Raw genomic sequence first — 69,269 nt, forward strand, 5'->3', positions numbered from 1 at the left:
TCCCCACACCCCTAACCCCCTACTCTTGCTCTCTCAAATGGATAAAATCTTAAAGAGAGATCTTAAAAGTTCCCATAACAAGAAAAAAGTTGTAACTGGGGTGATATATGTTAAGTAAATTTACTATAATCATTCTGCAATAGGTATATATTGAATTAGGTCATATACTTTTAAATTTATATAAAGTTAAAGGTCTTATGTTAGTGACAAATACTATATATATTAAAGTGAACCAACACTGGGATAGAGTAATATATGGACTTCTTTATTAGTACATCCAATTATAAGGTCTTCCATAATTCAAAGTAGTGACAAATGTGAACAGCATTTCAAGATCGGTGGGAGGCTAACGGGCACTGCCTTTACTACTGAGATTTGTTGCCAGCATTCGTATTGGGGGGTAATGCTAAATTTCAGTTCTACCAGTGAAATTTCAGTTCTCTTAGTGAAAACAAAGATGTAATATTTCCCTCCATCAGGTTCACAGATACCCCTGATTTCTATCCAGGTTAAGAACTCCTGTTTTGGGGGTAAACTCTGGACATAATCAGGACACCTCTGGAAAGACAGAGAGAGGAGGCAAGGCCTCGCTCAAAAATCCCCTCTTGCAGTGTAGACAGGCATTCTGTGCTGTTGCTTTCCTTGCCGTGCTCCTGGTGGTTGCTGCACCACTCGGGGCCTGGGTGTTCAGGACCCGGGTGTTCAGGACCCGCTGATGAGACAGCTGAAAACCAGTTCACCAACGCAGGTTCTCATTTTCCTGATAGCAAACAGCTTCTGAGATATATGACTGCCAGCTACCTAAAATCAAGGACAAGAAAGGTTTTTATTTTTATTTTATTTTTTAAGTTTTTTTAAAGATTTTATTTGACAGAGATCACAAGTAGGCAGAGGGGCAGGCAGAGAGAGAGGGGGAGAAGCAGGCTCCCCGCTGAGCAGAGAACCTGATGCGGGGTTCAATCCCAGGACCCTGAGATCATGACCTGAGCCAAAGGCAGAGGCTTTAACCCATTGAGCCACCCAGGTGCCCCAGGAAGGTTTTTTAAAAAAACATTTTCCCACTTTCTTCTACTGTGATCACTGTTCGCTCAGGTACTGACATTTTTTTTTTAAAGATTTATTTATTTGTTTATTTGACAGAGAGAGAGATCACAAGTAGGCAGAGAGGCAGGCAGAGAGAGAGAGGAAGGGAAGCAGGTTCCTGCTGAGCAGAGAGCCCGACGCGGGACTTGATCCCAGGACCCTGAGATCATGACCTGAGCCGAAGGCAGCGGCTTAACCCACTGAGCCACCCAGGCGCCCAGGTACTGACATTTTTAAAAAAAATATTTTATTTAAGAGAAAAAGAGAGTGTGAGCGAGCCAGCACAAGCAGGGGGAGTAGCAGAGGCAGAGAAAGAAGCGGGCTCCCCACTGAGCAGGGAGCCTGATGTGGGGCTCCATCCCAGGACCCCGGGATCATGACCAGAGCTGAAGGCAGGCACTTAACCGACTGAGCCACCCACGCGCCCCAGTACTTAATAACACTTTTGTGACTTTTCTCCCCTACTTCTATTGTGAACTGTAACATACGGAAAAACACACAATACTTACATGTTTTATTTATGTTAAGGAGTGACAAGGTGTTATTTTTTAACAACTGTAGGATGTTCATTCTCATTGCTGTGTAATTCTCCATTAAATCCTGGTATATTCGAATATACCAGGAGTTAGTGATCCATTCTGCAGTGAACTGATGTGTGGGCTCTAGCCAGTCTAGGGTACAAACAGTGCCGTGGAGGAATTCTAGTACATATTTCTTAGGAGCAGAACTGGCATGTGTGCAGCTTTACACAATGCCTACCAATTTCCCACAGTGGTCACACCAGTTTCTGCAGCCATCAGTGTACAGTAGGGTTCCTATTGCTGTACACCCTGCTGGACACGTATACTGCCCATCATCTTAGTGTCAGCCTGCATTTCCCTGAGAAACAGCTTTTCATGTGCCTGGTAGCCATTCTCTTATTTTCTTTTCTCTACTGATTTATAGAAGCTTTTTAATATCAAGGATACTATATATAAGGACTGCAAATAATCTTTTCCCATCGAGATTTGCCGTTTCATTTTTTAAAGTGGTATCGTTTTTACTTCTTTTTTTTAAATGGAGGACTTGGTCTAAAAACCTTGGTAAGCCATTGTCAGAAAGGGACCACCTTCTCTGATGTGACTTCCTGAGGATGAAAAGTCCTTCAGCACAGACAGGTTGAGCCTCTCTACTCTAGGCAAACTGGCCCCTCACAGCCCCCTCACACACCACGCATGGTTCTGCCTCAGGGGCTTTGCATTTGCTATTCCCTCTGCATGCAATGCTCTTCCGCTAGCTGAACACATGCATGTCCTCCCTCATCTCCTTCAAGTCTTTGCTCAAACATTACCTCAGTAAGCCATTCCTTGAGAACCCTTTTGAAAACTGCAACTTGCTGCCTCTGGAATTCCTGATTCTCTTACCCCATTTTAAAAAAGATTTTATTATTTATTTATTTATTTGACAGAGAGTGAGCGAGCGAGCGAGCACAAGAAGGGGGAGCAGCAGGCAGAGGGAGAGAGAGAAGCAGGCTCCAAGCTGAGCAAGGTGGGACTCGATCCCAGGACCCTGGGATCATGACCTGAGCCGAAGGCAGCGGCTTAACCAACTGAGCCACCTAGGCATCCCTCTCTTTACCCTATTTTATTAAAAAAATGTTCATATCCCTCATTACCTTTATATATATATACAGATATATATATCTGTATATATATATATACAGATGTATATCTGTATATACATACAATGTGTTATAATCCAAGCTATACAGGTGAAATGCAAGCTATAATGTGTATATGTGTGTGGTCTATCTGTGGATGCTGTGTAGAAACTCCTGCATCCACAAGCTGTTTGTTTCTTACCTCTTTCTCAGCCTAGAAAGGGCCAGGATATTTGCCTGCTTTGCTCCCTGCTCTATCTCCCAACCTAGAACAATGCCCAGCACACAGTACGTGCTTAATAAATGTTTACTGAGGGGTGCCTGGGTGGCTCAGTGAGTTAAAGCCTCTGCCTTCAGCTCAGGTCATGATTCTAGGGTCCTGGGATCGGGTCCAATATCAGGCTCTCTGCTCAGTGGGAAGCCTGCTTCCTCCTCTCTCTCTCTGCCTGCCTCTCTGCTTACTTGTGATCTCTCATTGTCAAATAAATAAATGAAATCATAAAAAAACCCACAAATGTTTATTACTGAGTGCCTCAATACGTAAAATTCTTCAAGTAGGTCCTGGCACATGACATCAGGTACTTAGTATTGGTTGGCTGACTGAAATCCTATCAGTTGATGTAAAAATTTCAAAGGTGGAATTTTTCTGAGCTTTTCCTTAAAGGTGCTCTTTACTCAAACTGTTAGATAAAAAGGCAATTTACCTGAATGTATCAAGGTGAACAATTCATGTCATTGTCTTCCACCTACCCAAGAAAAAGAAAAATGACTCAGATACTTGCCGAAGCTTTTCCATTCATTATACTTGGTCTTACCCATTGATTTTTATAGCTACTGGGAGGCAGAGAGGACTGTCTGGGCCCCAGAAACCTTGTGATTTGGGGGCAGAAAGAGGTGCACTGAGAGGGGTTCAGGTGGGCTCCAAGAGAAGGCCCCATGGGCCCTGGGCCACATGTTTCCAGACCTCAGAAGCCAGCAGGGTGCGGCGTTGTGGAAGAGGCAGGGGCTGGGACAACGTGTCCACTGTGCTGATGGGGCAGTCCTGGGGACGGATCTCCTTGGCCAGCCGCCCTTTCTTCTTTAATGTGCAGGCCTCCTGGTATGGTGGCGAGATGGGGGGCTGCGTGGGTGGCGTATACTTGTACTCTGAGCCGTCCTCTAGCTGCAGGGACACATGGTGGGGTGACAGTGAAGACCTGGGAACCTGAAACAGCCCCCCCATCTACCTACTGTTGGCTGGGCACTCACGTCCAGTGGGTAACTGCGGTCTGAATCATAGGCGCTCAGGTCCCCACAGGTCACAAATGGCACAATGATGCGAGTGGGACCATCCAATTGGTTGAAATCTGGATCTGACCAGCAGGGAGAAATTAGACAGGACAGGGTGGGATGCCTGGGACCAGTCAGGACTCCTTCTACAGCAAAGGTATGGAGTCTTCCCTACATATCTACCAGCTCCTCCACTGAAATCCTTCATTTGGTGCAGGTCATCTCCTGAGGAAGGCCCTCCACGACCATCTATTCTAGAACATTCCACTCCCCTGCTTTTCTCACACGGCACCTTATGTTCACCTGTCATTCTATCATATGCTGCCTGAACCCTGTCTCACTCAAGCGTGTTCACCTTAAGAGCAGGCTCTGTGCCTTTTCCCACGAGGGACAAGGCTAAAGACTCTCTTGGGGCAAAATTCCCACGTAGGGGTGGAGTATCCACCTGGGGGCATGACTGAGTCTTCCTAGGCTAGAATCTTCAGTGGAATCTCCCCAGGGGCAGGACTCAGGATTTGAGAGTAACCATTAGAGGACCTAGTGGACCGGGATGAAGCTCTTCCTGGGAGGAAACGTCCATTCGGGCCAGAATCTCCACCAGAAGGCGGGGCTGAGAATCATTTTGGGAAGAGACGTTCCATAAAGGGTAAGTTTCTACCAAGGGGTGGGGCCGAGGGCCCTCTGGAGACATACATTCCAGAAGGGTGCAAAGCCTCCCAGGGGAGGGGCTCAGGGCCCTGGCTCTCACCGTAAGAGTGATCCAGCAGGGGTTTGGTCAGGTCCGGAAGGAAGCCTTCAGGGGGGTCATAACCCTGACAGACAGCGAAGGCCTCTGTGGGGGGAAGGTGGAGTGAGGGGCGACTACTATCTCTGCCCAGCACGGGATGCGTCCGTGCGTCCGTGAGATTCGCACTCGCCAGCCTGGCCCTTCTGCCCCACTGACCTATGCTGGAGTTGCGGCTGCTCCTGGGCTTGGCACAGAGCACGCTGGAGAAGAAGACACGCAGCTGGCTATAGATCAGGGTGACATCCCGGCCCCGGAAGATCTATAGGGCGAGGAGACATAGATGAAAGCAGGTGAGCGGCCCTGGAGGACCCTTCTTTACCCCTTGCCAGGTTTTCCAAGGCTTACCTTGGCTACAAAGCAGCCTCCTGGCTTCAAGACGTGTGTAGCAATGTTGAGAGCCTGTGGGCAGGACAAATGGCTAAGGCTGAGATGGAGACAGGCACGAGGGGTCCAAACTGAGGCAGGGTCAGCCAAGGTTACTCACGGCTAGGAGGAGCTGGGCCTGCATATACTCATCAACATCATGGAGGCCAGTTACTGCGGCAAGAGGAACAGCATTAGGGGGGCCATCCGAGGCTGGCTATCTCCTTGTCCCAGACAGGTCGGGATGCTACAAACATTTCTCGGGCTCTCTGACTACTAAGGTTCTGTGTGCAAATTACTATCCACCAGCTGGAGGCATGTTCTGGGCTCCTAATCCTCAGGCACTCAGTTTAATTTTCAAAACAACCTTACACACAAGCATCATTATCATCATTTCTTACCTCCAGCCCAGACTGCTCCTCCGAGCACCTGACTCACAGATCAGACCCTGGCATCTCAGACTCGACGTGTTCAAGACCAGACTCCTGACCCTCCTGCTCAAACCTCTCTCCTTACACCATCTTCCCCATCCCATCTGATCCTTCCAGCTGTTCCAGCCAAAAATCTTCATACTGTTGACATCCTCCATCCTCTCCTCACATTCACGTTCAAGCATTATTAAGTTCTGTCTTTGCAAAAGACCTCCTGGATCCATCCTCTTTCCTCATCTTCGCCACTGCCACTCCAGACATCACTTGCCCAGGCTACTGCTATGGGCTCCTCTCCCTGCCCACCATGCCTCACACAGCTCACAGCAGCCAGAGGGATACGGTCACAAGCTGAGTCAGGCATGGCCCTCCTCTGCTCACAATCCTCTCGTGGTTTTCTCTGAGCTCTCATCTCAAGGAAAAAAGCCACAGTGCTCACCGTGGCCCATAAGGACCCACATAAGGATCAGAACCCACCCCTCCCCACTGGCCAGCTTTCTGACCTCCCCTCTACCACTCTCCTCCTCATTCACTCTGCTCTAACCACAGCAATATCCTCGCGGTTCCTCACACATGCTGAACACCCTCCCACCTCAGGGCCTTTGCACTGGCTGGTCCCTTGACCTGGACTCTGTTCTCCAGATACGTCCCTGGCCTACACCCTCACCTCTTTCAGATCTTTATGCTAAACTCATGGAGGCCTTCCCGTCCACTTTACTTAAAATTCCAACAGGTACTCCCTGTCTCCTTCTCCTTTCCATTGATTTTCCTCATGGTACCTATCATCTCTTCACATACTATGTGACTCCATCGTTTGTTTCTTTTCCCTCTGCATCTACTAGAACGTCAGGTCTATGAGGTCAGATTAGTAGAATTTTATTCATAAGTGTTTTCCCAACATGTAGAACAGTGCCTGACACACAACAGGTGCTCAATAAATGTGCTCCGAGTGAACAGCTAACTGAAAAATATGAGCAGCACCACAGAAACGGACAGTTGCAGATGAGAGATGAGCAACAGGAAGGGCAGATAACAGCCAAAACCAAAATGGTAGGCTCTGGAGATGGAGGAGACAGAAGCAGAGACCAGGAAGTGGGGGTAGAAAGAAAATGCTAGATGTGGGGGACAGCTAAGAACAGAGGGAGGCAGGGAGTAGCTGAAGTGGTGAAAGAAACCAATAGAAGGTGCCTGGGTGGCGAAGTCGGTTCAGTGGCCGACTCTTGATTTCGGCTCGGGTCATGATCTCAGGGTCATGAGATCTGGGCATGGAGCCTGCTTAAGATTCTCCCTTTCCCTCTGCCCCCACCTCTCTAAAAAGAAAGAAGGAAAGAAAGATGCCAACAGATGTGGGAGCCACAGAGAAGGACACACATCGGGCTCCCGCCTGGCCTCCCGACCCCTGCTATTTACCATCAGGAGCCCCGTCGCACACCACTAGATCCGCTGGGCAGCCCTCAAAGTGCTGGATGATCTCCTTGGCAGTGGACAACTACGGAAGAGAGGGAAGATGAGTGGTCCCAGGCCCCCCGTCTGCAGCCCTCTAACCCCACCTGCCCACGGCCCTAGCCAGCAACCCTGGGTCAGCCAAACCCTCAGGCTCTGCCGCTCTCAGACCAGGCTCCATCTCTGGGGACCCAGTCACACCATTTCTGGCGGTCTCTGAGATGATGACCAGCTGGCTGTTTCTCCACTGTTACATTCTCTCAGGTTCTCTAGGTTACTCTCTCTTTCTCCTTCTGTCTTTTCTCTTCCATTCTCTGTAGCTGCCAGCTTTGGAGGGGCTCTCGCCCAGGAGGCACCCCAATACCCCCAGCCATGCTCTTACCTGGGTGATGTCCCCTTGGATCTGTAACACACCTGGTAATGGAGCCATAGCCTGAAGGTCCACAGCCACCACATGGCCGGAACCCTGGCCCCTGTGGACAACATGGCCCACGTCAGCCCAGTTGTCACTCCTGGCTCATCCCTGACCTGGCCTGCCCTCCTGGCTGCCCCATATGGGACCCCACACTCACCCGATTTTTTGGCTCAGCACCTGGCTCCAGCTGCCCGGGGCTGCACACAGGTCAACTGCCCGTGTCACGCCTGAGCACACAGAGGAAGGTGTAGTGGTCAGTTGCACCCACCTCTCAACCCCGAGCCCTGCAAAGTTCACCCCTCTCCAGTCAGGGGATCATCCACATCTATCTGTGTCTCACTCCTTTCAAGTTACCTGCCCCTGTTCTGCCTGGCCCCTGCCCCACAGACCCTCCAAGTCGGCCCACCTACCACAGGAAGCTCTGCCAACATGGCCCACTTGTCTCTTCCCTTTGCCCACCCCATGCCCCAGGGACTCGCCCACCAGGTGGGGACCTTGGAAAAGGTGGAACTCCTCGTCAAGTTGTAACAGCTTGAAGGCGCTGCGGGCACGCCAGCCATTCTCCTTGGCCAGGCGGTAGTAGACATCCCGCTTGTCCTTCGATGTCCGTCCCATCTCACACGCGGTTTGCCCAGGGACCTGCCAACAGGAAGCTGATGCTGCCGTGTATCAGAAACTGGGTGAGTGGGACTACCACCTACGACTGCAGGGCGGTGAGAACCACACAAACCCCTCAGGACCCTCATGACAGCTCACTCAGCATATGGGGAAAGTGGAGCCCAGTCCCTGACCCCACTGACCTCACAAGGCTGGAGGGACTCCATCACTGAGCTCTGAGGCTTCACTGCTCACCCCATAGATACCCAATGCCAACACTTACAGAGGGCTCATTACTGCCCCTGTGGACCTCCTGCTGCTGCCACCCATAAAGCCCCATGACACTCACTTTGAATGCTTCTCCACCCACCTCACCCCCATTAACCTCTCACTGACCATCTCCCCAGCTGTCTTCACAGCCCCTATATTCATACACCCCTATTGGCCTTGCTCTAACCGCCATTATCCTAACGCTACCTCATGGTACTCCTCACCCCGTTAATCTCTCCCCTCCCTGTTCCCCATTAATAAATGATTAGGCCCCCAGTAACTTCTTTCTTACCACATCCTTACCAATCCCCATCAATGTGTAGAGGATCATGGCTTATTAGCTCCCCATTAAGCTCTCAATTACTGTGATTTATCAGCTCCCATTAACTCAGCCCTCCAACTGACCCCTTACTGATCTCACCATTAGCCCCCTGTAACCCCTTTGTTACCACGCGTTAATCCCTGATGATCACACATCAGTTCTCCATTCTCCCTCAGTGCCCACCTTGCCCCCTCAATAATCACCTGCTGATCACACCGGCAGCTTACATTACCCTCTCTTTGCTCACTCTGTTCCCATTAATTCCTCAATTATCATGCCATAATCCCCCCAAACCCTATGACTACAACACACCTACCTCTCATTCACTCTTCTTTGATTACTTCTCCCCTTAGTTCCTTTGATTATGACTCCCACTGGCCTCATTACTCCCTCCATAGCTTCACCATCATCCTTTCAATTACTGTTGTCCTGCTGCTCTTCGTTAACTTGTTTAATATCATACCTCTGCAGTCCCCCAGGGATCACACCCCCCACCCGCCTCTCATTACCTTCTTTCTAGTTGCCCACTCTACCACCCCTTCATTCATCAATGAACACACCCCCGGCCGCCAGGAACATGTTGACTAAAACACTCATATTAGCTCCCATCGATTCCCCGATGCCCAGGTAATCAGGCATATCGGGAGTTCCCCAATAGAACGCCCATCAGACCTCCAGTACTTTCATGCGACCCACCCCCTGTTAATGAACAGCCCCCTGGCCACGCTCCTGGCCTCACATCATTACCTCAAAGCCCCTGTCCCCACTGGGACCACCAGACCCCATTCAAGGAGGCTCCATCGATATCTGGACCCCTGCACCGCTCCCCCAACCCAGTCCACCGCGCACAGCTGTTCCCTTCCACACAAACCTTGGGTCTGGAGCCGAAACGGCACCAGACGCCCAGACTGCGAGGCTGCAGCACGGAAGGTGAACTTCCCTCCTTCCCTCGCCGGCGGGACAGCGCAAGGCGTGCCTCAACCGTCTCGGCCTAGACCCGCGTCCTCCGCGCTCCAGAGCCTACCTCAGCTTTCGGAATAGGGAGAAGGGGCACGAAGAGACCGGTCCGTGAGCAGCCCGAGACTCGGCGAGAGCGCAGACCCGCCAGAAACTGTAAGGCTTCAGTTTGTGTTCTCAGTCTGTCCGAAAGCCTGTCGCGCATGCCTACGGACTCCCGCGGCGTGGTGAGCCTGTCATCGTGGAGCACTAAGTCTCCGGCACCGCGCGGACCCGACCTGAACGTACAACGTGAGTTGCCGTCATCTTGTGTCGACGCGGCTCGGCTCGCGGACTGCCGTCCCCAGCATGCAACGGGGCCGACCAGAGCTGCCGAAGTCGCGCCGTGTGAGGCTGAAACGTCGCGAGGCGTCAGAACCCACTCTTCTTTTGTTCCAAGGTGTGGGCCGGCGTGTTCACTGGGGACTACATTTCCCAAGACGCAACGGATACAGACGAACCCATTCATTTTAGGCGTGCCACGAAGTCAAATTACAGCTAGGGTCGGAAACGTGAGAGTTAGGAAAGTACGTTCATTAAGTGCGCTAGAGCACGGAAGCTGGTCTGTGGCAAGATTCATATCGACTTCAGCCAACTGATAGCGTTGCTTGAGTTGTACCCTTTCAGAACTTCAGTTTCTCTCTCTGAAAAATGGGGATTAAAAAGTAGTATAGCTTCACGGAGTTACTGAGAGGATTTGAATAGGTGTAATTCAGCACAGTGTCTGTCCTTTTGTAATTCTGTGTTCTTCAAACATTTTTAACTTCGACTCACTAAATAGACTGCATCGCGACCCGGTGCACAAGTAAATACATAATGGAAACATTCATTAAAGCGTTTACCATGCACCAAGCACCTGTTCTAACAACCGGTTCTTTGGGCGGGGGGTGTGGGTAGGAAGCCCTGATTTGTCACATTTGCCAGTTTTCCGTAGTTTCTATACCATCATCTTGTCAGATTTTAAATTACCAATGTGTAGTCACAGAACACAGAGTTTAGGAAGAGATGCAGTAGTGCGCCATTATGCAATATTTCTATCATACCATTCAAGGGGGTAAATGACCTCAAGAGCATAGAGAATAGCGAAATGTAGTAAAGTAATCAGGAAGTGACGAGATGTGAGTATCGCCTTTTAAGTAATCTAATTTATTTAATTGTAAGTTTATATTATTTCATTTTAAATAATAGCTGTGCAACAGCTGGTTTGCAAAATTCCTGAAAATTGAACAAGCAGTCTGCAAACCTGTGTGAGGCTCCAGTGCACTGCTGGATTCTTTCCTTGAACTCATTTTAATCCTAGTAATAGCCATGTGAAGTAGTTATTACAACTATCCCCAGTTTATAGATATACAGGGAGGCTATATATTACGTTAAGTGTATAAACATGTATGCTACTTAATATGTATGTGGTTATAGAGAAATATAGTGATGTATAATATTCACTAGTGTATAGGTGATATATTAGTAAGAAATGAAATAAATATAAATATAAGAAAAAATATAATAATATATTTATGCATTTTGTATAGTGTATATATACAATACACATATCATTTTATGCACATATTTAAATGTATGTACTGATGTATATAAATATACTGATATCTATACACATTTACTTATTAAATTAACTGTACTAATTTAAATGTACCATTATATGTGTAAATATATAATGTTATGTCAGGTGGCGATAAAAGCTATGAAGACAAAGTAGGGTGAAAGGGATGGAGAGTAAAAGAGGGGTTGGGTTGCTCTTTTATTTATTTATTTTTAAATATTTTATTTATTTATTTGAGAGAGCACGCAGCACACGAGCGGAGGGGAGGGGGAGGGGAGTGTGAGAAGCAGACTTCCCCACGGAACCCTAGGCGGGGCTCAATTCCAGGATCCCGGGATCATGACCCCAGCCGAAGGCAGATGTTTAACCGACTTAGCCACCCAGGTGCCCCTGAGTTGCTCTTTTAGACAGCATATAATCCGGGAAGACTTTTCTGAAGAGGTGGCATTTGAGCTGAGACCTAAAGGGAAATGCACCCTAGGAGTAGAGAGGAGGAAGAGCATTCCAAGCACAGGCAACACCAGGGGCAAAGACCCTGAAGTGAGAACAAGCTTGGTGAGTATTCAAAGAACCAAGGACTGATTCACCGAGAAATACCGAACTTCACTAGGCAGGAATTTTGTCCTGTCTTGTTTGTGGCTGCCTTCCGGCCCTACAAGAGGGCCGGGCAGACAGGTGGCGTTCAGCAGACCGGTGGCGTTCAGCAGACCTTTGTTGATTGAACCTGCTCTTTTGTTGCTTGATTCCTTTATTCTTTCCTCCGTGGTGCATTCTGCATTTATGCGGGGGTACTGGATGGTGTAGACAGATGGGCAGAGACAGGAAGAGAAGCACTTCCCTGAGGAGTCCCCTAGAGCTGGGAGGAAGCAAGAGCCAGTCAGCAGTGCTCCAGGGCCTTGTGGGGGCGGTGGGAACACAGCTCCCCTGCGGAGGTGAGCAAGTGTGAGAAAGCAAGGGTTCAAGCCACCTGGCCGCTGCTCCACAGTGAGGAGGGGGTGCCAGGCATTGGGGGGCCCATGTTCACCCTGTGGGATGCTTCCCACGTCCTGTTTTCTTGCCTCTCACAAAGAGGATGTTTAATTTTTTTGCAAAGCAACTTGCTTCCTCCAGCAGAGCTGGGGGAATTGGGGGAAAGGATCCAGGCTCTGAACTCCCCAGGCTTTTCCCGAAGTAGGGTGTCGGCCTGCAGCTCCCACCCGGCACCCCACTGAGTGTAAAGGTGTCCTCCCCTCAGCCTCCTGAAGAGGTCAAGGAGCGGGGAGCTGCCAGGCCAGCTCTGTACCGCGGAGGGCATCTTACTGGGGGAGGGAAATACGGGGGTGGTCCAGGTGCAGGGGACCAGACGCAGACTCAAAAAGCCTTGCTGCCCAGGAGCTGCTTTGAGGGACGGAAGAGTCTCTCAGTGGGGAGCCTGCATGAAAGGAGAGATTAGAATCCTAAATGCAGCCCAGTAGGGGGTTGCTTTCGCAGGCGGAGAAGAATTCATCAATTCCTTTCCCAAGTCTGTTATTGAGCAATTACGGTGGGTCAGGCTTTGTTCTAAGTGCTTTACCTGTATTCTTTCGTTCAGTCTTCCTAGGGGCCCTAAGAGTTCGATGTTATTTTGCCCCGCGGCAGGGCATGGGGGAAGCGTCAACCCCGATGTTTCAGAACTTGCTCCAGACCACACAGCTCGGAAGTGGCTGAGACGGGAAAGCTCACGCTGTTAACTGCTTTGCTCTGTGGCTCCCTCCCCTGAAGGCGGGTGAGCAGTGACCTGTTTTAATGAAAAGCAGGGATCTGCTTCTAAGAACTGACGGGAACCCAACCTGACTTCTAATAGACTCGATCGGAATCCCAAATGTCACACAAGGGTCTGCTTTACCGAACCCACGAAAGCCTCAAATGACCCCATGAAAGAACCTACTTCGATGAACTAACAAAGCATTCTTATCCCTGGCACAGACTCAAGGCCTCGGTCAAGCTTAAAGACATCTGTTCCTTCTAAAGCAAGCTGCCCTCCCTCCGCCGCCAGATTTCACTTTCCCTTTGTTTTCCCTCTTACCAGCGTCTGTTGAACACTTGCCATTTGCCCTGAAACGTAGGGAAGCTGTGGGGCGCAGGGCTGGATGAAGTTTCGTCTCTCCCCTGAAAGAGGTCACTTGGCAGAAATAAAAAGAAAAATGATGATAATATGACACCGGATAAGGGGCATTTATTGAGCACCTGCTGTGTGCCTGGTGGCCTGGACTGGGGGAATGTTGCAGGGCCTAAGAAGGCCCTGGGAGGGCAGGCGGCTGAATGATCTTGATCGGAGCAGGAAGCTGCTGCTGGGATGGGGTGGGTGGGGGCATCTGTTTTCTTGTCCAAGGTACACTAGATCTTTGGACAGGACGCTTTGACTTTTCTTGAAACCTAGACACCTGCTTAGCCACCTCTCCCCCTCGCCACCCGCCCCCCCCCCCCAGCTCCCAACCCACATTCCATAGCCATGAAGGCCAAGGCCTCTGCCGACAGGTGCCTCTTTCCCTGGCTGGCCTGGGTCACAGATGTGTAATGGCTCTGGGGGAGGAGGAATATGAGAGGAGAGAGACATCAGAACAGGTCAGGGTAGACAAGGGAAGTGTGTGTGTGTGTGTGTGTGTGTGTGTGTGTGTACGCGCTTGTGCACGCATGCACGCATGCCCTATGGGTGTTTCTCTTGGGGCCACTGCATGGTCCTATGGTGGTTCCTTTGAGATGTATTTTCTGGATATTTTCTTTGTCACAATAGTTAAACGTCCTCTCTGCACCCCTGCTTTTCCTGTCCATGCACCTGCATTAATGGTGTGTTTAGGACACGTTCCCTACACGTTTCTTCTGACTTGATTGGCCCATGGCTCTGTGGATTCATGGCTGTGTGTGGCTGTGTGTGTGGATGAGATGGCATGTGTGACTGTGACTACAGCTTCTCTGGACAGTCATGTCTGCCCGTGAATGTCCCTCTTTGTGACGGGAGAGCCCTATGTGGTCACATGGGGTCACAAGGTCACACATGAGTTCGCAGGAACAGAGGTACCATTATGGGGCCTGAATCTGGACATGGCCTTCAGGATTGTCTAAAGCGGGAACCATCTGTACAAGAGACCCTGGCCCCCATCCCCGCCACCCCACTCCTCCCGCGGATGTTGCCAGCTGTATGAAAGCCTATCTGTGCGCTCCGTGTGTGTGTGACGTGCATGTTGGCTCCCCGGGGTAGGGCTGTTGAGTCTGTGAGTCTGGAGTGGCTGGAGATCGGTGTGGGCCTGTCCTGCGTCTGTCTGTGTTCTCTGGCTGCGAGGCTCAGGCTGTGGGCAATGATACCTTGTCATGGGAGGTCATTTGGTGCAGCTGTGAGTATGGGACCCATATACACCAAGGCCTGGGCTCTCCAGGTGCAGTCTCTGTCCGGCCGTATTCTCTAGTGCGTGGCTGTGGGTCTGGATGCAGGTCCGTACTTCTGCGGGTGGTGGTGAGTGGGCCTCCGGATTCTGAGCCCTGGATGAGGTTGTGGTCCCTCAGTGCGGGAGGCTATCTCTCCTGCTGTGGGGAAGTTAACGCCCCGTCCCTTACCCTCCTCTGACAGACTGCGGGTAGGGTGGGGGCATCTAGGCTAGCTTTGAAGCCCCAGCCAGCCCCTGGCCTTTCCGGGAATTCTCTGCTCCCTGTGGGGGGTGGGCAGGAGGGTGAAGAGGCCCTGACAGAGAGGCCTGTTGTCCTTCAGGACCTCCAGCAGCCTGGTTGAAGTTGGGCCTGGACCCCAAGTTCAATCTGCCTGACTTTGCAGGAGACATATGGCTTGCCTGGGACAGACATGCCTGTCACATGCTTGGATGGGAGTGAACAGACAGACCCACATATAAGGCAGACACACAGACAGTGGGGCTCCTCAGTTAGGGTGTGTACACACCCCACCCAATGCCTGGGCTGGGGTCCAGGACTTCAGGGCGTGCCCTGTTTGCGACACACTCCCCACCCAACCACAGATGCCCCCCCGCTGCTCTCTGGGGACCCCCCCAAGATCTAGGGTCCATTTTTTTGGCTAGGCTAGGCTATCTTTCCATCTGTGTGAGGTCCATCTATAGTGGCCTGGCTATGTCTACCCCTGTACCTGTCCCCTGCTGCTCCTGGGCCTGTCCATCCATCTGCCTGAATCAGCCTCTCTTCCTCTCTCTCTCTCTCTCTGCCTATTGTCCTCTGTCCCTCTAGGTGTCTCCCTGCCTCAGCTTCTTCCTCTGTCCCCTTGTCTCTCCAGGCTGGTGTGTCTGTTCCCAGCCTCTGGGGATGTGTCTGGCTGTGTCCACCTATCTGCCAGTTGTGTCTTCTGTTTACTACTGGGCCTGACTGCCTGTTGCCTTCCTCCAGATCCTTACATGGACCTACCTCCTGTCTCTGAGTCTGTTCGTACCTCTCTTTCTCCCTACAACTGCCCCTCTGCCTCTCTACTGCTCCTGCACCACACGGCTGTCTTTTCAGTCCTCCTGTCGTCTGTCTTCGTGTTGTTTCTCCTGCCCGCCTATCCCTATTTTGTGATTTTTTTTCTCTTCCGATCTCCGCTCTCTGCATCTTTTCCCTTCATCTGTCCCTCCCCGCTGGGTGTCTGATCTCTGCGTCAGCGGCCTCTGCCTGCCCGTCCCTCTCTCTAGGTGTGGACCTATTCCGTCAGTCTTTCTGTGCACCTCTCCCCCGACTCAAGGCCGCCCTCCTCCACACCTGGGTCTCTCTCCACGTGGGTCCAGGTGAAGGAGAGAAGCGCCCGCCTCCCCCACCCCCTTTCCTCCGCCCAGAGCCAGAGGGAGGGAAACTGAATAAAAATTAAAAGTTCTTCCCAGAAAAAAAAAAAAATAATCCGCGGGCCAGATGCGGCTCGGGCTGCGCTGATTAGCCACCTAGCAAGCGCGGCGGAGCTGATTGGCTGCAGGGCGGGGCGGGGGCAGGGTCCGCGGCGGGGGAGCCGCGCCGGCCGTGGGGTCCCAGAGCCCTAGTGAGTTACTGCCGCTTCACGAGCTGAGAGGAGCAGGGAGGTGAGGAGGGGGCGCTGGCCGGGGTGGGGCTCCGGAGACCCCGAGGCACCAGGGGGGATTCCGAGAGAGGTTTCCTGGGGGAACCTCCGGGGGGAGGCATTCCCTGGAGACCTTTTTAGCGCTAGCGGGGAATTGAATGGGAAGTGGGGGGTCTTTTTGGTGCCTTGCTCCCAGAAAATGAATTCAGAAGTGGTTGAGAGTCTGCAGAGAGTGCTCGCGACTGAGGATGGGGCTCCTTGAGAGGCGTCCCCTTCCCAGGACAGGGATTCGGGGCTTGGGGAGGGGGTTTTTCCCGGAGCAACTTTTAGCTATGATAGGGACCTTGCATGGGGGTTTCTGTGACACTGCACTCCCAGGAAGGGAGCTCTGGACTGCGGGTTTCCTCGGAGACACTCCATGCAGAAGACGGGGCTCCAGGCTCGCTTGGGGATTGCGGACGGCCCCCACCCCCAAGAAACGCATCCGGCTTTGGGAGGGGGTTTTCGATGAAGGTCTCAGAGACAGCACATCATCAGAAGGGGAAATTCGGGCTCAGGGCAGGTTCCTGAGACACCCAAGACCAGGGTCTCCAGTCTGCAAGTGTCTCTAAGTTACTTCTGCCAGGAGAAGGAGTGTTTGAGACTTGATGGGGGCCTCAGAAAAATACTTCTCTAATTCCTAAACAGGGGATTAAATGGGGGATCCCTGGGTGACTTGTATCCCTGGAAGGAGGCTCCGTTTGGGGAATTGTCTTTGTCTTCTAGTGAGGATATTTAGAGTTGTGACAGAGAGCAGTTTGCAGTCTGGGGTGAGGGCCGGCTAGGGTCTTCAAGCCCGCTCCCTGCCCCCCTCCAGCTTCTTCAACAGGTTGCATCAGCTCCGGACTCAGGCTGGGGGCCCAGGCTGGGAGGAGGGGGGGGTAGGGGGCATTAGGAGGGGTGGGGCAGCCATCCGACACGTGTCCCTGTAAGGAGTGAGATGCTTGGCCAAGCGGTGAGGGTGGAGGGAGTGGGGGGGGTGCGGGGGGCAGCAAGGAAAGAGGCAACAAGAGAGACTGAGTGAGTGTGGGGTGTGGGAGGAGAGGCTATCCCAGCTTCAGACGGCCATCTCGTCTGCTGTGAGCTCTCTCTCTCTTTCTCAATCTCTCTCCCCCCACCCCCTGTATTTGTCTCTTGCTGTCCTCTTTTTCTGCTTGTCTGAGTAACTGTTGGCATCTCTCCCCCTCCGATTCCCTTCTCCGCCTCCCATCTCTTCCTCTGTCGCTCTCACTGTTGTCTTCACGTCTCTCCATTTATCTCCCCGTTTCTGATCCTCTGCTCCCGTTTCCCGTGCTTCATCTCCGTTTCTCTGGTTCTCCATCTGTCTCTCTCTGATCCTCTACCCCCTTCATTCAGCTCTCCCCACTTTGTAGCCGTCCCTCAATCTCTGATCCCCCGCCCCCTTTCCCTGCCCACAGCATGGAACTGCAGGATCCCAAGATGAACGGAGCCCTCCCTGCGGATGCTCTGGGGTGAGTCCGGGGCCCAAGAGGGACGAGGACAGGGGTGAGAATTACCCTCTCACCAGCCCTGATTTCTCTGCCCTGTCCAGCTACAGGCAGGAACGGGAAGGTTTCCTGCCCAGCCATCCTCCTGCTCCTGGGAGGAAGCCAGTCGAGTTCATGGATGTGAGTGACCTCACACAATCTGCCCCAGCTTCACCTTGCCCAACTCATCTCTTCCCCTACTGTTCCCTTTTCCTTGGGCTTCCCTGCCTAGCAATTTCCTGCCCCAGCGGCTCCGGGTCCCCAGCTGCTCCCCTCCCTAGCTGTTTTGCCTCTGATGGCTGCTCCGCCCTCCCCTGTTCCTCTCCACTTCCAGCTGCTCCCCTCCGAAGTTTCTCCCAGCTCTTCCTTCCCAGCTCTTGCTTTTCCAGCTTCTCCCTGGCTTCAACTCCGTTTCCTTCCTAGCCTCCGTCCTTTGGCCCTTCTTGGGCTTCTCCCCACCCCAGTCACTTCTCCCCTGGTCTTTCCTGGGCCCCAGTCCTGGTCTCCTTACGTGGTCTCCCTCCCCACGTGTTACCCCGGCTTTGCCCCTTCCCCCACAGTTTGAGGGGAAGACGTCATTTGGAATGTCAGTGTTCAATCTCAGCAACGCCATCATGGGCAGTGGAATCCTGGGGCTGGCCTATGCCATGGCCCACACCGGGGTCCTCTTCTTCTTGTGAGTCCAGGGCAGCCTGTGGGGGTCGGGGCAGGGGTGCTGTGTGGGGCAAGCCGGAGGCCTGGGGGCCAAGTCTGAGCTGTGAGATCTGTCATAGGGCCTTGCTGTTATGCATCGCACTTCTGTCTTCATACTCCATCCATCTCCTGCTGACCTGTGCTGGTGTTGTAGGTAAGGCCTGGAGCTTGACCCGCGGCTTGGACCCCAGACTCTGGACCTACCCCTCTGACCTAAGACCCTAGACCTCAACCTGAGCCCTAGATTTTGAACATACCCCACTGAACATACCATACCCCTGATCTTGGACCCAGAACCCCAGACCCCAGCCTCAACTCCCTGGACTCCAGCTCTCAGACAGCTCGTCGGCCCCCAGAACTTAGCTGGGCTCCCAGATCTCCCACCTCCCAATCCTTACCCCTCAGTCTGGCACCAGACCTCATTTCTCCGACTCTCCCCACAACCAGATTACTGCACTTTGCTTCTAAGCCCCACTCCCCAGTCTCCAACTCCCCCTAACTGTGGAAGCCAGCCCCACAACCCCAAGATACCCACTACCTACTACCCACTTCCAGCCCCCAGCCTTCTGCCTGGTCACAGAGCCCACCTCCCAGGCTCTACCTCAAGCCCACCCCAAACTGTTTACCCCTCACCTCCAGCTTCCATCAGTAAGACCCAATTACCCCCAGCACCAACTCTTCAGCAACCTGAGCCTTGGGCCACCCCCCTCCACACCTCCTCACCCTGGCCTGACCTCCTGGACCCACAACCCATTCCCTCCTGTCTCTCTCCCTACCCCAGGCATCCGAGCCTATGAGCAGCTGGGACAGAGGGCGCTGGGGCCTGCGGGGAAGGTAGTGGTAGCGGCGGTCATCTGTCTGCACAATGTTGGGGGTGAGGACTCTGGGAGGTAGGGGATCAGCTCCGGGGAAGAGGGTGGGGTGGGGTGGGCTTCCTCAGGTTGGGCTGGGGGGATGAGGGGAATCCTTCTGCTTATACCTCCCCCCACCTGCACCAGCCATGTCCAGTTACCTGTTCATCATCAAATCCGAACTTCCCCTGGTTATCGGCACCTTCTTGGACATGGACCCCGAGGGGTGAGTGAACAACACCCCTTGGCCGGCGGGTCATTGACCCTACCTGTGTGGTCTGGTTGCTGTCTTCACCTCTGTGCCCAGCTGACTCCCAGGGCAGGCCGGTGTGATTCTTCCGTTTTGTGAGACCAACAGCACACATGACCATTGCTCTGACCATCCAGCAGACCACGGGGTGGGGGTGTGGATTTCAGTGACTGTTGATTTGGCTGATTCTGTAAGGTAGCCGATTCCATATGTCCAGTCACCTCCGAGGCTGACCGTGTGACTATCCATATCAAGCATACCAAAGCTCTGTGGGTTTGGTTCTGAACTGTTGTACTAGCAGATTCTCTACAGCTGTGTCCTGTGTGCTGTGATTCCAACCATGGGTGTCTGACATTCACTTACTCTGACTTTTCCCCTGTCCAGTGGATTCTGTTGGATTCCGGGTCCCTCGGGCTGGCGAAATCTGTCTGGCTGGAAGTGTGAGCATGCGATGTACTGTGGGGCCAACTCTGTCTATGTGATTGACTCCAACTGTATGCACCAGTAGGCTCCCATCTCTGTTTAATTTAGCAGTCATTTTTTTTCCTGGCAAGTTCCTTCTGGCTCTGTGCGTGTGTGTGTGTCCTCTGGACTATGGTTCTAACCACGTGTGTTTGACCACTGTTATGAGTACTCATCTAGTTGACGGTATGTTTGATTTTCGATCCATCTGCTGGCTGACTCTGTTGAGCTGTTTGTATATGACGGCTGCCTATATCCTCTTAGATCTTCGGTTTGACTCTGAAACCGTTTAGGTAGCTGACAACCTGTGTGACTAGGTGTTTCTGATTATTATAATTAGCTCCCAGCAGCTATATGGCCAAAGGTGCTTTGTCGGTTCATTTCTGTGTCACTGTGTATATGAGATGGTGTGTGAATGCCTGGAACATAATAGGCAATTTGCACAATTCTTTGTGAACAAATGAGTGGTTTTTCAGCCAGTTCTGTATTAATTGTCTTGCCTAAGCACCCACCTCCAATATCTGTACAGATCCTACTTTTTCTTAAAGATTTTATTTATGTGTTTGACAGAGACACAGTGAGAGAGGGAACACAAGCAGGGAGAGTGGGGAGAGGGAGAAGTAGGCTCCCCTGCGGAGCAGGGGGCCTGATGTGGGGCTTGATCCCAGGACTCTGAGATCATGACCCTACCTGAAGGCAGACACTTAACGACTGAGCTACCCAGGTGCCACCCCCATAACTTTTTCTTTGAGCTTGGTTCCAACAAAAGCTGGCTGATTTTGCCTCTATTTCGGTCTTTGGCTGGTGGTCAAGTTGGCCCAGCAACTCTTATGGCTCAACACACCTCGAGCTGTTCAAACAACCACCTGTGTCTTTTTTTTTTTTTTAAGATTTTATTTATTTATTTGACAGACAGAGATCACAAGTAGGCAGATAGGCAGGCAGAGAGAGAGGAGGAAGCAGGTTCCCTGCCGAGCAGAGAGCCTGATGCGGGGCTCGATCCCAGGACCCTGGGATCATGACCTGAGCTGAAGGCAGAGGCTTTAACCCACTGAGCCACCCAGGCGCCTCACCTGTGTGTCTTTCTGACCTCTTGTCTGACTTTGCACCATTGCTGGATCGTCAGGCTGTTGTTTGACCCATCAGATGCACCAGGATCAAGGCTCACTCTGTGTGTGGTGCTGTGTGTTGGACTGCAGGAGTCTTGCTGGTTTAGGGTACCATCTGCCCATCTGGTTCTATGTCCACTCGACAGCACGGTTTTGTCCGGCTGTGTGTGTGTGTGCGTGTGTGTTCTTAGCTGTGTCCCTTTGACAGGTTTTGACTAAGAGTCTGATTATCTATCTGGCTGTTTCTGTGAATCCCGTTGTGCCATTTGTCACCGTGACGGCCTGAATGACTTCTCGCAGCTGTGGTGTCAGCTCAGCTCCCCTGACTGCGGGCAGAAATCCGTCCGTTCGGCTATCTTCTATGAGTGTCTGCCCGAGAGTTTCTTTGGCAGGCAACTAGTCACTGTGTTCACCTGTCTCCCTAGGGGCTGGTTCTTGAAGGGAAACCTCCTCATCATCATTGTCAGTGTGTTAATCATCCTGCCACTGGCCCTCATGAGACACTTGGGTAAGAGGCTTCCTGTGTTGGTCATTGGATAGTGGAGTTAGAGAAGGGGAGTCAGATGGAGAAAACTTCCCATTTTCCAGGGCTGTGAAATATCGGGGAGAGCTTATGGGAGGTGGGCTTTAACAGATGAATAGGAGTTTGCTATGGAGGGCAGGCTGGTCCAGAGAGAAGTAAAAGCTTGTGCAAAAGGGTGGCCTAATTAGGGGAAGATAGCCTGAAAGGCCAAGCTAGGGCTTGATATTTGCTATGGGGCGGGGGTCCCTTGATTTCTAAGACTCTGTTTGTTGCAGGCTACCTGGGGTATACCAGTGGTCTCTCTTTGACCTGTATGCTGTTTTTCCTCATTTCGGTGAGTCCAAGGGAGAAGGACATGCAAAAAGTGAAGAAGGAGTTTGGAACATTGCGACACAGTCTTCTCCATGACCTCGCTTCCCCACCCTCCCCCAGGTCATCTACAAGAAGTTCCAGCTTGGCTGTGCTGTAGGTCTCAATGAAACGGCAGTGGAGAGCAAGAATCCCCCAGGCCTTCCCATCCAGGGTCTCAACAGGAGCTGTGAGGCCCAGATGTTCACTGTTGACTCCCAGGTGGGGGCGCAAGCCTGTGTATGGAGCTTCCACCACACTGAGGCGCTCTGGTCTTGCCCTCCAGTGCACTCCGCTCAGAATGGGGCCAGGCATTGGCCATCCAGGGCTTCCACATGTCTGATACAGCGGGCAACAATGGGGCCAGGGGGTGGGGGTGGGGGGGAGAGACCCCTGGAGGTTCTAATATCTGGTGTGGACCATTTCCCTAGATGTTCTACACGGTGCCCATCATGGCTTTTGCCTTCGTCTGCCATCCCGAGGTGCTCCCCATCTACACAGAGCTCTGTCGGTGAGTGGGCCGGCAAGTGAGCAGAGGTGATGCGGTAGTCCTCACGTCCCACAGTCCCTAGGAGGGTAGTCCTGGTGTTGTAGCTTGATCAGGCTAGATCATGCAGGGGGAAGGGTTTGAGGTGGCCTTGGGGGTGGGGTACAGGGCAGTGACTTTCTACTGATGAGGGCTTAAAGATTCTACTTTTAACATCCTGTACAAGCATGAAAGGGCAGAGTGGGGAGGCAGAAATGTTCTGATGAAGGGGTAGCAGGCGTGGTTGGGGAAGGGGAGGTGGGGATCCTCAGAGAGAGGAGGGTATGGGTGGACAAAATGAGGGGCAGAGAGGATATGTTGGAGGGACGTGTGGATGATTAGATGGGGGGGCACAGCATGGAGGTCAGATGCGAGGGAGAGGCAGAGATGGTCAGAGGGGATAGACAAAGATGGTCGCATGGTGTGAGATGGATGGACAGAGGGAGGCTTGGCTAGCAACACAGGTGAGGTAGAGACAGGCCTCCCAGTGTGTACCAGCTAAACATCTGCTCTGGAAGAAGGGGACTCTGGAGGGTGTGGGCTTCTTCTGAGGGGCACCAAGTCCAGCGGTCTGGGCATGACCCATCCATAACCTCTATGACTCAGGCCCTCCAAGCACAGAATGCAAGCGGTGGCCAATGTATCCATTGGGGCCATGTTCTGCATGTATGGGCTCACGGCGACCTTCGGATACCTCACCTTCTACAGTGAGTGGGGCTGCGGCCAGGGTGGGGTGAGCTGGAGCAGGGACTGGGTAGACCACTGGGGCAGGAGCCCTGGTGGTTTGCCTCCGTGCCCTAGACCCATCAGTTTCCAAAGAGAGGGTGCGTGTCACACATTGTAGATTTCGTTGCCTAGCATGTGCGTATGGGGACATGTGTGCGTGTGTGGGCGTGTGTGTTTCCGGGACGCTGGTCCTGGTGCTTCCCACCTCATCCTGCATCCCGTGCCCCATGTCCATGGTCCAGATAGCGTGGAGGCGGAGATGCTGCACATGTACAGCCAGCAAGACCTGCTCATCCTCTGTGTGCGCCTGGCGGTACTGCTTGCGGTGACTCTCACTGTGCCGGTTGTGCTGTTCCCTGTACGTGGGGTCGAGGTTGAGGGGTAGGGGTGCATGGAGCCGAGCTATGTGCGTGGATGGGTGGAGGGTGGAGGCATGGGTGTTTGGCTGGGGGGCAGAGATGGGAGTGGATGGGTGGATGGAGGAGACGGGGTGGCCAGATAGGGAAGGCAGAGTTGTTGGATGGACAGAGGAGGCAAAAATAGATTGTCAGACAGAAAGGGGACATTGGTGGCAGGACAGAGAGAACCAAGGAGGGGAGGAGGGGTAGTCTGTCGGAGGGAGGAGGCACCAGATGTCTGGCTAGACAGAAGAGGGAGGCTGGAATAGTCAGACAGGCTAAAGGCAGAGAGAGATGGACAGTCAGAATAAAGAGACAGAGATGGACGGCATCCCTTAGGAAGGGTAGAGGCAGAAATAGTGAGGCGTGAGAATAACCAGGCTCTCAGATGGGAAGGTGGGGTGACTAGACAGAGGAAGCAGGTAGAGGTGGCCAGAGGGAAAGAGAGGCAGGGATCTCAGACAGAGTGGAAGGACAGGAGGGAGGGGTCAGAGGGAGGCAGATATTCCAGAGAGCGGGTACAGGCATAGAGGGGTGATTGGACCGAAGGGAGAGGCATGGATTGTCAGAAGGGTAGCCGGATGCTCTATCGGAAGGATGCTCAGACCAGGTGGACATGGAGATGGTCAGACAGAGGGGGGATCAGGGACCTCACACGGGGTGGAGGCACAGACAGATGCTCAGAGGGTAGAGTTTTATCCAGATGACCCCACGGAGGGGGGGCAGCAGAACTTGAGCCCTGACTGGTGTCCCACCCCACTCTGACCGCAGATCCGCCGGGCCCTGCAGCAGCTGCTCTTCCCAAGCAGAGACTTCAGCTGGCCACGACATGTGGCCATAGCCCTGATCCTGCTTGTCTTGGTCAATGTTCTTGTCATTTGCGTGCCGACCATCCGGGATATCTTTGGGGTTATTGGTCAGTACCCGCGACCCCAGTCCCAGACCCCACCTCATATGGGCCTTATACTCCAAACTTCCATTGACTTCTGCTCCTCTTGCTTGGCCTCCAGGGTCCACCTCGGCCCCCAGCCTCATCTTCATCCTGCCTAGCATCTTCTACCTCCGCATCGTGCCATCTGAGGTGGAGCCCTTCTGCTCCTGGCCCAAGATCCAGGTGAGCATTCTAGGGGAGGGCCGGGGGCAAGAGGGAGCACTCTGAGGAGGGAGCTGCCCAGGATGGCCAGAAAACAAAGGAACATCTTCAGGAGGGGGATGGGGGAGAGGAGGGAAGATGGTCTGGAAGAAGGAAAGAGGTTGTTTTGGGAAGGGGCTGAGCGGACTGAGCACCAGCAGGGTCTGCCGAGACAGGAGGCATTCCATAGCCGGATGGAAGGAGGGCCATTGGAGGGCCATTGGAGGGCCATTAGAAGAGGGTTGGGAGCACTTTCAAGGAGGATGAAGGAGAATGCTCTCTGAAGTGTTCTGGAAAGATGGAGAATTCTTGGGAAGGGGCTGGTGTTAAGGAAGGGGAGGGAACAGGAGGGTCAGGAATGAATGGGGTACTCTGGAGGGGATGGAGGCCTTGAGGAATATTTCCAGGAGGAGCTCTGGTGTGGAGGGCCAAGCAGCCCCATCTTCTCTCCCTCTCGTTCGCAGGCTCTGTGTTTTGGTCTCCTGGGGGTCCTCTTCATGGCAATCAGTCTAGGCTTTATGTTTGCCAACTGGGCCACGGGCCAGAGCCATGTGTCTGGACACTGACCTTGCCCTGCTCCACCCTGGGCCCCTGTGCGCATGCTCCCATGTGTGTGGAGGACGATGGGGCCGCTCTCCAGGGTCCCTCAAGTCTGGCTCATGGAGGTGGCTGGTTCCCATTAACGAGGCTCTTGGAGGTGGTGGGGGCCACGGAGGTTGCAGAGTGGTCCGCTTCCTTCCTCCCCAGGGATGCTGAGCTCGGATCATGGCCCTAAGCCCAACCCAACCCCAGGGGGATGAGGAGACTGGGTCCTTGGGGGGAATCCCTGCCCCACCCCGCCCAGTCCTTTTTGCCTCTCCTGGCAGAAGCTGTTTGTCAGGATCACCCTCAAGCTAAAGGGGAAGAATAAAGATGCCGAATTGCAACTCCCATCTCTGCCTTCTGATCTTTTTCTAAGTCTTCCTGGGGACACCTGGCTCCCTGGCTTGGTTCAGACAAGCCCTGAGGGTAAACAAGCCCTGAGCGTAGGATTGAACTGGCTCTGGAACATTCACTCACTTGTCCGTCCACTCCTTCGGTAACTTGCTACCCAACTCGTACTTTTGTTCATTTTCTCATTCCAGAAACCTCTACTGAGAGCCTCCCGGGTGCCAGGCATTGTTTTGGGTTCTGGGGTTTCGATAGTGCATCAAGCGGACCATAATCCCTGTAGTTGGTGTTCTAGCACCAAAGTAGGCAAACCATGACTCTCCCAGGCCAACTGCAGCAGCCTCTTTCTAGGGCCACTGAGCCAAGAATAGCTTGCACACTTCTAAATGATTAGGAAAAAAAAAATTCAAAGAATAATAATTTGTGACACTTGAAAATGATGAAATTTAAATTACAGTGTCTGATCTTGTATGGGAATGCAGATCTTCTACGGGAATGCAGTAATGCCTGTTCACTTACATATACACATTGTTTATGGTTCTTCTGTGCTAGAACAGCAGGGCTGAGGAATTGCAACAGAGACCACGTGGTCCACCAAGCCTCAGCTCTTTATGATCTGGCCCTTTTTTCAGAAAAAGAAAATTGCTGATCTGTGATGTAGCAGAAAAGAGGAAAAGAGATAAATCATTTCTGATAAAGATGAGCACTGTGAGGGGCTCCTGGCTGGCTCAGTTGGAGCTGGAGCATAGGACTCTTGATCCTGGGGTTGTGAGCTTGAGCTTCTTGGATATAGAGATGACTTAAAAGTGAAATCTTTTTTTTTAAAGCTTTTATTTATTTATTTGACAGAGAGAGGGATCCCAGGCAGGCAGAGAGAGGGGGAAGCACGCTCTTCGATGATCAGAGAGCCCTATGCGGGGCTCGATCCCAGGACCCTGAGATCATGACCTGAGCTGAAGGCAGAGGTTTAACCCACTGAGCCACCCAGGTGCCCCTTAAAACTAAAATGTTAAAAAAAATGATAGGCATGGTTGGGAAAAGAAGTAATGTTGAGTGTGGTGCTGGGGAGGTGGGGAGCCACTGACAGGGTTGTCAGGGAGGACTCATTGACAAAAAGACTGGGAGCTGCATCCTAGATTGGGCGGAAGGAGCGAGTCCTGTGGTTATTTAGATAAAATGTTGTAGGCAGAGGCAGCAGCAAGTGCAAAGACCCTGAGGTAGGAGCCAGCATGGCAGTTTTGCTGTCCCACTGGCAATGTATATGAGTGCCGATTTCATAGCAGCCTGGGTCATGAGACATGGATTCTTGCCAACCTACTAGATGAAAATAGTATTGCTGTTAAAATTCATGTGTGTTTTTCTTTATGAAAGACGTTTCTGGGTGTTTGAGAGACTTTTATTTATCTTCCCAGATAACTTTTAATGCACATGCAGGCCACTACAGATAATCTTTCTTCTCTCCACATTTAGACACAGGACAGCTGGCTGTGGTTGATTCATACTGTAGGCTCCTTATTTCACGCTTCTTCATGCCTTACTGCCTGTAACTCAGCTCAACGCTCAATTTAAGCTCAGTAAGCCTGCTTTTAAAGAACATGGCTAGCTTGTAATTCCAGTACTTAGACTTACAAATGCAGGTGTACATATTTAACACTGACAAGAAGAGATCATCCTCTCAACGAGGTTTCTTTTTCTTTAATTAAAAAAACTTTTTGGGGCGCCTGGGTGGCTCAGTGGGTTAAGCCGCTGCCTTCGGCTCAGGTCATGATCTCAGGGTCCTGGGATCGAGTCCCGCATCGGGCTCTCTGCTCAGCAGGGAGCCTGCTTCCTCCTCTCTCTCTCTCTGCCTGCCTCTCTGCCTACTTGTGATCTCTCTCTGTCAAATAGATAAATAAAATCTTTAAAAAAAACAAAAAAAACCTTTTTTTTTTGTTAACATATAATGTATTATTAGCCCCAGGGGTACAGGTCTGTGAATCACCAGGTTTACACACTTCACATCACTGAGGTTTCTGGCAGAGCAAAGTCTAAAAAAATGGGTTATTTTAAAGAATTGTTTACCATGCCCAAGTTTAAAAATTTTACATATTCGGGACTCCTGGGTGGCTCAGTTGGTTAAGGTTAAGCATCTGCCTTCAGCTCCAGTCATGGTCCCAGGGTCCTGGGATTGAGCCCCACGTCAGGCTCCTTGCTTGGTGGAATCTGCTTCTCCCTCTGCCTGCTGCTCCCCCTCTAATTTTTGTATAAGGTATAAAGTTTAAGGGGATGCTTTCTTTCTTTTTTTTCTTTGCCTATAGATATTGAGTTGCTCCAGCACCATTTCTGAAGACAATTCTTCCTCTACTGAATCGCTGTTGTATTATTTTCTTTTTCTTTTTTTAAGTAAGCACTATATCCAACATGGCACCCCAACTCAGGACCCCAAGATTAAGAGTTGCATTTTCTGCCAGCTGAGCTAGCCAGGCGCTCCTTCCTTTTGTATATTGTAAAAATTCAGTGTGGAACTATTTCTGGGTTTTCTATTTTGTTCCATTGATCTATGTGTTTTATTATTTCCCCAATATCCCTAATATTGATTCCTGTAGCTATATAAGTATTGTAATTTGGTAGGTAATTCCTCCCATTTTTTTCCATAATTGTTTTAACTATTCTAGTTTGTTTGCCCTTACATATGAATTTTAGAATAATCTTATTTACAATATTTCTGGGTTTGGGGACACCTGGCTGGCTCAGGTGGTAGAGCAGATGACTTTTTTTTTATTGAGGTATAATTGACATATAACATCAGTTTTGAATGTACAACATAATGATTCAATATTTGTATATATTGTGAAATTATCACCACAATAAGTCTAGTTAAACATCTGTCATCAAACACAGTTACAAAAATTTTTTCTTATGATGACAACTTTTTTTTAAAAAAGATCTTATTTACTTATTTGACACAGAGAGAGACAGCAAGAGAGGTAACACAAGCAGGAGGAATGGAGGAAGGGAGAAGCAGGCTTCCCGCTGAGCAGGGAGCCTGATGTTGGACTCAATCCCAGGACCCTAGGATTGTGACCAGAGCTGAAGGCAGATGCTTAACTGACTGAGCCACCCTGGTGTCCCAATAATAGCGTGTTTTGCTGTAATGAATACTGAAATGTACTTTAAAATCATGGTAAGTGGGCCAGAAAAGTGTGGTAGGCAGAATAAGTGCCCCGCACTGACCGTGTTCTCAATCCTAATCCCTGGAACCAGTGAATATGTTGTTACATGGGGAGGGAATGGAAGTTGCAGGTGGACCTAAGTTGCTAGACCTTAAAATAGCTTCTCCTGGGTTATCTGGGTAGGTCCAATGTAATCACAACCCCTTGTAAGTGGAAGAGGGTTTGAGAAAGAGATGAGGATGGGAGCAGGGTCAGAGAGATGTTATGTGTTTGCTTTGAGGAAGGAAGAAAGGGGGCCCTAACCAAGGAATGTGGGCAGCTTCTAGAGACCAATAGCGAGGAAATCGTTTTCTCTTGAGCCTCTAGGAAGGAACACAGCTTGCAAACACCTTGATTTTAATCCAGTGAGACGCGTTTTGGATTTCTGACCTACAGAAGTATAAGATAATACATTTGTGGGTTTTAAAAAATTTTTTTGTAATTTATTGAAGTAATGTCTGTACTGAACGTGGGGCTTGAACTCATGACCCCAAGATCAAGAGGAATGTGTTCTTCCAACAGAGCCAGTCAGGTGCCCCCAAATTTGTGTTGTTTTAAGCCACCAAGAATGTGGTAATTTGTCATAAGAGTGATAGAAAACTAATACACCCAGAAACAGATTAGTGAAACAAAATAGAAGGATGAGAAACATACCTATCTATACACATTCATTTCCAAGTGGGCAAAAGATGGGTTATCTACCAAATGATGGTTTGACAAGTGTCTATCCATTTGGAAAAAATAAAGATTAAATTCTTACCTTATTCTATGTAAGATAATAAAGTCAAGAAAAATTAGAGGTTTAAATGTAAAAATGTAAATTCATAAAGCACTAGAAGAAAATTTAGGAAATACGATGAATCTTGAGGTGGCAGAGGCATTTCTTTGCATTACACCAAGGCTGTGAGCAATAAATCTGCTATATTTAAAGATATAAAACCGAAAAACTCCTCTGAGTCAAAAACCATCATAAACAACAATCTGAAAGGGTTAATTTGAGGGAAAATGTTGAAACACTATAAGGGAGAAAAAACCATTTTCCTTCTACCCTTCTGGGTTTTTGGTTGGGGCTTTGTAACAAAAGACAGATTAATAAGAGAAAAACAAATAGAAGGCTATTAACACGTGTCTCCAAATCGATGGTAGAGACTCAGGGATGAGTAACTCAAAGAGCTGGCTAGAGCTTTGGGTTTATATAGCGATTTGGACTCCTAACAGGAGAAAGGGAGTTTGGGCGCTTCTGGGTTTGGGAGGCAAGTTCTGGGGAAGTGACCTGTGAGGTGTGGTAAACAAGGATAAGGTTTGTTATGCAGATTTAAGCCATTGCTTTCTCTATTGATCAGTGTTTCTTAAGATTTAGACTCCTGCACTTGGGGGGGGGGGCAGACACCCTTACAAATGGAAATTTCCTTTGTAAATGTAAATTTCCCTTAGATATGGTAGATATGATAACATCTATTGTTTCTAGAGCTTCTGTCTGCCATTACTCAAAATAATCAGCTCAAAGTCATGGTGATGCCAAAGAGGTGTATTTTGGGGTGGCATATTCTGGTCCCCTACAATATGCAATAAATTAAAAGTAACTATCGCTATTATATAACGAAGCTTTTGTAGATCAATAAGAGAAACTGGAGTAACTCAATGAAAAAAGTCAGGCAATGGCGTTTCTTCGCATTATGGTATGAAGGATTAAGAAGTAGGTAGTATGAAAGAAATCAAGGAAATGGAGGATGGATTGCAGAAGTTTCAACATCCATCTAGTAGGAGTTCCAAACAGAGAATAGAAAAGTGGAGAGAGGGGCGCCTGGGTGGCTCAGTCAGTTAAGCATCTGCCTTCTGCTCAGGTCATGCCTGCATTCCAGAGTCCTGGGATCAAGCCCTACATCGATGGGTTCCCTGCTCAGTGGGAAGCCTGCTTCTCCTTCTCCCACTCCCCCTGCTTCTGTTCCCTCTCTCCCTATGTCCCTGTTAAATAAATAAATGAATGAATAAATAGTGGGGAGAAGACAATATTTGAAAAAATAATGTTCTAGAATTTTCTGAGCTGGAAAAAAGACATGAATCTTCAAACTGAAAAGAGCCACTAAATTCTAAGCATGATTGACACACATACACACAGTGCACCCCACAACAACCTAAAAATAAAATTTCTAGGTTAAAGATAAAATCCTTAAGGATAAAAAGAAAATCCTGAATGGTCTCAGAAGAAAAGAGAGAAGAGAGAATATAGTAGGGAAGTTCTTCAAAAAGCTGATGAGAAACAACTTTGAACCTCTATTTGTATATCGAGCCAAGATGATCCAGCTGAAAGGAAAATATTTCAGAAAATTCATCACACACCTACCCCTTCTGAAAAGATTGTTAGGGTATATGGTCCAGCAGAAGAAAAAAAATGGATTAAGGAGCAACAAGTGGGTTCTAGTAAGCAATGGCGAGGGGAAAAATAGTAACATTCATCGATAAGTCTAAATAAGTTTTTTTTTTTTTAAGACTTTATTTATTTATTTGACAGAGAGAGATCACAAGCAGGCAGAGAGGCAGGCAGAGAGAGAGAGGAGGAAGCAGGCTCCCCGCCGAGCAGAGAGCCCGATGCGGGACTCGATCCCAGGACCCTGAGACCACGACCTGAGCCGAAGGCAGCGGCCCAACCCACTGAGCCACCCAGGCGCCCAAGTCTAAATAAGTTTTGATTGTAAATTTTGAAAGTCACAATCTTTTTTTAAAAGATTATTTATTTATTTATTTGACAGAGATCACAGGTAGGCAGAGAGGCAGGCAGAGAGAAACACTGTAGGCTCCCTGCTGAGCAGAGAGCCTGATGCAGGGCTTTATCCCAGGACCCTGGGATCATGACGAAGACAGAGGCTTTAACCCACTGAGCCACCCAGGTGCCCCTGAAAATCCCAATCTTTTTTTTTTTTAATATTTTATTTATTTATTTGACACAGAGAGAGAGAGAGTGAGAGAGCACAAGCAGGGGGAGTGGCAGACAGGCAGGCAGAGGGAAAGGGAGAAGCAGGCTCCCTGCTGAGCAAGGAGCCCGATGTGGGGCTCGATCCCAGGACCCTGAGACCATGACCTGAGCTGAAGGCAGACGCTTAACTGACTGAGCCACCCAGGTGCCCCTGAAAATCCCAATCTTTTTTTTTTTTTTTAAAGATTTTATTTATTTATTTGTCAGAGAGAGAGAGCGAGCGAGAGCAAGCGAGAGCGAGCACAGGCAGACAGAGTGGCAGGCAGAGTCAGAGGGAGAAGCAGGCTCCCTGCAGAGCAAGGAGCCCGATGTAGGACTCGATCCCAGGACGCTGGGATCATGACCTGAGCCAAAGGCAGCTGCTCAACCAACTGAGCCACCCAGGCGTCCCGAAAATCCCAATCTTGAACTAAAATTCCAGGTAATATAAACATGGGAGGTCATGGGAGAGGCAAGAAAGAAAAGAGAGGTTCTTCTGTTGTTTAAGGGACGAATGTAGATGCTCATTAATGACCGAACTCGAGAACAGCTAAGAGTACTCACCTTTCAGAGTGCAAACTCTGGAGCCATACTGCGTGGCTTCAAATTCTGTCTCCTCAGTTTACTAGTTGTGTGATCTTGTGTAAGTCACATGATCTTTCTGTGCCTCAGTCTACTTAAGAGTAAACTGAGGATGGTTATTGAACTCATTGGGTGGCTGTGGTGATCAAATGAATTAATATATGTAAAGCACTTAGAAGAGCACCTGTCATGTGGTAAGTGTTATTGTTGTTGCTGCTGTAAGTAATGACTTAAATTGTCTGTTAAAATGGAAGGGCAGGGCCTCCTGGGTGGCTCAGTCTGTTAAGCGTCTGCCTTCAGCTTAGGTTGTGATCTCGGGGTCCTGGGATCAAGCCCCCTGTCAGGCCCTCTGCTCAGCAGGGAGTCTGCTTCTCCCTCTCCCTCTGCCCCTTCTCCTGCTAGTGCTTTCTCTCTCTCTCTCTCTCTCTCAAATAAATAAATAAATAAATAAATAAATAAATAAAATCTTAAGAAAAAAGAATGGGAAAAGGAAGATTTTCTTGCAACAGGTAAAGGAGAACACCTGAGGTATTTTCAAAGCAGTCTCCCCAAACAACAAAGCCACGTTGGTTTCAAGCTAAGAGTGCAGGACTCCTGGGTGGCTCAGTCCTTTAAGCGGCTGCCTTTGGCTCAGATCATGATCCCAGAGCCCTTGGTTTGAGCCCCAAATCAGGCTCCTTGCTCCACCAGAAGCCTGCTTCTCCCTCTCCCACTCTCCCTGCTTATGATCCCTCTCTTGTTGTATTGCTCTCTGTCAAATAAATAAATAAAATCTTAAAAACAAATAAGCTAAGAGAGTGCATACATATTTATGAAGGGGCTTGCACAATGGGGAATACAGCACAGAACTGAGGCAAAAGTCATCTTAAGGTGACTGAGCCCAGGTCAAAGCCATGGGGACCCACAAGGGCTAGCTAGCATCATTGCTTCTCTGGCACCAGACAGTCCAGTATCTGAGTGCTTAAAGGGGTTTAGATCCTGCAAAGATACCTCAGTGTGCGTCAGGTTGATATAGAGAACAAAAGCAAAATAAATCTAGAAAAAAGACTTCTTTACAATTCATAGCCCATTGACAAGTACTTGGACAGGCAGAGTGAACTTCCTCAAGGAGCTCAGCTGCTTCAATGTTAATACTTGGCTAGAGGCAAAAGGCAGCCTTAGCTTGACTTTAGCCTGACCCCCAGGATCCTGTAAGTCTTCTTTAACATATAAACATCCCTTTGGGGCACCTGGGTGGCTCAGTGGGTTAAGGTCTCTGCCTTTGGCTCAAGTCATGATCCTGGGGTCCTGGAATCGAGCCCCAGCCCTGAGTCGGGCTCTCTGCTCAGCGGCGAGCCTGCTCCCCACCCTCACCCCCTACTGCCTGCCTCTCTGCCTACTTGTGATCTCTGTCCGTGAGATAAATAAATAAAATATTTTAAACATCCCTTTGGAAACTTCCTTGATCTCTACCCTTCTTGGGTCCTTCCTGCGCAAGATACATGTAAGCAGTCATCCTCCAAGCATAGGCTCGCCGATATCCATCTGAAGGGTCTCATGACTAAGGTTGAACTAGACAGTAGTAAATGACCTTATCTTCAACAGCGGCCCCTCAAGGTCCAAAAACCTTGCTTCCAAATTCCTGAGCGACTTCCGCTGTAGCTAACTCCCTCCCAACTTGAAAGTATGTAATTTGTCACTCCTCACAACCCCAGCACAGCTCTTTTTGCCCATGGGTCCTGTCCCTGTTCTCTAATAAAACCACTTTTGTGTGTGTGTGTGTGTGTGCACCAAAGAAATCTCAAGAATTCTTTCTTGATCATTCGCTCATTCGCTCCGGGATCCCAACATTTCACATCAAGGTCAGTCTTCACTTTTGAGTATGATTAGGTTATCTCCTAGCCTGATAGTGATTGTTTGTTCTTACATTCTTAAAAAAAAAAAAGATGTTATTTATTTATTTGTCAGAGAGAGAGAGAGAGCGAGCACAGGCAGGCAGAGTGGCAGGCAGAGAGGCAGAGGGGGAAGCAGGCTCCCTGCCGTGCAAGGATCCAGATGTTGGACTCAATCCCAGGACGCGGGGATCATGACTGAGCCAAAGGCAGATGCTTACCAACTGAGCCACCCAGGCGTCCCTGTTCTTACACTCTTTTACAAAATGGCTGGGGGCCTAAAATAGGTTTTCTTGCGTCAAGAAAGCTATGTCTGTCTTTCTTTTACTGGGGACGCCAGCTCTTTCTGCTTATAGAACTGTTGGCAATACTGGATATTGATTGTTCAGAAAAATAATTCTGTGGGGTAGGTTGGATATTAAAACAGATGCATTCGAAAAGGCAAGAAAAGTGATCAGGAATGGATAAATGGATAGAGATGGAGTAAGTGAAAGACAAGCTAATGAATAGGGAGGATAGAAATATTTTAGTATATGTGCTGCCGAAGCGAGCACGGGAGGATAGAAATATAAATGTCAAAGCCCATTATCAGCAGCCCAGTAAAGAGGGAATGCTTAAAAAAAATGATGAGTGAGAAGATTTCAGATTTAGACAACTTCAGATTTTAAGGGATCACAGTGTGCTGAACAGAATAGATAAGACATGCACATATATACACTCCCCTCGACACAGTGAAATGTCAGATTATGAAAGACGAGATGGGAGCCTGATGCCTGGCTTGATTCCAGGACCCTGGGATCCTGACCTGAGCGGAAGGCTGACGCTTAATTGAACCACCCAGGCATCCCTATTTTATTTTGTTTTAAAGATTTTTCTTTGTAGGGAATCTCTACACCCAACGTGGGGTTCAACTCTTACAGCCCCAAGATCGAGCATTACATGTTCCATCGACTGATGGAAATAAAATTATTTGTATTTTTTTAAATTAATTAATTAATTAATTAGACACAGAGAGAGATCACAAGTAGGCAGAGAGGAAGGCAGAGAGAGAGAAAGAGAGAGGAGGAAGCAGGCTCCCTGCTGAGCAGAGAGCCAGATGCGGGACTCGATCCCAGGACCCCGAGATCATGACCTGAGCCGAAGGCAGCAGCTTAACCCACTGAGCCACCCAGGCGCCCCGAAAAATTATTTTTAAAACACCTAGGGAGCAATAGCAGTTTCCTTACAAAGGAAAATAATTTAACTGACACCATATTTCTCAAACACCACACCGGAGGCAAGCCAACAAGGGTGTAAAAATTCCAAACTGTTGAAAGAAAGGAATTTTATTTCAGGTGGAATAAAAACAGTTTCAGGAATACAGGGTCTCAGAAGGTCTAAGAGAGAAAGCATGAGCAAGAAATGCAACAAGACAGCAGGGAAATTAATGAGTGAGGAAGGAGAATTTTTGCACACTGCTTAGCAGGAAGTAAGACATAAAGGCTTTTCTTCCACCACCAAAGGCGCCACCCAGGCGCCCCTGGAGATAATTTTTAAAAAAGATGTAGCTATTTTAGGGGCATCTGGGTGGCTCAGTGGGTTAAAGCCTCTGCCTTCAGCTCAGGTCATGATCTTGGGGTCCTGGGATCGAGTCCCACATCAGACTCTCTGCTCAGTGGGAGCCTGCTTCCCCCTCTCTCTCTGCCTGCCTTTCTGCCTACTTGTGATCTCTCTCTCTGTCAAATGAATAAATAAAATATTAAAAAAAAAGATGTAGCTATTTTAGAGAGAGTACGTACTTGCTCACAAGTGGGTGGGGAGAGGGGCAGAGGGAGATAATCTTCAAGCAGACTCCCCTCCCCGCTGAGCGCAGAGCCTGACTTGGGGCTCCATCCCACAACCCAGGAGACCTTGACCTGAGCTAACACAAAGAGACGGTAGCTCAACTGACTGAGCCACTCAGGTGTCCTGGCAGTGGAGATCATTCAAAAATGGTAGTTTCACTATAAAAGAATAACCAAAGAAGAACGTTGTTAGGGTAAATAAACACAAAAGTGAATATTCCCCGTTGCCCCCAAAGGAAAGAGACTTCCCCTCCTGCAGTTTTCTTCAAGCATTTCCTTGAGAAACCTAGGATTTGTGCATATGATGTGGGGCTCCATCCCAGGACCCTGGAATCATGACCTGAGCCGAAGGCAGACACTCAAGGACTGAGCCACCCAGGTGCCCTTAGGTCCATCTTTTTAAGACCTAAAGAAGCCTGTTGCCGGCCTATAACACAGGAATGCCTTTCTTAAGAGTGTTGTAGTCATCTCTTTGAAATGTCGATCTCAAGGAAGATAAGCACAGGGTTTCCCTGTCACCTGCAAGTTTAGCCTAGACACCTGGCTCCAAGGTAAAAGCACCCGCTTATCATGGAGATAGGAGTTTAATCTTTCCTCCGGATAAAGGCAATTAGCCAGCACAGATGGCTGTTACAACTGGTGAACTTAGGACTTGCCCGGGAGTGCTCAGCTCTGACCCTTGGATGCCGCTGGAAAGCCCGGCTAATGAGCAGCGTTCCTGGCCTTTTTGGCTCTTCCCATGACTTCTGGAAACTGCACCTGAGAGTGTGTAATCTGGCTCCCCAAACAACTGCCGAAGGGGTCAAGGGATGCAATCAAGAAATGTGGGGAGTTAATGCCTGTGGGGTACATTTTGACCAATAAAACAAAACAAAACAAAACAAAACCTGGGAGTGAGCCAGACAAGTCAATTCTCTCCTCCCTCCCTCTCTTCATGTACTGTTCTGAGCTGAATTTCTCTGTATAGTCTGTCTGGAGACGTCCTATATGCCCCACAGTCTGTTTCTTTGGGGATCTGGTCTTGAACAGCAGTCATTCGAACTCATGAAGCCAATGTTAAGTGTTGATTCTGGAGAACCCAAGTCAGAGTGGAGTAAAACTGTCCCAAAGGGGAAAAAAGGGCAAATAATAGGATTGGGAAAAGATAGAAGGGATGCAGGCTGGCTGGGTCCACGGACCTAGAGAGGGGACCCCTGTGAGCAGCCAGGAGTGTCCTTGACTTCACACAGGAATAGAAATGAAGAACCAAAGAGAAACGAGGGCAGAATTTATTGAACAGTGGAAGTGATGGAGTACAGCCCGCGAAGTGTCTGCGAAACTAGAAAGGGAAGGAGAGAGAGACTTCATCTTTGGTTGGGGTCTGAAGTTTTTCTTTTTTTTTTTAAGTAAATTCTACCCCCAGTGTGGGGCTCAAACTCAAAATCTTGAGACCAAGACTTGCAAGCCACACCAACTGAGCCAGCCAGGCTCCCGTGGGGTCTGAGGTTTTTATTGAGGATGTGGTCTGGTATTCATGTCCTCACGGGCACCCAAGATCTGGTCGAAACAAGGACAAATGCTCGGATGTCCGCTGTAAGTCGCTTAGCCCCTGGAGCCAGGGGTCTTAGCATCAAGGAGTCTGGAGTCAGGGGTCTGGAAGACGTGTGTGATAACTTGCCCAGTCACTTCTATGATGTTATCAACTGTGCCAGAAGACTCCAAAGAAATCATTAACTCCATGACCTTTACAAGGAGGACACACACTATCTGTTCTATGAGGCGTGCGTAAGGTGGGGGTGTAGGTCCTAGCAAGAATAGAGACCTCAGGGATGCCTGGGTGCCTCAGTCAGTTGGGCTCAGTCTCCCTTCTGCTCAGATCATGATCCCAGAGTCCTGGGATTGAGTCCCGCATCCGGCTCCCTGCTCCTCGGGGAGCCTGCTTCTCCCTCTGCCTGTTGCTTCCCCTGCTTGTGCTCTCTCTCCTTCTGTCAAATAAATAAAATCTTAAAAAAAAAAAAAAAAAAGAACAGAGGCTGCAATAAAGCAGTCCTTCCTGGGGGTCCCTTCAGTTTCTCTGTCTTAGAAGGAACAGAAGAACTGAAAGAGGTCTTCGGCTGCGTCTACTTAGACCTCAAACTTCCCAGTTTTTGTTCTTTCTTTCCAATTTGTCTCTTGGCTCAGGTGGGAGGCTTGAGGGCTAAGCATCCCCAGACACGCACCCTGTCAAGCAAGAAGGACTGCCCTGAGCCAGCAAGACCCTCACGCATGACTGACCGCAAGATGATGATCCGTTTGACCCTAACTGCCTACCTGTGCTTACCCACCCAGCTTTACCCCACATTTTCCTTATATAAACCCGGAAGTGTTCTCGGGCCCTTTGGAGGCGGTCGTTTGAGACAGTAGGCCACGGTCTTCCTGGTGCAATAAATTCCTTTCTTTCACCACCACTCAGTTGTCTGCCTTTGCATTTTGTCAGTGGCCAGTGGCCAAACCCGGTCTGTTTGGGGACCCCCCCCCCCAGAACCTGGTGCTCTTGCTCCCCTCCACCCTGGCTATAGAACCAGTAGTCAAATACCTTAAGGGTGATATTGGGGGGGGAGGGGAGGTGACTTAGGTGATTTTTACAGTGAACGGCTCAGCTCTATAAGAGATATAATATACCTCCTTCACCTCTAACCAGTTTTCTCTCTGACATCTGCAATACACTGCTCCTTTATAACATTGGGAAAGGAATTTTCTTTTTGGAGAATAAAACAGATTGAGTCCTGCGCTAGTGTTGGTGTGAGAAGCCTACAGAGAGAGCTGGGGCAGGAGTGGATCTCAGATGGCCTCAGCCTGTCATGGGAAGAAGAAGCCCAGGCTGGCCTGTTTGAGGGTTAGACCACTGGAAGCAAAGACGCACGCTAGCGAACGCCCCTCCCAGCCAGCTAGCCGATTGCGACTGATCACGGGGAAGACCAGCAGAAGATCCACCTGGTCCAACCCCAAGAGCTGACCCGTAAAATCAGGAGCAAATAAAATGTTTGTTGTTATAAGCTGAACAAACCAAACCAACCCCCCAAAAAACTGCACTCCCAAAGGGGCCTGCACATAGCCAGGTTACAGAATACAATATACAATGATTTATTTCTCATTTTTTTTTTTAGTAGGCTCCATGCCCAGCGTGGGGCTTGAACTCACGACCCTGAGATTGAGAGTTGCATGCTCTACCCACTGAGCCAGCCAGGTGCCCCTTATATACAATAGCTGACCGGTTTCCGTATACCAGGAAGAACCATTTAGAGAATAAAGTGGAGGAAAATCGAATTCATGTAGTGATAAAAACACATAAAATATCTAAAAACAGATGATTGGAGGAGGATGGCAGATAGAGCCTGAACATCTATCTCTCATCCCACTCAACTTTCTAGTGATTTGGGAAGAAAAGTGTTTTTAAGGATAAATTCTTTAAAAATTTTTTTAAAAATTATTTTTGTTATATTTTAATCTTTTAAAAAATATTTTATTTACTTTTTGTCAGAGAGAGAGAGAGACAGCACGAGCAGGGGGGAGCAGCAGGCTCCCTGCTGAGCAGGGGGCCAGATTTGGACTCAATCCTGAGTCTGGGATCCTGACCTGAGCTGAAGGTACCCCTGTTTTGTTTAGATTCCATGTATGAGTGAAATCATATGCTATTTGTGTTTCTCTTACTTCACTTAGCATTATACCCTCAAGGCTATCCAAGCTGTCCTCTACTCAGACTTGGGACAGAACCTGAAGCACATTCAAGTTCACCCTCCAGTACACACCTGTCCTCCTTAATGTCTCTGAAGTTGCAGTGAGTTCCAAACCCATTCCTTCCCACACATGCAAACATGCCAGCTGCAGGAGCTCTGGCAGTAAGTCTGACATCTGTCTGTGTCTCTGTTTCATCTATAATCTCTCCATATATTATCTTTCTATCTATCTAATCTATCTATCTTCTATCTATCTATATCATCATCTATAATATCTATAAAACACAAGATGAATATTAATTGCACTTTCTGGGGTTATTACAGAAGGTGGACTGTGAACACCCCATAAACCAGACTTCCCTCATTCCTGTTGATGGTGTTCCTGGACTGGGGTGCAGAGTCTTAGATTTGGGACCTGTCCCGTCCAGAGGTGGGACCTCAAGCAACAACATAATAGTCTCAGAGAAGCAGGTAAATAAGGATCCTCTTGCTACCCATTCCCCAGGAGCTGACTCTGCTGTAGAAGGCTGTGCCGTGGGGTACATGCTGGTCAGAGAGAGTTCATGTGTGTGTCCACATCTGTCTACACCCCTGGCCATGCCTTATTCTTCATCATGGCCCATGCCAACTCCCAGGTCTAGAGCTCCAAACTCTTTGCAGCCTTTCTCAGTCTCCCAGGGCAAAGTTCTCTGGGTCCACCAACCCCCAGGGCTTTAGGAGACCCGGTCCCAGGGCTGATGTGAGGAAAGCAAGCCTGCAACCCTGCAGCTGTCACGGGGTGCCCATGGAAGAAGGCAGACTAAGTTCTGGCCCAGGGGATGTGGCCTCAGCCTGGAGTCATGATGACCCATCAGAGCCCGAGGAGAGCCTCGATTCCTGTCCTTCTCCTCCAGGACCCAGTCATCTGTGGGTTTATGGTTTCTCCCTGTCTTTGATCCAAATCTACTGGGACAAGGGGGCAGGTCTGGAAGTGGAACAGAGGCAGAGGTAGGGGAGATGGAGGCTTCAACAGGAGAGCGGAGACCTGCCAAGCTTGGATGGTTACTGGGAGGCTGAGGTGATGGGCAGCATCAACGCTGCTTCCAGCTGGGGCTGGTATTTGACAGTCCTGTGCAAGCCACCTTGGTTACCTTTGTTGACATCCTTAATGTCTCCCAGCACACACAATGGTTTGTTGCCAACCAGACTCCCCTCTTTCCTTTCCAAGAGTTGATGCTGTGGTCTGCAATGGTGTGAACAGAAGACTAGCCCATTCGTGACTCTTCATCCCCACCACAGCCCCCAAACCTCTGGTCATGAGACCCTTGAGGGAAAATTTCATACCTCTGTCCAGTGGATTTTTCCATGTGCTGCTTTCCTGCCTCATGACTAGTGGACACTTCCATTCCTGCCCACCATATGGTCCCCAGTGGGTCACTCCTTCTGTATCATTCCACATTCCCTAGCAGATGGTTTTAGCTCTGTATCCTTTCACAGACTTCTATATTTTTAAAAGATTTCATTTATTTATTTGACAAGGAGAAAGACCAGGAGAGCACAAGCAGGGAGAGCAGCAGAGGGAGAGGGAGAAGCAGGCTCCAAACTGAGCAGGGAGCCTGATGCGAGACTCAATCCCAGGACCTGGGCTGAAGGCACATACTTAACCCACTGAGACACCCAGGCGCCCCATCTCACAGACTTCCAAATGGACCATCCCAGCCCCCGACCCTGGAGATCTCACAGACATGAAAGGCCATGGTGTCCAACCAGCACCCGCCCCGGCTCTGGGGTATACGGTGTCCATCAAAATGAAAACTGAAAAATCCCCCATTAGAATACCAGCTCCACATGGGCTGGGACATTTGTCTGTCTTGTTCCCTGATGTTTTTCCAGCACCTAGAACAGTGCTCAGTACATAGGACGTGCTCAGTAGGTGTTTGTTGAATGAATGAACCCGCTGACACGACAGTTCTGCTTCTGAGACCGTGTGCTAAAGAAACACTCACGCATATGTACAGGGCTCTGTGCCCAAGAACAAGACGAGCAAACAACCGAGAGAAACTTGTAAATTTTTATTAATTATCAACAACTGAGGCAACACAAATGAAGAAAGAGGGTTTTGCAGCATGGGGCACCTGTTAGACAGCAACAAAATAAGGGGTGCTTGTCCAGGATGTGCTGGCAGTGGGAAAGAGCAGGTGGGAGATACTTAGAGTGGTACCGCACGTGTGTGTAAATGCAGAGAAAAACACGTGGAACCAAACACCCAGAGCTGCCCTCCAGCAATCACATCAGGGGAGGAGGGTTGTGCTGTTCTGGGAAGAGAATACCCCCACGATACTTTGTTTTCTAAAGTAAGTGCATGGATACACAGAAAGAAATATGCATTGAGTAGATGTCTTGCTTATTAATTAACAGAGCTCTATTATCTAACAGAATATCTGGCACATAGTAAGAAAAATTGTGCTTAACTTTTCACTATTGTGAACTCTTTTACTTGCTATACACCTGATGGCTAGGAGTTCACAGCCGTGCCCATGTTCGTGAAAGGCCACCAGGTTCTGCTCCTTATCATGGGCACTTGTCACATCCCTGAAGTTGAGGCAAGGAAAGAGAAGGAACGTGAGTGGCAGTGAGCTCCGATCACCTGATAAATCCACACCAAACTCCTCCTCTGGGCCTGCAGTACCCCGAGCACTCAGATTCTGTCCTGTCTCATGGTCTACAAGCACCTCCCACTGCTTCTCCAACAGAACCTTGTGCTCAGGCCACAGTGACTCCTTTACCTGTCCTCGGAGTTTCTAGGCTAGAGGAAGGCGTGGCCTACACATCATGGTTTTAGGAGCCCATAGCATTCCAGGTAGGGAGGATCCCTAGATACACAGAGCAAGGAGCACAGAGAGCCTGGGGGAACCTCGTCACTTAGCCTCAAAGCGGCACCTCAAGGGACTAGGAGAAAGGAATGTTCCGGGGAACAGGTGACAAGATGGGGCACAAATACTGTTAACAAGAAAGTACATTTTGCAGAGGGGTGCGGGTGTGGACTGAAGGGTCACTTACAGATTTAGTCATCTTCCTCGGGATCACTGATCTCTTCATACACGATCAGGGTCTTTCTTTCCCGCAGTCTATAGGCCCAAACGCTACTCATCAATTTCCTGGGTCCTACGGTGGAGAAGAGTTGGTAAATGGGGAGACCAGATGGGCTGGGGAGTGTTAGTCTCTGTTTTCCGAGATAAGGAGATGCCTGCTCCTTCCCGAGGGCACACAGGCATTCGACATAGCCTGTTTCCCCCATGTTCTGGCTCCGAGAGGCTGAGATGTTAGACCCGTGCTGATACACACCAAATGCCAGTTGGAATTTTCGCTTCTGGCTCCTCCCATTGTCAGGTTTGGATTGCCACCCTCTTTACTTACCAGAACATTCATTCAGACCTTCTTTCATTCAGCCTATGTTTGTTAAGGGGATATTGTGAGTCAGGCATTGAGCTGAGGGGTGGGGATACAACTGTGAGTGAGATATGTTCCCGGGGTTATCACAGATGGAATGACTTGACCACCTTTCGTGTTGTCAGGCTTTCTAGGTTTAACGTCTTGAACAATTTGTGAACTACGATTCTTTATTTCCATTTTACGGACAAGGAATCTGGAGTTCAGAGAATGTGGAAGACTTGCCTAGAATCACCCGCTGTTATATCAATGACAATTCAAACCTGTGACTCTGGAAGTCATGTTCTAACATCTCGGCTGGAGCTGGGTGAGCTCCTCCATCAGGTCTGGCCCCAGGCCCGTCCAGGATCCATCCCCCATGCCTAGACCACATACTGGAACATAGCCAGGAAAGGCAGAGGGGTTGCTCCCACATGGCTACCTCTTACCTGGTATCTTCTTCTTCTTTTTTAAATTGTATTTATTTGTCAGAGAGAGAGAAAGCAAGAGAGCACATGCGCAAGCAGGGAGGAACGGCAGGCAGAGGGAGAAGGAGGCTCTCTGCTGAGCAAGAAGCCAGATGCAGGACTCGATCCCAGGACTCTGGGATCGCTACCTGAGCAGAGGGCAGATGCTTAACTGACGGAGCCACCAAGGCATCCCTTACCTGGTATGTTCTCACTCTGTTGATCAGAGGTACTCGCTTTTTCAGGGGGGCACGGCTCTTTCTGAGCCTGCTCAGGGCCAGGTGTTATTGGTATTGGTTCCGAATCACTTTCTTCCTTTATTGTTTTCTCGAGCATCACCTTTTTAATGTGAAGGTCACATACAAAGAGTATCAATGGCATTTTTCTAGTGGTTTAGAGCTTACAAAGTGTCTTCACATCCATACCTTGATTAATGTCCTCAACAACTCTGGGAGATCATTATATAACCTGTACCTAAATTATGAGGAAGGTTAGAACAAAAAGGAATGGCCTAAATGAAGGGTGTTTCCAGGGCTAGAACGTTCGTCTTCACCCCCCTTTCAGATATTCTTGCAAACAGCAAAAATGCTCCACGGAAGTGGTATGTAGTATACAGAAGATTCGGGAAGAGTAGCATTCTGAGATTCCACATGGTCTCTGGAAGAAAGGAGGGGCTTCTATAAAATATAAGGGAATCGTGCACAAGCTGATAGAGAACTGCTGGGAGAACAAAAGTAAAAATTCAGAGGGGACAGAACACTGCTGGAAAACAGTAGAAGGGAGAGGAGCACAGGGGAGAGGAAGGGAATGGTGCACAGCAATTAATATAGACAGCGAAGAAAGCCACGCCAGATGCCACCTTCTGTCCTGCCCTGGCAAGAACGGTTAATGGGGAAGTAGGCAAGGTGGCTGCTGTACCAGTTCTGTTTGTGTCAGCGTGTGCATCACTGACCAACAATCTTAAGCTACCTTTCCTTCAGCTCCCTCATTTCTGAAACAGGGAAGAAGAAAAGTAGAAGAAGCTAAGGGAAAGTCCTTTCTAAGCTTGCAAACACTTTGCAATGTGGTGATAATGAAAATGAATACTCTCTTCTGATCCTTCTCTGCATTGTCTCCAAGGTCTCCACACTGGCAATCCAACTTCCAGGGGCCTTTTCCCTCTAAAGTAGAGTTTAATCTAAAACTGTGGAATCACTTACTCAAGGAACAATTTGGGGCACCTCAGAGGGTTTCCCACCGCCCAGCCCCGGACCTGGATAGAGGCTTCAGAGATGCCTCAGGTGCAGACGAGTTCCCATAGGAGCTCACGGTAGGGAGGACTGACAGTCAAGGTCATTCTCAAGCCAGGAGAGACTGGCCCTATCGCAGAGCAGCAGGGAGCTGGTATTTCCTCTTTTGAGATTAGATGTCTAAACCAAGGCCTTAGCAGCTTCTGTGGGGTAGAACCCTTGGTGTGTGTGTGTGTGTGGGGGGTAACCCCGAACTTAGACACATGAAAGGGCTCATGAGCTGGGATATCATTTGGGGCTTAATTGTCCTGTGATCCGTTAACAGTGTTCAGCAAGAACAATGTTGTTCAGCAAGAACAATAAGGGCCTTTAAAAAAAGAAATGTTTCAAATGTACAGATTACTATCAGTGCCATGTGGCCTCGGAAAAATTACTTAGAATCTCTGTGCGACGATAGCCTCAACTTTATGATTAGTTATTATTATTAATAATATCTTCATTATTAGCTGGGAATAATGCTAAGAAAATGTCATCGAGGTGTTCCTGAAGGATTAAAGAAATGAAAACTGGTGAATTATCTGACATCACTGTGAAAATAAAAGAAGTATCGACTATCACAATCCCTCATTATTAAGCAACCGATGCATCAGGAATTGTCAGGAGAGATCAGGAAAGGGAGGCAGTGACGGTCCGGCTATATTCAGTATCCTCGCACTCTTACTGGTGTTCTCATCTGTGGAGGGAGAGAATCTCTGGTTCTTTAGATTTGGGAGATACTCACCTTCATTTTCTCTCTCTCTTGAGCATCAGAAGCTTCCTGAGAAGATTCATCTAAAAGAAAGTGATAAATAGGAGTTTTTCTTTGGTTGCAAATATTCCCAAACTCCTGAGACTCCTGTAGCATCAGGGGGTTCTGCAGGAAAGGGTTATGAGTCCACTTATTGTCAAGGAGTTATTTTGAGACTGGTTTTTGAACTGTCTTTAAATCATGATTTATACATTTATTTGTGGCACCAATTCATAATTTTCCTTCTGATGATTTCTTTTTTTTTTTTAAGATTTTATTTATTTGTCAGAGAGAGAGAGAGAGAGAATGCAAGCAGGCAGAGGTGGAGAGAAGCAGGCTCCCTGCTGAGCAAGAAGCCTGATTGCGGAACTCAATCCCAGGACCCTGGGATCATGACCCGAGCCTAAGGCAGCGGCCTAACCGACTGAGCCACCCAGGTGTCCCCTTCTGATGATTTCTAAACCTTGAACCAAACCCCATCACTGCCTCATCCTGTGCTACTACATATTTCTTAACTTTCCCTCACCCAAAGAATTAAACTGACTGAATTAATTAAATTGATTGCATTGACTTAAAAGGATGTGGCAGCTAAAATCACTGTCCACTCAGACCAGGTGAATTTTATAGTATGCCAATTACATTTCAACAAAGCCATTAGGTGTATGAGGAATCGTGGGTGATTTGGCCCAGTGGTTCTGGAATATTTCCAGTATAAAAATACTCCTTCAGGGACACCTGGATGGCTCAGTCGGTCCCTGCTCAGCGGGAAGCCTGCTTCTCCCTCTCCCACTCCCCCTGTTTGTGTTTCTTTTCTTGCTGTGTCTCTCTCTGTCAAATAAATAAAATCTTAAAAAAAAAATACTTCTGTAGTGTCAAAAACTGTAGACTCTCAAGCACTGGATTTTCAGCCCTCTCAGCAATTTTGGGTGCTTGCAGAATCTGACCTGTTTTCCCAGAGTCTCGTAGGTCTGTTGGAGACAGTTTGAAAATTCTGACTCTGTCTGCTTACAGCTGTGCTGTCAGAGCAGAAAAGCAAGTGAATACATTTCATCCCCTTTATGGTGAGTACACACACTGATCAAATACACAATGATTTCTAGAATCTGCTACCCTTTTCACCATATGTTACCTCTGCTCACTGATAAGGAGAAAAGCTAATGTGTGAAGGATCACTGTCTCAAACATCTCCCAAGCTCAACACATAGAATCAGGTTTGGTGGGGAGCAAGAAGACTATTTGGTTTAGGTAAAACTTGGGGATATAGCCGTATGTCATTTCTAATGCATTCATCACTCTCTCTTAAGATATTTATCTGATACATATGCCCTATTATGACATTGACTCTGGAAGTTTTTTGTGGGTTTACACTTTTTTAAATTTAAATTTTATTTTTAAAAAGATTTTATTTATTTGAGAGCAAGACAGTGCACACGTGTGCACAAAGCAAGCCCAAGCTGGGGGAGGGAAAGAGATAAGCAGACTTTGAGCTGAGCGTGGAGCCCAACGTGGGGCTCTATCCCACGACCCGAGACTTGACTGAGGCACTTTAAAAAAAAGTAATCTCTATGCCCAACATGGGGCTTGAACTCATGACTCCGAGATCAAGGGTCTTATGCTCTACCGACAGCTGGCCAGACGCTCCACATGGATCTACACTATAATTAAATTTTTCTTAATTGTCCTGTGATTCATTAACAGTGTTTAGCAAGACCATAACTCTTTTTTTTTTTAAAAAACGAAATGTTTCAAAAGTAGAGAAACTTAGGGAGAATAATTTTGGAAACATATGCACATCTACCACTGAGTCTTGTCAGAACTTCCCATTATCCTGCAACTGCTTCAGACTGTTCTGAGATCTTTATTCAAAATATAACAAAACACTATAAACAAGTCACAGCTGAAGCCATCTGTGCAGTCCTCCCTGATCCCTGACATCCCTCCCTTTGCACTCCTGAATTTGATGGGTTTTATTCTCAATCAGGTTTTATGCACTTACCATTTACTTATTATCCATAAAAATACACACTCTTGCTTTGTATGTTTTAAGATTTTATATGAATGGCCTCTGACTCTACTCAACCTTCTACATCCAGCTTTTCTCACTCAGCCATGATGCTTTTGAGGAGACAAACTCCAGGGAATCCTTCCTAAGCAGCTGGACCCCAAAGTAACTGGGCTACAGGATGCTCTCTCAAAACCTCTCCTTTGACTCACCCTGATTCTCGTTCTGATCATCATCAGAATCACGCCCGTTGGATTGCATGGCTCGTTTTTTAGGACACATGAAGGCTGGGAGAGTGGCCCTGAGACCTAGAAAGAAGCAAAATATTTGTCCCTTAAGAGACAACCTGAGAGGAGGAATGCGGGGTAGAATCCTGGGAGGCAGCAGGGATGGTCAAGCTCATCAGCTGGGAATTCCAAACCAGGATGAACAGAAGAGAAATGGGCAAGACCTAGGTCTGAGTCTCTTTGTGGCCACTTCAGGTCCTCAGCCCTGCACAGAATATTAAAAAGAGAACAGTGCCTCAAAGCTGCCCTGGGATTTCTCCCTGCACAAAAGGAAGATCTGGGACACTCAAGCAGCCTAGGAAGAAGGCATGGCATGTAAAGGGACTGAGGGATGGTCATGTGTTCCCAGGTTTGCCTGCACCCAGAACTTTCTGTTACCTAGACTAGTCATGGTGTCATAGTTTCTCTTCATGTACACGTAGGTGATTTTATCTGAGTATCCAAGCTTTGCCCACTCTTCCTTAGAGAAGTATTTGGAAATATCCTTGAAGGCCTAGGAAAGAAAAATAAGTACGTTAGAGCAGCAACTCAGCTAAACATGTCTGATCTTCAGCAGGGTCTCTTCCTCTGCTACAGGACCTCCATGTTGGGATCTGTGAACTGAGGAGAATAATCCCTCCTGGTTAATGTCAAGGCTAACCAAGAGAACATGGGTAACATTCCCTACCCTCTTCCCCAGCTTGTGGTAGATGCGTAATGCTGATGGCATGCTCTTTCACCTTCCAGAATGGACTGAGAGTCACCAAATGCAGTGCAAGGTCACAGACTGGTTGTCTCCAGAGATGCTAGGTGAGGACAGAGTCAAGGTGGGAAGCTCCAGAGCCTATGGATTACCCCGACCCCCGATACTCTGCTCCTTCTCCCTAGTGCCTCTGAACTCAACTCCTCAAAATCTAGTCCCCCTACGTATCCCCTGGGCCATTCCTTCACCCCCTCCAGAACACTTCACCTTGCATTTCTTCTCTGATTTCTGGGTATCTTCCTTGGAGTTCTTCGCAAAGGAGCTGCCTTTATTCATGGTGCCAGGAATAATTTGATCTCCGAAGGATGTAGCCTAATCTCTCCAGCCACAAGGCCAAAGGTCCTAAGGAAGAGAGACAGCATTGAGGGTAGGTTATATTCGGTTAATCACCTGGAATCAAGGTTCTACTTTTCTCCATCCCGGGCTTATCTGTCCCTGAGAAAGGACAAGGAGGGGGTGTCAAACAAACATGGGGCAGGATGCCTGGGTGACTCAGTCGGTTAAGCATCTGCCTTTGGCTTGGGTCATGATCCTAGGGTACTGGGATTGAGTCCCAAATTGGGATCCTTGTTCGGGAGGGAGTCTACTTCTCCCTCTGCCTGCCATTCCCCCTACTTGCGCACGCATGTGCTCTTTCTCTCTGACAAATAAATAAATAAAATCTTAAAAAAAAAAAAAAAGAAACAGGGAAGCCAGGTGGCTCAGTTGGTTAAGCGTCTGCCTTCGTCATGATCCTGGGGTCCTGGGCTCCCTGTTCAGTAGGAAGCCTCTCCCTCTCCCCCTCCCCCTACTTGGACACACTCTATCTCTCTTTCTGGCAAATAAATAAATAAAATCTTTATTAAAAAAAAGAAAATAGGGTGCCTGGGTGGCTCAGTGGGTTAAGCCCCTGCCTTCAGCTCAGGTCATGGCCCCGGGGTCCTGGGATCGAGTCCCGCATCAGGCTCTCAGGGAGCCTGTTTCTTCCTCTCTCTCTCTCTGCCTGCCTCTCTGCCTACTTGTGGTCTCCCTCTATCAAATAAATAAATAAAAATATTTAATAAAAAATAAAAAATAATTAAAAAAGAAAAGAAAATATTTAAATAAAACATTTAAGAAAAAAAGGGGCGCCTGGGTGGCTCAGTAGGTTAAGCCTCTGTCTTCAGCTCAGGTCATGATATCAGGGTCCTGGGATTGAGCCCGCATGGGGCTCTCTGCTCCGCAGGGAGCCTGCTTCCCCCTTCTCTCTGCCTGCCTCTCTGCCTACTTGCAATCTCTCTCTATGTCAAATAAATAAATAAAATCTTAAAAAAAATATATTTAGTGTGAAGGGAAGTGGAATCTCCAAGACTACAGGATCAACCTTTGCTTAGGCTGAGAATATGGAGAGCTTTATTTTTCTATTTTTTAAAAGATTTTATTTATTTTTGTGAGAGAGACAGAAACAGAGACAGAGAATGAATGAGCACGAGCGGGGGAAGGGGCAGAGGGAGAAACAGACTCCTCACTGAACAGAGAGCCCAATGCGGGGCTTCATGCCCGGACCCTGGAATCCCAACACGAGTGCTTAACGGGCTGAGCCACCCAGGCTCCCTAGAATGTGGAGAGTTTTAATGTAGTAATCTGGTGTTCCCCAACTGATGGCACTTGGAAACTCTTAAGGAGAGGAACTTTAGGGGTCTCCGAGGCCAAGAAAGTTTCTGCTTAATCCTGGAGGAGGCAATAAAGGAGTCACTTAGGCAGTGGCTTTTATCTCCAGTTAAAGAAATATAGCAGCATCTAGCTGATTTGGGGGTTTCTCAGGCTAAGGGGAGTTCTTTTTCCTTCGGGAAGAACAATTAGAAAGTCTCACAGACCAAAAATAGTTTTAGTTTTATCTTTGCCTGACCGGGATTGCCCCGAAAAGTTTTAAGTCATTTTTCAGTCCTAAGAATCTTGAGGTACAGCAAGAACTAAACTATTTGAATAATCTACAGAGGTTCCTCACTTTTTAACTAGCCTATCTTTAACCTGTTCAAGATGGTCCACAGAGAGCGCTTACCTCAGGCTTGAAGCGGTGGCGGCTAAGAATCGCTCCACGAGATGAAGTCCCAGAATTCCGCTGTCCAAGAGTAGTCAACCAATCAGAACAGTTAATGAACTTGAACTGTCCAATCAAAACCTAGGAGAGTAGGCGGGGCAAATGAGTAAGGAACGGGGTCTCAAAGTCCAGCTCCATTCAAAGTGGGTTGATTTTCCCTCTTGAAGCAGGATTGCGCTCTGCCAGAATTGGCCACTCCGGATTCCATAAGCTCATTCCTTGCGCATGCTCAGATGTTCCTTTTCCCTTCAGTGTACATCTTGCTACTCTCTGCTCTGACTTTATTGTTTCATTTTAATAAATAGTAAGTACGAGGCCACCACCTCGAATCCTTGCTATCAGTTTGCAACTTCCTCAGTTGCAAGTTCCTCAGGGTTCTATTCTAGGATCTCTCTAGTGACTTAAGAATTTTAAACTTCTTTTTTAGATTGAATTACTTTTGTTAATACACACATCGAAATACTGAGACAATGACTTCATATAGTTGTCCCATTAAAGATAGCACTTGCAGGTATAAAGTTACAGAGATGTCCACAGTCTTCATATGTTCACTTGAAAAGATTCAATAGCAGTCTGATATTGGGTTTTCTGCTCTAGATGAAGATTAACAAATCATCTGTAATCAAACTGATGTCTTTGATTAGATGACTAACAAAATTTCTAGTAATTTAGCTAGAAGCTCCCTAGCAAAGAGACACACAAATAGGACACATCACAGGAATGATCTGAAATAGGAACTATCTGGTCATTGTTACAGTGATTTCATAAATGCTGTCAGGTAAAATTTGATCCTTGATGAAAGGGACACTTTAAAGTGGGATGCCCAGAAAAACCTGTATTTTCTTGATAAGTTTCTGTGTTCTCAGAGGTGAGTATTTCACTCTTATTACTGTTTCCTACTGAATCTTGAGAGATCTGAATGTTTGGAATGGGAGAGGAATCACCATGTTCATCTTGATACTTCTTATTTTTTAAAAAATGTATTCATTCTTTTGACAAGGAGAGAGAGATCACAAGCAAGAGGAACAATAGGCAGAGAAAAAGGGAGAAGCAGGCTTCCTGCTGGGCAGGGAGCCCAAGGTGGGATTTGATTTCAGGACCTTGGGATCACAACATGATCCGAAGGGAGACCCTTAACTGACTGAGCCCCCCAGGTTTCCCTTTTTTGAAATTTAAAAAAAAATTAAAGATTTTAATCATTCATTTGACACAGAGACAGAGAGAGCGAGAGAGAGTGCACAAGCACGGGGAGCAGCAGGCAAAGGGAGAGGGTGCAGCAGCCTCCCTGCTGAGCAAGGACATCTTGATACTTCTTAACAAAATTTGTAATGATGTCTCAAGTAATAGAATTTAATTTGTTTTGCACAGCATATGCAGCTATCAGCAAACCTCATGATAGTTTCAAGGTCTTAGGCTTGTTTAGGACAGTCACTCTCTCTTCTAGTCACATTTCCGTAACAGAGGGGATAATGTATTCTGCTTTCTCTTGTTGTAGTCAGAAAACATTTTCTACAGAAGACGTGCTGATAGACCATGGCCTCATGGCAGTTTTTAGCACCTGTAACAGATGGGACAGTAGAAATCATCTTTGATGTAGGATGAGGCTGCAGAGAGCTCCTCAGCCATGGTGAGATGGATGGAGGATCAAAGCAATGGTGGTGACGGATGGAGGATCAAAGCAATGGTGGTGGCAGCAGCAGTTCAGCAGCCAAGGTGGCAGTGGCCGCCTGCCTGACTCCCCATGCAAACCCAGTTGAGGAGGGGAATCATCTTAAACTTCATTTTTTTCCCTCCATTTTTGATATGTGCTTTTAAATAAAAGTTATTTATTTATTTATTTATTTATTTGACAAAGAGAAACACAGCGAGAGGGAACACGTGCAGGGTGAGTGGGAGAGGGAGAAGCAGGTTTCCTGCCGAGCAGGGAGCCTGATGCGGGGCTTGATCCCAGGACCCTGGGACCATGACCTGAGCTGAAGGCAGACACTTAATGACTGAGCCACCCAGGTGCCCCTTGATAGGTGCTTTTAAAAAATGCACTTTTCTTAGAATACCCAATAGCTAGGAACAAGTTTTATCCCTTAAGAGTAATACTTACAATAGTATTAAAAAGTATCCATGTAATTACGGTTCACTGTGTCCCTCAGGGGATTCAGAAGTTACTTTCTCTCGGCATTCTTTTCTCTCCCTCCCCACCACCAGTGTCTCTAATGGGTAATGGGTCCCCAATATCTCCTGTGCTTTCTAAAAAAATTATATATCTATATCTATATATATTAAGATTCTATTCATTTATTTGACAGAGATCACAAGTAGGCAGAGAGGGAGGTGGGGTTGGGGAAAGCAGGCTTCCCACTGAACAGAGAGCCTGATGCAGGGCTTGATCCCAGGACCCTGGGATCATGACCTGAGCTGAAGGCAGAGGCTTTAACCCACTGAGCCACGCAGGTGCACCTCCCCTGTGCTTCTAGCCACAGCCTTGATCTCTCTAAGTTGTTCCTCCCAGAATGACAGAGCTCTCTGAGAGCAGGGACGGCAGTGACCCTTGCTGCCAGCACAAAGCCCTTCATGCACATCTTCCCATGTAATTTTCAGAACCTCACCTTGAGTTAAGTACTGTTATTATCCTTATTGTGCAGATGTTGAGACTGAGGCTCAGAGAGTTAGGCACCCTGATCAAGGTCACACAGTCAGTGGGTAGCAGAGCCAGAATTCACTCCCAAGTTGAACTGAATCCATAGTCTGTGTTATTTTTTTAAAGATTATTTATTTATTTATTTGACAGAGAGAGATCACAAGCAGGCAGAGAGAGGCAGACAGAGAGAGAGGAGGAAGCAGGCTCCCCGCTGAGCAGAGAGCCCAATGTGAGGCTCGAGTCCAGGACCCTGAGATCATGACCTGAGCTGAAGGCAGAGGCTTTAACCCACTGAGCCACCCAGGCGCCCCCATAGTCTGTGGTTTTAATTACTCTTTCATATTGCCTCAAATATTTATTGGTTGCTGAATGAATTAATGAATGCGTTTTAACACTACAAAGAACCTTCAACAAAATCTACATAAACTCTTGCAATCACTCAAATTTCCTTTGACTGCTATAACAAATTAATGTCTTGCAGCATAAAACAACAGAAATTTGGGGTGCCTGGGTGGCTCAGTCGTTAAGCATCTGCCTTCGGCTTAATCATGATCTCAGGTCCTGGGATGGAGCCCTGCATTGGGATCCTTGCTCTGCAGGAAACCTGCTTCTCCTTCTCCCACTCCCCCTGCTTGTGCTCCCTCTCTCACTGTGTCTCTCTGTCAAATAAATAAATAAAAATCTTAAAAAAAAACAAACAGAAATTTATTTTATCACAGTTCTGTAAACTAGCAGTCTAAAATTAGTTTCTCTGTGCTAGAATCAGGGTGTCAGCAGGACTGTGCTCCTTTCAGAGGCTCTAGGAGAGAATATGCTCCTTGCTCTTCCAGCTTCTGGTAGCTGCCAGCATTTCTTGGCTGTGGCCACATCATTCTAATCTCTGCTTCCATGGTCATACCCCCCTCTTTTCTTCTCTTGGTGTAAAATTTCCCTCTGTTTCCCTCTGATAAGGATGCTTGTGATACATTTAGGATCCACCCAGATAAGATAAGATAAGATAAGAGATAAGATCTTTATCTCAAGATATTTAACTTAATCCCATCAGTAAAGTCCTTTTTTGTTATTATTGTAAGGTAACATACTTACATTACAGGAAATAGAATATCTTTGGGGGGGGGGTTATTCACCTGTAATCAGCCTCCTGGTCCCCAAGGATTCATGTCCATCCCACAAGGAAAAAAACCTCCCCAAATTTCTCAATACATTGCACTATGAACTCAAGTCCCAAATCTCATTTAATATTATCAGCTCAAAAATACCAAATCTCGGGTGGCTGGGTGGCTCAGTGGGTTAAGTCTCTGCCTTTGGCTCAGGTCATGATCCCAGGGTCCTGGGATTGAGCCCTGCATCGAGCTCTCTGCTCAGCGGGGAGTCTGCTTCCCCCTCTCTCTCTGCCTTCCTCTCTGCCTACTTGTGATCTCTCTTTCTCTCTGTCAAAAAAAAAAAAAAAAAAAACACCACAAAAAACTCAACACCTAAAATAGGTATGGATTAAATTCTGGGTATGATCCATCCTGGTCAAAATTTCTCTTTGGACATGGACACTAGAAATCAGGTGATCACTCTTAGAGGGAAAGATGGCAGAGTAGAAATATCCTGAGCTCACCTCCTCCTCCCAGAGACACATCAAGGCTGTAACTATCTGGAGCAGCTCTTTCTGAGCATAACTTAGAGACAGGCAGAAAGCCCGTCCACACCCAAAGATATGAATAAAAAGTTACATCAAGAAGGGTAGGAGGGCACCTGGGTGGCTCAGTCATTAAGCATCTGCCTTTGGCTCAGGTCATGATCCTGGAGTCCTGGGATTGAGCCCCATGTCTGGCTCCCTGTTTGGCGGGAAATCTTCTTCTCCCTCTCCCACTCCCCTGGCTTGTGTTCCTTCTCTCATGGCATCTCTCTCTGTCAAATAAATAAATAAAATCTCAAAAAAAAAGAGAAAAGTAGGGTAAGAAATAGGACACCTGGGTAGCTCGGTTGGTTATGGGTCTGCCTTCAGCTCAGGGTCCTGGGATCAAATCCCAAATCACTCCTTGGTCAGTCGGGAGCCTGCTTCTCCCTCTGCTTGTACTCTCTCTCTTTCTGACAAATAAATAAATAAAATCTTAAAAAAAAAGAAAGGTAGGAATGGCAGAGATACACCCTGGTTGAGAACCAAACCCTGGTGTAACAACTCATAAGTGTAAGGAATATCGCAGGCATGGAGGTCCTCTGTGAGGAGCCAGGAGTTCAAGTCTCACATTAGGGACCACCAGCCCTGAGGATCTGCCCTAGGAAGATGAGCCTCCATAAAATTTGGTTTTGAAAATCAGTGGAGCTTAATTCTGGGAGAGCTGGTGGGCTATAGGAAACCAAGGCTCTACACAATTTTACTTGCTCTGACATCCAGCACAGAGATAGCAGATTAAAAAATACCTGGGCCACATGTGAAAATTATTGACTAATTTTAGGATATGTTCTGGAGGGGTAGAGATCTGTAGGAAATTTTACCTGGAATGGAAGTGCTAGCAGTTACCATTTTTCTTGCCTTCCTTCAGCCTCACTTGGCCAGTACTGGCAGGTACCAGTTCAGACACTCTCCATCTACCTTGCTAGCACTACTTGCCCCACCTGATTCCTTTGCAGCCCCACCCTGCACAATAGGCCTCTCTCAGCAGACACACTTCCAAAGTAATTTCTGCCCCCACACCCTGTGGGCAGCCTCAGTTGGGACCAGTGCCCCTCCAAAGTGATTCCTATGACAGGGAGAGGCAGCCACATCCACCAGCATGCCTGCAAGAGTCACGGGCAGGCCTCACAGCCAGCAACACCAGGAGATAATTCCACCCACCAACACATCCACAGCAGCTTCAGCTGGGGCTCTCAGGCAGTCATGCTGGGGGCCAGCACCACCCACCAGCAGTCACAATAGGCTGCACATGCAGCCTACACAGGGAACACCTCTGGAGTGCCTGGTTCTGGTGCCCAGAGGGGATTGTGCTTTGGGGGCCCATAAGATGCCTTCTACTAAGGCCACTATCTGAAAGACCAGGAAATGTAGTGAACCTACCTAATACATAGAAAAAAACACGGAGAGTCAGACAAAATAAGGAGACAGAGGAATATGTTACAAATGAAAGAATAAGTCAAAACCTCAGGAAAAGAACTAAATGAAATGGACATAAGTCATCTACCTGATAAAGAGTTCAAAGTAATGATCATAAAGATGCTCAGAGAATTTGGGAAAAGAGTTAATGAACTCATTGAAGATGTCAACAAAGAGAAAATATTAAAAAAAATTCAGAGCTGAGGAATAAAATAACTGAAACAAAAGCACACTAATGGAAATCAGTAAAAGATTGGAGGATGTGGAAGAACAGATCAGCAATCTGGGAATACAGGGTAGTGGAAATCATCCAAACTGAACAGCAAAAAGAAAAAGGAATTTTAAAAATGAGGATACATTAATTAAGGGACCTCTGGAACAACATCAAGCATATTAACATTCTTTATGTTAATACCCATATTATAGGGGTCCCAGAAGGAGAAGAGAGAGAGAAAGGGGCAGAAAACATATTTGAGGAAATGATAGCTGAAAACATCCCTAGGCTGGGGGAAAGACAGACATCTAGGTCCAGGGATCAGAGATTCCCAAATAAATGAACCCAAAGAGCATAAGACACATAATAATTAAAATGTCAAGAAGTAAAGCAAAAGAGAGAATCTTAAAAGCAGCAGTTTTCAGCAGAGACTGTGCAGGCCAGAAGAAAGTGGCATGATATATTTAAAGCTGATGGACAAAAATCCCACAAAATCCATACAGCCAAAAATACTTCATTCATTCAGCAAGATTATCACTCAGAATTTAAGGAGAGATAGAGTTTCCCAGACAAACAAAAGTTAAAGAAGTTTATCACCACTAAATCAGGCTTACAAGATATGTTAAAGTGACTTCTTTACATGGAAAAGAAGAGGTCATTACTAGGTGTAAGGAAACTATGAAAGAAAAAATTTCATCGGTAAAAGCAAGCATATAGTAAAGGTAGTTGATCAATAACCTATAAAACTAGTATGAAGATTAAAAGACAGGGTGCCTGGGTGGCTCAGTGGGTTAAAGCCTCTGCCTTCAACTCAGGTCATGATCCCAGGGTCCTGGGATCGAGCCTCGCATCAGGCTCTCTGCTCAGCAAGGAGTCTGCTTCCTCCTCTCTCTCTGACTGCCTCTCTGTCTACTTGTGATCTCTGTCAAATAAAAAAAAAGACAAAAGTAGTACAATCAAATATATCTACAATAAACGGTTAAGGGATACACAAAATAAAACATGCAAATTGTTACATCGAATACACAAAACATTCAGGAGGGAGGGAGTAAAAATGTAGTGCTTTTAGAATGTGTTTGAACTTAAGCAACCACCAATTTAAATAAGACACTTAGAGACATAGGGTATTACAGTCAAACCTCATGGTAACCGCAACCCAAAAATTTATAATAGATACACATAAAGAAAAATAAAGAGAAGGGAATCTAAACACAACACTAAAGAAAATAATCAAGTTGCAATGGAGGAGAGCAAGAGAAGAAGAAAGGAACAGAAAAGAACTATAAAGATAACTGGAAAACAATGAACAAAATGGCAGTAAGTCTTACTTATCAACAGTTACTTTTAATGTAAATGTAATGAATTCTCCATCAAAAGACATAGGGTCACCAAAGGGATGAAAAAACAAGACTCATTTTTATGCTGCCTACAAGATACTCACTTCAGACCTAAAGGCACAAACAGACTCAAAGTGAATAGATGAAAAAAGATAGTCCATGCAAATGAAAATAAGAAAAAAGCTGGGGTAGAAGTACTTACATCAGACAAAATAGATTTTAAAACAAAGACTGTAACAGGAGATAAAGGATGGTGTAGCATAATGATAAAGAGGAATGTAACAAGAAGATATAAAAATTATAAATATCTATGTACCAAATAGGAGCACCTAAATATATAAGCAAATATTAACAGACATAAAGGGAGAAATTGACTATAATACAATAATAGTAGGAGACTTCAACACACTACTTACGTCAGTGGTTAGATTATTCAGATAGAAAATCAGTAAGTAAACAGTGTCTTTGAAAGACTCATTAGACCAGACAGACTTAACTGGTATATATAGAGCATTCCATCCCAAACCAGCAGAATACATATTCTCTTCAAGTGCACATTGGAACATTCTGCAGGATAGATCACATGTTAGGCCACAAAACAAGTCTCAACAAATTGAAGATTATTAAAATCATATCAGGCGTCTTTTCTGAATGAAACTAGAAATCAGGCATGCCCGGGTGGCTCAGTCAGTTAGGCATCTGCCTTCGGCTCAGGTCATGATCCCAGGGTCCTGGGATCAAGCCCTGCATTGGGCTCCCTGCTCGGCTGGGAGTCTGCTTCTTCCTCTCCAGCTGCTTGTGCTCTCTCTCTTGATCTCTCTGTCTCATTCTCTCAAATAAATAAATAAAACCTTTAAAAAGTAGAAATCAATCACAAGAAAAAAAATAACAACAACAAAAAAATGGAATCTAAACAACATGCTACCAAACAGCCAGTGGATCAATGCAAAATCACATTTATTTTCTCATGGCTCTATAGGTCATGTCTGAAATCAGTATCACTTGTCAATATCAAGTTGTCAGAAGGGCTATGCACCCTCATGGGCTCTAGGGAGAATCATGCCTTACCTCTTTCAACCTTTGTTGTTGTCATTATTCCTTGGTTTCTGGTGGCATTGCTTCAATCATCAAGGTTAACATCCTCACATCTCTCTGTTTCATCATTACATTGCCTTCTCCTCTGTGTCTTTTCAAGTCTTCTTCTGCTTCTTTCTTTCTTTTTCTTTTCAATGCACAGTCTTTATTTTCTCTAAAAATTGAGGTAAAGGGAACTTTTTTGAAAAGGAAACCATCTGCATGCTTGAAATGGGTAGGTCCTAACTTATACAATGTTATATGTCAACTATATCTCAGTAGAGCTGAGAAAAAATTTTAATACAAAAAAAATCGGAAAAAGAAAATGGGAAGGTCCAGTTTCATGCAGTAGCTCCAGTGTGCTCAGAGGAAGAAATCAAAGTTGGCCAAAGTTAACCAAAAATTTCCTGAGTATTTCCTGAATGACTAGTATTTCCTGAGTGACTAGTAATTCAAAGATGAAAGTGATTGGTCAAAAGCTTGAGTCTTATAGCCGTTGGAAATATGTAACGCCGATGCTCTTGTCATCTCAGCTGAGCTAGCAATTCTGGTATTGGTGAGAAAACTGCCCCTGTTTCCCAGGTCCTTCTGTTTTCCCCATGACCAGCCTGGGATCTGCCCAGTCCTCCTGCCCCAAGAGAGCGACCAATTCTTATAAGTTTTGGAGAAGAATGCTCCGGCAGGTGTCAATATCTTGTACCATGAGCCAGCTTCACAAGAAAGTTGGGTATGCAAAGCCTTCTAGAAGGATCTGGAGAATCTTCCCAGAACAGGGAAGAATTTTCAACAGTAGTCAGCCCAAAGGACGATCTTTCAGGGTGGGCCTTCTCCTTTGTCCCCTTTCATTATGGCTGGACTGGTCCTAATAAAGCTGTCACTTTTCCATCAGCTCTATTCCTGTGTTTTTAGAAGTTCACAGTTACATTCCACAGGTACTCAATGGTTTTGTTATTGCAGACCCTTGGGGACAACCAGGTCTTCATGCAGTCACCAAAGTATTTGTCACACAGGGGCTCTAGGCTCTGAGCTAAGGGACAGTGCAGCCTGGTCTATGCCCCCTACCATGTTGACTTGATGAAGAGGATAAAGAATGTCCAGACCAGGCACAGAAGGAAGGAGTCCCAGACTAGCTGGGAGTGGATGATGCCTGGGTCCACTGCATAGATGATGACTTCTGTGCCTTGGAGTCTCTTGGCCAGTTCCCAATTAAAAACGCATTGGTCACTTTGCTGTGGCAATGCGCGAGACCCCCGGAGGTTGTGCAAGTGAATCTTAACCACATGGTGGGTTACTGATGACAGGTTCATCACCTGCGAGGGCACAGACTTTTTCAGTGGCACCAGGAGCAAGTGGGCACAAAGGAAGTGGCTGAGGATATTGACTCCCAGGTGGGTTTCAAAGCCACCAGCTGACTTGGAATACAGATACATCATCACTCCTGCATTGTTGATCAGAACATGGAGCTGTTTTTTCTCTGCCAGAGAGCCCTTAGCAAAGGCTCCGGTGGATTTGGTATGGGATGGGTCCAGTTTCTGAATTAGCATCTGAGAGTTGTTGGTATTGGCCTGGGTTTCACAGCAGATTATCCCTTCAGTATATCTCAGAAGGCAGTGCTTGCTTGGGCTCCTCTGCTATCAAGCTCTCTAGCCGTCTCCTTGCTGATGCCAGTGTTGGCTCCAGTGATTACCACTATCTTCCTAGGAAAGGGCATGCTTGTTCTCCAAACCCCAGGAGCAAAGAGCTTCCTAACAGATAGAGGGATCACATATAGGAAAGAAAAGGAAGGAGGTGAAGAGTCCCAAGATAACTGCATCTTTTAAATAGTTTTAGTTTTTTTTTTAAAGATTTTATTTATTTATTTGACAGAGAGAGATCACAAGTAGACAGAGAGGCAGGCAGAGAGAGAGAGGGAAGCAGGCTTACTGCCGAGCAGAGCTCGATGCGGGACTCTATCCCAGGACCCCGAGACCACGACCCGAGCCGAAGGCAGCGGCCCAACCCACTGAGCCACCCAGGTGCCCCTAAATAGTTTTAGTTTTAAATAGTTTTAGTAAAAGCTGCTTTTGCTAAAGCAGCAGCAGCTTTTACTCCAACTCTGGCTCTGTCTCCTGGTCTGGCTCCAACCCTTGGCTGCTTCTGTCTCCCCGCCTCTTTAGCTTCTTTAGCTCCTGGGATCACGAACACCCTGGCCTGCTCTTTCTTACAAGTATACATGTGGTTGCATTTAGGGCCTGCCCAGATAATCCAGGATAATCTCCTTATCTCAACAGCCTTAACTTAATCATATTTACAAAGAACCATTTTCCAAATAAAGTAACATTTACAGGTTCCAGGGATTATGGCTTAATATCTTTGGGGGGGCACCCATCATTCAGCCTACTACAAGAAGTAAGTCAGACACTTTGTTTTGAAGTTCTAGGATCACTGGGCTTTGAAAAGGGTGACTGGAGAGTTCTTTTTTTTTTTTTTCTTCTTAAGATTTTATTTATTTATGTGGCAGAGAGAGAGACACAGGGAGAGAGGGAACACAAGCAGGGCGAGTGGGAAAGGGAGAAGCAGGCTACCCCCAGAGCAGGGAGCCTGATGCGGGGCTTCATCCCAGGACCCTGATCCCAGGACCCTGACCTTGATCACAACCTGAGCCAAAAGCAGACGCCCATTGACTGAGCCACTCACGCGCCTCTGACTGGAGCTTTGTGAGGCCACAGGGGTAGAAGTCTGTGCAGCCTGGTGGGAAGGATGTGGGCTTTGTGGTCAGATAGACCAGAATTCACTTCCCAGCCCCGATATCTGATGACCTTGGGCAAGTCACTCAACCTTTCTAACTCCATTTCTCCCTCTGTGAAATGAGGTGATAACTGCTTCTCTCTCACGAGGTTGTTATAACTTGCACTTAGCCCAGGGCTAGGCACATAGTGAGTGATCAACAGACATTAGCTGTCTGTATTAAGTCAGGAGCATGGTGACAATAATAACACTCACTTACTCTGTGTTTACTTTCTTCTGGGTTCACAAGGGATCTTGACATACACTCCCAGGAATATATCATACAGATGGCCTCATTGCCCTGTGTCACAGATGTAGATTCAAGAGGCCAGGATTCGCCCAGAGTTGGCCAGTCAACAAATAGCAGAGGAAGAGATGAAGACCAAGTATGGCTAATCTTTCAACACTATGTGAATCTCCATCACAGGAGGGGATTGTAAATCCCAGCACATGCAGAGCGCATATGTAAATGATAAACACGTCTGCAAGCAGGAAAGTCTCTGGCCAGTTGTATGGAGGGACTTGCCAACTCTTGGGGCTGCAGACTCTGGTGTGGAAACCAAGGATGGAGGGCATCTTTGTGCTCAGTACTTTTCCACGAAGACAATAAAAGGCCCTGCACTGGCAGTGGTGACAGACCCCTGAATGAGAGCAAGACCTGCACTGGGACCCAGGATGCTGTGGACCTGTTGACTCCGGGTTGAATGGATGAGAAGGCCAACATCATGGGACTCTGAGAGTTTCCCACGATTCCCCAAGAATATTGTTCATTGAGCCCCCAATTTTTTCATGCTATAGTATATTTCCACTTCTTTTTTTAATTCAACTTTATATATTTTTAAAAGATTTTATTTTATTTATTTGACAGAGAGAAATCACAAGTAGGCAGAGAGGCAGGCAGAGAGAGAGGGAGAAGCAGGCTCCCCACTGAGCAGAGAGCCTGATGTGGGGCTCAATCCCAGGACCCTGAGATCATGACCTGAGCCGAAGGCAGAGGCTTAACGCACTGAGCCACCCAGGTGCCCCTTCAACTTTATATTCAACTTTATATGTCTTTTTTTTTTTTTGAGAGAGAGAGAGAGAGAGAGCATGAGAAGAGGGGAGTGTCAAAGGGAGAAACAGACTCCCCACAGAGCAGGGAGCCCAATGCAGAACCCGATTCTGGGACTCCGGGATCATGACCTGAGCCAAAGGCAGTCGCCCAATCAACTGAGCCACCCACGCACCCCCAACTTAGACTTCCTTGCATGTATTTCTGGTATGATTGACCATGCAGACTGTTGTAATCTATGACATTAAAAAATGGCTTTATTGAGATATAACTGACATATAATTAATTATACATATTAGAAATATATCATTTGATAAGTTTATGTATTGCATATATATATTCACCATAATCAAGATAGTACATACTCATAATTCTCTCATTCACACTGATGCTGTCACTAAAGATGAGTTTGCAGTTTATAACATTTTATATAAATAGAAACATGCACTATGTACTCTTTTTTGAATAGCTTCCTTCGCTTAGTATTATTTTGAGATTCTTCCATGTCGTGCTGTATGGATACACTCTAATTTGTTTATTCATTCACCTTTTGATGGACATTTGGGTTGTTTTCAGTTTTTGACTATTACAAATGCACTTGCCACACAAATATTGTACAAATCTTTGTATGGACATATCTTTTCTTTTCTCCTGGATTAAAAACCTAAAGAGTGCAAAAGATAACTCATATGGTAGGTGCATGTTTAGATTTTAAAGAAACTATGAAACTGTTTCCCAAACTGGTTGTACCATTTTACATTTCCACCAGCTGTGTAGGAGAGTTCCAGCTCCTCTACATATATGCCAATACTTGCTATGGTGATTTTAATTTCCTTTTTTTTTTCCTTAACTTTTTAAGTAGGCATCACACCCACCTCAGAGTCAGAGCAGAACTCGAACTCACAACTGTGAGATTGAGACCCAGAAGCTCAACTGACAGAGCCATCCAGGCGCCCCCCTATGGTCATTTTAATTTTAGCCATTCTCTCTCTTAAAGATTTTATTTATTTATTTGACAGAGACACAGAGAGAGAGGGAACACATGCAGGGAGAGTGTGAGAGGGAGAAGCAGGCTTCCTGCCAAGCAGGGAGCCCGATGCTGGGCTGGATCCCAGGACTCTGAGATCATGATCTGAGGCCAAGGCAGGCACTTAACTACTGAGCCACCCAGGCGCCCCTTGCCCATTTTTTATTGGGTTATTTTCTTTCTTTTTCTTTTAAAGATTTTATCCATTCGTTTGAAAGAGAGAGAATGCGCGAACAAGCAGGAGGTGAGGTAGAGGAAGAAGCAGACTCCCTGCTGAACAAAGAGCCTGATGCTCCATTCTCCAGGACCCTGGGTTCATGATCTGAGCCGAAGGGAGATGGTTATCCGACTGAGCTACCCAGGCGTCCCAAAACTGTGATTTTGATGAAGTTTAATCTGACATTTAAAAAAAAGATTTTATTTATTTATTTGACAGAGATCACAAGTAGGCAGAGAGGCAGGCAGAGTGAGAGGGAAGCAGGCTCCCTGCTGAGCAGAGAGCCCGATGTCGGACTCGATCCCAGGACCCTGAGATCATGACCTGAGCCGAAAGCAGTAGCTTAACCCACTGAGCCACCCAGGAGCCATTAATCTGACATTTTTTCCCTTTATGGATCATCCTTTCGGTGTCATGTGAAAAAAACTGCCTAACTCCAGGTCATGAAGCTATTTCTCCTATCGGGAGCTGAGCCTAACACAGAAGCCCAAACATCTGAGCCACCCAGGCACCCCAGGCTATTTTCTCATTGTTGAGTTTTGTGAGTCTTTTTTAACATTCAGATACATGTTTTTGCTAAGACTTCCCAGTCTGTGGCTTGTTTTTCTATAATCTTAACTGTGTCCTTTAAAGAATGGACTTTTTAGTTTTGATGAAATTGTAATTTATCACTTTTTCTTTTGTAAATTGTGCTTTTGTTGTCAAATCTAAGAAATCCTTGCCTAACTTAATGTCATAAATTTTCCCCTATGGTTTCTTCTAGAAGTTTTACACTTTTAGGTTTTATTTATTTATAATTTTTAAATTATTTTTAAAAGATACTATTTGTTCATTTGACATAGAGAGAGAGAGAGAGCACAAGTGGGGGAGTGGGAGAGGGAGAAGCAGGCTCTCAGCTGAGCAGGGGTTCTGATGTGGGACTCGATCTCAGGACCCCGGGGATCAGGACCCAAGCTGAAGGCAGATGCTTAACCAACTGAGCCACCCAGGCTTTCAGGTTTTAAATGTAGGTCTATGTTCCATTTTGAGTCAATTTTTGAATATTTATATATCCGATTGTTCCAACACTGCTCTTTGAAAAGGATGGCCTTTCCTTACTGCATTATCTTTGCATCTTAAAAAAATTAGTTATAACCCACATATATGCGTGGGTTTGTCTAGAGTATCTATTTTGCTCCATTTGCTCCATTTATCTTTACGCCAATACCACCCAGTGTCAATTACTGCATATGTATAATAATTCTTGAGTCAGTGTTAAGTCCTCCAACTTTTTCTTTTTCTTTTTTTTTTAAGATTTTATTTATTCCTTTGACACAGAGAGAGAGATCACAAGTAGGCAGAGCAGCACGGAGAGCGAGGGGGAAACAGGCTCCCTGCCGAGCAGAGAGCCCGATGCGGGGCTCGATCCCAGGACCCTGGGATCATGACCTGAACCGAAGGCAGAGGCTTAACCCACTGAGCCACCCAGGTGCCCCAACTTTTTCTTTTTTAAGAGTTATTTTAGCTGGGTATGTGCTATGGCGAGTGCTGTGAAATGTGTAAGCCTGATGATTTATAGACCTGTACCCCTGGGGCAAATAATGTATTATATGTTAATAAAAATAATTAATAAGAAAACTTTAGAGTCCATAGTCTCTGAAAAACAATTTGAGGGGTTTGAAGTGGCGGGGGTTTGTGGGAGGTTGGGGTACCAGGTGGTGGGTATTATAGAGGGCACAGATTGCATGGAGCACTGGGTGTGGTGAAAAAATAATGAATACTGTTATGTTGAAAATAAATAAATTAGTAAAAAAAAGAAAAAAAACAAAAAAGAAAACTTTAAATAAGAGCTGTTTTATTTATTCTTAGATACTTTGCATTTCTATATGAATTTTATTTATTTATTTATTTTCATTTAAATTCAGTTAGCCAACACATACTACATCATTAGTTTCAGATAAAGTGTTCAACAACTCAGCAGTTGCATATAATACTCAGTGTTCATCCCATCACATGCCCTCCTTAATGCCCGTCACCCAGTTACCCCATCCCCCCACACCCCTCCCCTCCAACAACCCTCAGTTTGTTTCCTAGAGTTAAGAGTCTCTCATGGTTTGTCTCCTTCTCTGACTTCTTCCCATTCAGTGTTCCCTCCCTTCCCCTGTGGTCCTCCATGCTATTCCTTATGTTCCACATATGAGTGAAACCACATGATAATTATCTGTCCCTGCTTGACTTATTTCACTTAGCATAATCCCCTCCAGTTCCATCCATGTTAGTGCAAATGGTGGGTATTCATCCTTTCTGATGGCTGAGTAATATTCCGTTGTGTATATATACCACATCTTCTTCATCCATTCATCTGTTGAAGGGCATCTTGGCTCCTTGCACAGTTTGGTTATTGTGGACATTGCTGCTATGAACATTGGGGTGCAGGTACCCCTTTGTTTCACTACATCTGTATCTTTGGGGTAAATAGCTAGTAGTGGAATTGCTATCTATTTTTTAAAAGATTTTATTTATTTGTGGGGCACCTAGGTGGCTCAGTAGTTAAGTGTCTGCCTTCGGCTCAGGTCATGATCCCAGGGTCCTGGGGTTGAGCCCCGAGTTGGGCTCCCTACTCAGTGGGAAGCCTGCTTCTCCCTCTCCCACAACCCCTGCTTGTGTTCCCCTCTCTCACTGTCTCTCTCTCTCTCTGTCAAACAAATTAAATTTTTAAAAAAGATTTCATTTATGTATTTGAGAGAGAGTGAAAGAGAGATCACAGAGAAAGAGGGAGAAGCAGACTTGCTTTTGTTGTAAATATTATTGTTTTTTAATTTTAAATATTTTTTATTTATATTTGATCTGTATTTTAAATGATATTTGTTTTTAAATTCAATTTCTGATTGTTCATTGCTGGTATATAGGCATATTATTTGTTTTTGTGTACAGATCTTGTATCCTGCAAACGTGCTAAACTCACTTATTAGATCTAGTAGCTTTTTTTTCAAAGATTTTATTTTACTTTTTAAAAAACTTATTTATTTATTAGAGAGAGAGAGAGTGTGTGTGAGTGGGGAGAGGGAGGGGTAGAGGAGGAGGGAGAGAATCTCCATAGACTCCGTGCTGAATGCAAAGCCCAACGTGAGGCTCTGGGCTTAATGTCATAACCCTGAGATCATGACCTGAGCTGTAATCAAGAGTCAGATGCTTGACAGACTGAGCCACATAGGCACCCCTTAAGATTTTATTTTATTTTTTTTTAAAGATTTTATTTATTTATCAGAGAGAGAGGGAGAGAGCGAGCACAGGCAGACAGAATGGCAGGCAGAGGCAGAATCAGGCTCCCTGCTGAGCAAGGAGCCCGATGTGGGATCCCAGAAAGCTGGGATCATGACCTGAGCCGAAGGCAGCTGCTTAACCAACTGAGCCACCCAGGGGTCCCAAGATTTTATTTTTAAAATAATCTCTACACCCAGTGTGGGGCTTGAACTTACAACTCCAAGATCAAGAGTCGCATGCCCTACCAACCAAGCCAGCCAAGTGCCTCAAATCTAGTAGCCTTTTAATAAATGCTATTGGATTTTCTACAAAGATGGTCATGTCATCTCTAACATTGTCTTTTTTTTTTAACAATGAACTTGCTTTTAAACACAGATTTGTCATTTTAATGTGTTCTTCATTTAATACTTCCCCCTAAAATATGTATAAAAAAGTGAAAACAGAGAAAGCCATCCCACAAAACCTTTTACTGAGTTTTCACTATCCTACTCACTATCAATAAACCATTAGAACAGTGGTTCTCAACCAGGTGTGATTTCACTCCCCAAAGGACATTTGGTAATGTCTGCAAAACTTTGTTTGTCACAACTGGGATGAGGGGGCTACTGACAACTAGTGGATAGAGGGTAAACGTTCTACGATGCACAAAATCACAAATGTGACAAAGAATTATGTAGCCCCAAATGTCAATAGTGTTGAGGTTGAGAAATTCTGCACTAGAAATCAGTACATATACAGATGTGATCCTCACGATAAATGTCTTTATGCAGACAGTACAATGTAGACAGATGTAGCAGGGCTCATCTAAATTTCATATAAATTTTATCCTTTCCTTGAATCCTGTAAAAATTGAATTTTCTCTTTTACTTGGTGAGGTGTCCCGTGGTTCTTCTGATGTGCAGTTTCCCTCATTGGAAAGGGTCAATGAACTTGACATTGTAGTACTATAAGATTTGTTTCTGGTTCTTTTAGGTTGATCAAGCTAGAACAAATTCGTGCTATGGAGTCAGATTCCCCATGGCGAGACATGTTTTTGGGAAACTGGACTGGTCCAGAACCTGGAGAAATGGGAGTGGATGTGATGAGTTTCTAAGCTAAGCCTCTGAAGGATGGGCAGGGTAAGCTGAGTCAATGCCTCAATTCACAGTCATCCATGGCTGAAACACTCTCTGCGGGCAGTGACCCTGCCCCTCCTTTCCTTGCAGCAAAAGCCCTATCAGCTCCTGGGGGGCTCAATGTCCACCTGATGGCTCAGCCCTGTGGTCTGAATCACCCAGGAGAACTGATATGTTAATAGGGCTGGGACTGTGTAACCTGGGTTCCTCTGGCAGTGGTCAAAGCCAGCTGGATCACCAAGTACAGTACCGTTGAAGGGTGACACTAACATTCAGGCTCAGCACCTCATTCCAGATGGTTCTGTAAGGGCCTATTCAGCCAGAGCAGCCCCACCCAGGTTGAACTGCCATTTTGCTATAAAGCTTAAATTGACCTTGCCCCCCTGCTCCAGGGGAACTTATTTAAAAGCAAGTCTGGGAAACCAGTCCCATGTAACAAAGTCCAAATACAAAGGTGGGTCAGGCCAGGTGGAGGTATTCAATCAGTGGGGGGCGCATACTGTCTCCTAGCTACCAAGGAGTATGGGCCCCGCCCTTTGGGCACATTTTGGGCGCCAATTCTGAACTAGGTGATAGGCTGGTTCAAATGTCTACTAGGGTAAATTGTAATTCAATTGGTCACCTAGCATCACTGTGGAGTTTCCTGTGTGTGTTACAATCTCATTGGCCACCTGTGTGTGGCCAGGCCCAACCACATGGCCTTTGCTCTATAAAAGTTAGTCTGGAAAGCAGGGAGGGGTAGTCCTTTCTGTAGGGGCGGCCCCAACCG

At 47.3% G+C, this 69,269-nt stretch overlaps 3 protein-coding genes, 1 non-coding gene and 2 pseudogenes across 11 annotated transcripts; 1 reads left to right on the plus strand and 5 right to left on the minus strand.

The window, feature by feature from the left end:
- Nucleotides 1-244: 244 nt before the first annotated feature.
- FTSJ1 (FtsJ RNA 2'-O-methyltransferase 1) lies at nt 245-9,926 on the minus strand. 5 transcript variants are annotated; one of them, XM_004755004.3, is made up of 13 exons: nt 9,641-9,926; nt 7,922-8,066; nt 7,585-7,654; nt 7,395-7,485; nt 6,980-7,058; nt 5,263-5,315; nt 5,124-5,177; nt 4,935-5,037; nt 4,740-4,823; nt 3,971-4,068; nt 3,687-3,884; nt 3,427-3,468; nt 245-801 (listed from the first exon to the last, which is right to left on the minus strand). In XM_004755004.3, the coding sequence occupies exons 1-12, from the start codon at nt 9,776-9,778 to the stop codon at nt 3,436-3,438; spliced, it is 1,146 nt and encodes a 381-aa protein (XP_004755061.2). In that variant the 5' UTR covers nt 9,779-9,926; the 3' UTR covers nt 245-801; nt 3,427-3,435. The 5 variants fall into 5 exon arrangements, with proteins under 5 accessions (XP_004755061.2, XP_004755060.2, XP_004755062.1 ...); XM_004755003.3 differs by having other exon boundaries at nt 3,971-4,074; XM_004755005.3 differs by having other exon boundaries at nt 3,971-4,074; nt 7,922-8,080; nt 9,641-9,779.
- Nucleotides 9,927-16,067: 6,141 nt separating this feature from the next.
- Nucleotides 16,068-25,645, plus strand: SLC38A5 (solute carrier family 38 member 5). 4 transcript variants are annotated; one of them, XM_013057524.2, is made up of 16 exons: nt 16,068-16,191; nt 17,627-17,680; nt 17,767-17,836; nt 18,256-18,371; nt 18,469-18,542; nt 19,170-19,262; nt 19,387-19,465; nt 21,486-21,568; nt 21,859-21,917; nt 22,016-22,153; nt 22,363-22,442; nt 23,064-23,164; nt 23,426-23,541; nt 24,353-24,497; nt 24,592-24,695; nt 25,178-25,645. In XM_013057524.2, the coding sequence occupies exons 2-16, from the start codon at nt 17,628-17,630 to the stop codon at nt 25,277-25,279; spliced, it is 1,413 nt and encodes a 470-aa protein (XP_012912978.1). In that variant the 5' UTR covers nt 16,068-16,191; nt 17,627; the 3' UTR covers nt 25,280-25,645. The 4 variants fall into 4 exon arrangements, with proteins under 4 accessions (XP_012912978.1, XP_004755058.1, XP_012912977.1 ...); XM_004755001.3 differs by having other exon boundaries at nt 16,072-16,191; nt 17,761-17,836; XM_013057523.2 differs by lacking the exon at nt 16,068-16,191 and adding an exon at nt 17,207-17,228 and having other exon boundaries at nt 17,761-17,836.
- Nucleotides 25,646-39,197: 13,552 nt separating this feature from the next.
- On the minus strand, nt 39,198-39,270 carry TRNAE-CUC. Its single transcript has one exon. It is a non-coding gene; the product is annotated as a tRNA-Glu (tRNA).
- A 2,534-nt stretch (nt 39,271-41,804) lies between these two features.
- LOC101692248 (putative protein SSX6) lies at nt 41,805-50,733 on the minus strand. Its single transcript, XM_004754996.2, has 8 exons — nt 50,701-50,733; nt 48,888-49,022; nt 48,317-48,431; nt 47,864-47,959; nt 45,644-45,693; nt 43,834-43,972; nt 42,798-42,902; nt 41,805-42,329 (listed from the first exon to the last, which is right to left on the minus strand). Exons 2-7 carry the CDS (start codon nt 48,954-48,956, stop codon nt 42,802-42,804), a joined length of 570 nt encoding a protein of 189 aa, XP_004755053.1. The 5' UTR covers nt 48,957-49,022; nt 50,701-50,733; the 3' UTR covers nt 41,805-42,329; nt 42,798-42,801.
- Nucleotides 50,734-51,279: 546 nt separating this feature from the next.
- LOC101691959 lies at nt 51,280-52,365 on the minus strand (annotated as a pseudogene).
- Nucleotides 52,366-59,986: 7,621 nt separating this feature from the next.
- LOC101682484 lies at nt 59,987-61,295 on the minus strand (annotated as a pseudogene).
- Nucleotides 61,296-69,269: the final 7,974 nt, after the last annotated feature.

This window comes from Mustela putorius, unplaced genomic scaffold (assembly GCF_011764305.1).
Source record: "Mustela putorius furo isolate JIRA1106 unplaced genomic scaffold, ASM1176430v1.1 tig00003903_pilon_pilon_pilon, whole genome shotgun sequence".
Lineage (NCBI taxonomy): Eukaryota > Metazoa > Chordata > Mammalia > Carnivora > Mustelidae > Mustela > Mustela putorius.

What these genes read in the sequence shown, in the direction of transcription:
- FTSJ1 (XM_004755003.3), bottom strand. Translation starts at nt 9,778, where the DNA reads ATGCGCGACAGGCTTTCGGACAGACTGAGAACACAAACTGAAGCCTTA. An exon ending in AGGCCCAGCTCCTCCTAGCC is followed by an intron (nt 5,178 to 5,262) that starts GTGAGTAACCTT and finishes TCCTGCCCACAG; the next exon opens with GCTCTCAACATTGCTACACA. An exon ending in GCACCCTGCTGGCTTCTGAG is followed by an intron (nt 3,469 to 3,686) that starts GTCTGGAAACAT and finishes TTTCTTGGGTAG; the next exon opens with GTGGAAGACAATGACATGAA.
- SLC38A5 (XM_004755001.3), top strand. Translation starts at nt 17,628, where the DNA reads ATGGAACTGCAGGATCCCAAGATGAACGGAGCCCTCCCTGCGGATGCT. An exon ending in CTCCCTGCGGATGCTCTGGG is followed by an intron (nt 17,681 to 17,760) that starts GTGAGTCCGGGG and finishes TGCCCTGTCCAG; the next exon opens with CTACAGGCAGGAACGGGAAG. An exon ending in CTGTCTGCACAATGTTGGGG is followed by an intron (nt 19,263 to 19,386) that starts GTGAGGACTCTG and finishes CACCTGCACCAG; the next exon opens with CCATGTCCAGTTACCTGTTC.
- LOC101692248 (XM_004754996.2), bottom strand. Translation starts at nt 48,956, where the DNA reads ATGAATAAAGGCAGCTCCTTTGCGAAGAACTCCAAGGAAGATACCCAG. An exon ending in AATCAGAGAAGAAATGCAAG is followed by an intron (nt 48,432 to 48,887) that starts GTGAAGTGTTCT and finishes TTTCTTTCCTAG; the next exon opens with GCCTTCAAGGATATTTCCAA. An exon ending in TGATCAGAACGAGAATCAGG is followed by an intron (nt 45,694 to 47,863) that starts GTGAGTCAAAGG and finishes ACTTTCTTTTAG; the next exon opens with ATGAATCTTCTCAGGAAGCT.